We start from the raw sequence: 70,504 nt of genomic DNA, 5'->3' as shown, positions 1-70,504 counted from the left end.
GGACTTTCCTGCCGGGACTGGCTTTGAATTGTGAACCTCAGATCTAGCCTCCTCAGTAGCTAGGATTACAGGTGTAAGCTACCAGTGCCAGACTCAATGCAACATTTTTCAATTATTAGTCTGCCTACATATATAGTACAAAGCTTGAGGCATTATGTAAACTTGCTGTTGTAATTGGGGAAAGATGCTGGTCTGTAGGGTATGCTGGGTAGAACACTGAGTGGGGTAGTTATAAAAAGCGGTGCCTGCCTCTCCCTGCACTCTGAGGATATGTTTCTGTAAGTCTGAATTTTATTAACTATAAATGTTGTGGTATGAAACCTGTTAAACATGCTTTTATTTTGTGTATAAACTTTGAAAGAATGCAAATTCCTCTAAAGAAAGTGCAAAAGGGAATCATGCCCAAGTTACAAATGTTTTTCTTTTCTTTTCTTCCTTTCTTTTTGCCAGTCCTGTGGCTTGACCTCAGGGCCTGAGCACTGTCCCTGAGCTTCTTTTGCTCAAGGCTAGCACTCTGCCACTTGAGCCACAGCACCACTTCTGGATTTTTCTGTTTATGTGGTACTGAGGAATCAAACCCAGGGTTTCATGCATGCTAGGCAAGCACTCTACCACTAAGCCACATACCCAGCCCCAAAAATGTTTTTCAATAGTGGTCTTAATTAGGTGTTGTCCCAGGTTCTTCGTGTCTCGCACAAAGAATTGAGCAAGATGCACTTGAGTAAGGAAGTCTAACACATCATTTCAGATGTGGTTCAGATAGATGACAAATATAATAAGGAAGAGCTGGGTCCGAGGGTGAGTTCCCTGTTCTATCTCCCTGTCCCAGAAAGAGGCTGGGATAAATTGTGTGGTGAGTTTATGCTACTTCTTCTTGGCTGGGCCTTTTTAGCAGGTAAAGTGAAATGCCCACGTTCCTTGGGTGGAAGGCTCTGCTTTAGACATTGTTTGAATGTGTGCCTTATGCTTCCTGTTGATCTTTCATCCCCACTGAGTGGGCCTGGAGGGTGGAAGCTTAATCTAACTGTGATGATTGGAGTTGTGACCTTTAAAAAGTGATGAGGACGGGGCTGGGAAGGTGGCTCAGTGGTAGAATGCTTGCCTTGCATGCCTGAGGCCCTGGGTTCGATTCCTCAGCACCACATAAGCAAAAAGAAAAAAGCTGGAAGTGGCACTGTAGCTCAAGTGGTAGAGCGCTGGCTTGAGCTGAAGAGCTGAGGGACAGTGCCCAGGCCCAGAGTTCAGGCCCCATGACCGGACCAAAAATAAATAAATAAAAAGTGATGAGGACTAGATAAAGTCATCTGAAGCCAGGTGTTGGTGGCTCCCACCTGCTATCCTAGCTATTCAGGAAGCTGAGATCTGAGGATCATGGTTCAAAGCCAGCCTACCTAGAACATCTGTGAGACTCTTCTCTCCCATTGATCACACAAAAATTCAGAAGTGGAGCTGTGGCTCAAGAGGTAGAGCACTAGTCTTGAGCAAAAGGAGCTCAGGGACAGCTCTCAGGCCCAGAGTTCAAGTCCCAAAACCAGAAGGATTGGAGTACCCATGACTGGTGGCCTTAATAGGAAGCGAGAGAGAACCCTGCATGGTGTACAAACCTCCACTTGGAAGGCTGAGGCAGGAAGATGGTGAATTCAAGGCCAGCTGGGGCCAGATAGTGAAATAGCAATTCAGAGAAGCCACATTTTAAGAACTCAATAGCCATACCAGGCTCAAAAGTTTCCTGGATAAAGGGATATAACTAGTAAAGTATGGTAACATTTTTGTTTTTAATTTTGTTGTCATTGCTAATTTTGCTGTCAGGGTTTGCTTGGCTTACTCAATCATATGGTGCTCTACCACTTGAGCCACACCACCAGCTCAATCTTTGGATAGTTGTTTTGGAAATGGAGTCTCTTGGACTTTTCTGCCTGGACTGGCTTTACACTTCAATCCTCAGGATTTTTGCCTCCTGAGTAGCTAGGCATGAACCACCAACCCTGCCAAGAATGTTTTCTAAATGATGTTCTAGAATGTTCTCTCCCAGAGCAGCTATTGAATCATACTTAACCATTCCCTTCACCTTATTTTGTTACATCTTTTAATCTCCCAATCGATGGTCTGCTCCTACTGCAGCATTTAAAGGCATCTGCTTACCAAACAAAATGGAGAACCACTAGGTATATTAGTAGCTAAGCCCCAGATAAGTTAGCTCTTTGGGCAATAGATGTCTCAAATAATGGATACAACACCAGGAAAGAGTAAATTAAGATAGCTGATGTGAAGCTATTCCAGATAAATTTTAGACGTTTTATCATCAGCTTGGAAAGATATGCGTGATATAATTTAGTTATTGATATTGCTGAGCATTTGTCTGGGTATCATTCTATATTTCTCCCACCTTCAAAACAGATATTGAACTCAAAGCAAGCCAAAACCTCAGCAAAACAAACTCATCAGAATGAATCAGTTATATTTGTTGAACTCCAACAAACTAGTTTTAAATATTTTTTTTAATTTAACTGAAAGCTGGGTGCTGGTGGATCATGCCTATAATTCTAGGTATTCAGGAGGTTGAAATCTGAGGATCACAGTTCAAAGTCAACTCTGGCAGGAAAGTCTGTGAGATTCTTATCTCCCATTAACCATAGAAAGCTGGAAGTGGAGCTGTGGCTCAAGTAGTAGAGCTCAGGGACAGTGCCTAGCCCAAGTTTAAGCCCAGTAGCAATACACACACACACACACACACACACACACACACACGTGTTTAACTGAGAATCTGAACTGACACAAAGAAAAACAAAAATGAAACAAAGGCCCACTTCTGAACAGTCTGATGTCAATTTTGTTGTTGGTGGTGGTGGATTTTGGCCCATCTTCTTTGGGGTTTTCCCTTAGTCTCAGAAGCCAGGCTGGTAGTCTACATCCCATCACTGGGCTCCTGTAAGGCATGGAAAATTAATATATGTCCCTGGGGAGAATGGAGGGAAGGGCAGAGAAACATCAGCCAAACAATCATTATCTTGTTATGATGTGGTTGAAAGGCAATGAGGCTTGTGTGTTTATTTTACAGAATGTGCAGAGGGAATCATTTAAGACAAACTTCCAAGCTGACAGGACAGGGCAATGTGTCCCTAATCAACGCTTACAACATGTCCAGGCACCCTGATTGAGAACATGCTTAAAAGCGATCGCCCTGAGCGAGAACCTATCCAACAACCTGTTCCACCTTGTCCTACTCAGAAACAGATTTCCTCCCCTCGCTTAAATGATAGGCCATTATTATATAGCCAGAAAAAGATCTGAGGCTACTGAATGTGGGTGTCATGCTGTCTTTCATTCAAAGCAATTTAATGAAGAACAACCAGAAGAGCCATGTTTCATCTCTTTTGCTTAAACAGCCAGTGGTGCGTCAAAATGGTACACGGGTAAGAACTAGTCTAGCTGCTGTAGTGAGAATTTCCATGGGCCAAAGTGAAGCAAGTCTACCCCCATACTCTACCTTTTTCTGTGCTTGTGCTAGTACTCGGGCTTGACCTGTTCTTGCTTGGCTTTTCCACTCAAGGCTCTATCACTTCAGCCATACTTCTACTGATGTCCTTTTGGTGGTTAGTGGGGAAAAAAGAGTCTGAACTTCCCTGTCTTGGCTGGCTTTGAACCACAATCCTCGTATCTCAGCTTCCTGCATAGCTAGTATTACAGGCATGACAACTGGTACCCATTGTACCTTGCATTGTTTTAGGTTTTCCCACCAGTGAAATGGTATAATCATAGCTGTATGATGAGATCAGGCAAGGTACTTCTTGGTGCATAGATAGTATTCAATCAATACTTTCTCTCCCCATTTGGCAAAGGCAAAATACACCCCTCCAGTTGATCTTTTATGTACTTGCTGGGTCTTTTCCAAATTGACCTTGTCAATTCTCTGTAAATTATGAGCAGCTTTGGTCTCTAGAAATGTTTCCATGGGCTGGTGGCCAACAATCAAAGCACCAGCAAACCGCAGGGTTTTCTGCTCTTGTCCCAAAATCAGTGGTAAGATACTATCAGCTCTTGTGACTCCAATATTAATCTGTTCTTAAAGGCATGCAATCTATCAGAAAGTAAAGGGGCCTTAATTAGAGCTGTATGTGAAGATGTGTGTGCACTACTGATTAACTTCTTGGGATAAAATTTCTAGATTAGCCAGGCACTGGTGGTTCATGCCTGTAATCCTAGCTACCTAGGAGGCTGAGATCTGAGGATTGTGGTTCAAAGCCAGCCCCATCTGGAAAGTCTGTGAGACTCTTATCTCCAATTAACCACCAGAAAACTGGAAGTGGTGCTGTGGCTCAAGTGGTAGAGCGCTTGCCTTGAGCTGAAGAGCTCAGGGACAGCGTCCAGTCTCAGAGTTCAAGCCCCATGACCGACTGAAAAAAAAATTCTTAGAAGTAGAGTAATTGGTTAGCAGAGCCTACACATTGTAAAGGCTTTGTTCTAGAACATACTGTGAGATGGAGCTCAGAAATATGCTACTGACAGTGTGAGAATGGCCTCTTCCCTCATTAAGTCCAAGCAATGCCATTTTTCCTTATTTTTGATAATATGAAATTGTGCAATGTCTATTTTTCATGCTTTGGTAAACTTTTTTCCTATGTATTTATTGGCAATTTGAGTTTATCTATTTGGTGCCAGTCCTGGGGTTGAAATCAAAGCCTGGGTGCTGTGCTTGCAATTCTTTTTCTCAGGGCTAACACTCTATGATTGGAGCCCCAGCACCACTTCCAGCTTTCTCTGAGTAGTTTATTGGAGATAAGAGTCTCCTGCACTTTCCTGCCAGGTCTGGCTTTAACCTGTGATCCTCAAATCTTAGTCTCCTGGGTAGCTAGGGTTACAGACATGTGCCACTAGTACCTGTCTATTTTTTGTTTGTTTGTTTATGTGTTTGGCTCATTATTGTTTGATGGCTAAGTTTTTTCCTTATGGCTTTATAAAAAAATTTGGTAGTACTCCTAGGCATGGGCATAGTGGTAATGCCTACCACTCAATCTCTCAGGAAGTGGAAACAGGATGACTACAAGTATGTAGCCAGCCTGGGCTACATAGAGACAGTCTCACCAAAACAACAGCAAAACCTTGGCTGTATAAATGTATCAAAAACTCTTTGGGTGTTTTATTGGGATGTTATTTAGATTTTAAGGTTTATTATTCTATTTTCCAGAATTGCCTGAAAAGTAACGAGCAGCCATTTGTCCATCCAATAAACATTTACTGCTTGCCAACCATATGCCAGGCTCCGTGTCTGGTATTGGCATCCGGAGAGAAAAGTCTCTGCCCTCTAAGAGATTCTAGCGTAATGAGGAACAGATACAAAAGCAAAACAAAACAAAAACCCAGTACCATTCAAGAGGGTTATACAGGTTGAATATTCCTAATCTAAAAATCCAAAATCTGAATTGCTGTAAAGTCTGAAACTTTTTGGTCCCTGACCTGACAGTGCCTCTCCCACCGCATGAGTTGAAGGAACAACTCTTAGCAGTCAAGTGGCAGAAGAGATGCAACACAAGTTTGAGGTCAGCCTAATTCATATAGTGAGATCTCATCTCAAAAAACAAACCACCAACAACACCCCCCCCCCACACACAACCATATAACAGAGATGTGACAAGCTATTGTGAGATGGTCAAATTTGGGCCATCACCTGTTTTTTGTTTGTTTTTGATTTCTTTTTGGGTAGTCCTGGTGTTTGAACTCAGGACTTCACATTTGCTAAGCGGGTACTCTGCACTTGAACCACATCTCTCTTTTCTTGGGGGGGGGGTCCGGTCATGGGGCCTAACTCTGGGCCTGGGCACTGTCCCTCATCTCTTCAGCTCAAGGCTAGTACTCTACCACTTAAGCCACAGCACCACTTCTGGCTTTTTTTTCTGCTTATGTGGTGCTGAGGAATGGAACCCAGGCCTCGAGCATGCAAGACAAGCTCTCTACCACTGAGCCACCTTCCCAGCCCCTTGAACCACATCTCTAGAGTAGCTTTTTTGGTTGGTTAGTTTGGAGACAGAGTCTCATGAACTTTCCTGCCCTGGCCAGTCTCAAACTCTGATCCTTCAGATCTCAGCCTCCTGAGCAGCTAGGATTACAAGTGTGAGCTACTGGTACCCATCTTCCCAGCACCTGTTGTATAAATAAAGTTTTATTGGAACATAGCTGTGTCCACTCATTCATGCATTGTCTTTGCTACTTTTGTGCTCCCATGGTAGAGTCAAGCAGTTTTAACGGAGACCACAGGGCCTACAAAGACTAAACCTATTGCTATTTGATTCTTTACAGAAAATGCTTGTTGACCTGAGGAAGGGGGGGGAAACGTCACTTGATCAAAGCTCTAGACAAGTTAAGGTCATAATTGAGAGAAAGACTCAAGATTGCCCAATGCCAGGTCTGCGCTGGTTACATCAACCTACTAAGATTTGTTAAGCACCTACTGGGGCTACAAATTGAAAGCTGACAGGGGTCGAAGCTGCTCTCTGAGAGCACATACCCAGCAGGGAAGTCAGGCAGGTAAAGAACCATTCAGAAAAATCTATCACAGAAACAAGCACTGTACACAAGAGAGAACAGAGCGAGTGCTTTTTACACAGTAGTAGTGGTGAGAAGAGTTCCTTTGTGCCTTGCCAGCATCTAGCGCCCTTTCTTCTACCAACAGCACCCAGGTTTCCCCATCGGCAGCCATCTCCTTCATGGAATGAGGCTGAGGCTGACCTCACCATTTGATTTCAGGCCTAGCCAGAGTGCCCACCTCACAGATGCCCAGATGACAGCAGGCTGTTCACGAGATTCACCTTCATATGCTCCCAGGATCTTCTGAGGAAAGGGGGAATACTGTCCCTGGAGCTGTTAAGCTGGTGGACTTTCATCCAGGAGCTATTGATGACCAGCATTGGGAGTTCCTGGCTAGGAGGGAATCTCCCGGTGAAACTAACAAGACCAAGTGCCAGAGGGGGAATCCTTTGGATCTGGGCTCTCCGGGCTTCCGGGAAAATTCCTGTTTACCTTGAACCTCCTGAAGTTAGGACTCTCATTGTTGCTTAATAACTCTGGCCAATAACTTCTTGTTTTCCTAGGCAACAGTCACCCAGCCCCCCTCTGAGAGTCCTTGCCTCCCCGCACATACAGCTCATGCCTGCTGCTGGCATCTGCATCCTCCATCTAAGAATGCAAATTTCAGAGACCAATAGTGCCAACGGCATGTAGGAGAGAAGCCAGCCGGGATTGATAATGAATCCATGCGTACTGCGTGAACCATTCTGCACTTACTCAAAAACTCACTCAAGGTTTATTATAAATACATTGCTCTTGGTATCATATCTGTCACTAGCTAAACCATGCCAATATTTCCATTTGGGATCTTGATAGACTTGGGACTCTGGCAATCCTGCTTCTCGGAGGGGACTGTTAACAGATGTTATGGATTTAATGTATTCAGAACATCTGGAAGCAGAAGCCCCACTGCCCTGGGAGGGCCTGCTGGAGTCTGGACCCCATTGTTTGCAGAAGGTCTTGATTTCAGACAGTTTTGCCATTTCCTTTAAAATCAGGGAATCTAGCTAGTTATATTGGGCAAGTTTGAATTTTCCCTTGTTCCTTCATTTTACTTTGTATTTCTGTACAAATCTGCAAAGCAGATTTTAAGGTCTCAGAAGACGGGAAACTATTCATAAGTATTTATGTAAATTATAAATGACATAGGTATAAAACTTATTACATAAGATACATAATATAGCCTGTATGTACAAAAAAATCAGGGCACCTAGGATGGGCATCTCAGCTGGGAAAAGGAAAGTTGACAGCCCAATGTTAAATCAGATCTTGGGTCTCCAACACCTGTTGCTTCAGGATCTCTTGCGGAGCTTTCTAGAAGAACTGGCTTCAGTCATTGTGTCCTCAGAATCTTAGGACTCTGGATCAGTAGGTGTGGGGAAAGCAGTCCTGACTTTCATAAAGCTCTCCAGTTCTTAAGGACAGCCATGTTGCAGAAGCATCAACGTGACACATTGAGATACCAGAACCATCTTCTTCTTCAAGGATTCCCTGTTTGTCAGGCTAGGCTCCCCCTAGCTTCTAAGGCCCTTCCCGGGGAACCATTCTCTGCTGTGGCCTATGTGGTGTTGGCTCCACTGAGAAGCAACATGTGAAACCACAGATCTGGTCCAACCCTGGATCTTGCCACGAGGGAAATCAGTTTGGGACCAGCGAGGCCGGGGGAGTTTCTCACAGTGAGCTCAGGACTTAGTCACCAGGATGCAACTCTGGGCAGTTGGAAACTCTCCTGGGCTTGGTGTCACATGCTTATGGGGATTGGGTAGGGTGTTATCCTACAACTCGCTCACCCAGCCCTCTACCCCTGCTGGATGGGTTCTCTGTTGCCAGCTTTTCCTCCATCTTGATAGGTAAGAAGTTGCTGCCCACCGACGAAAGGATCTTCTTCCTAGTTCCCCACCCTTACTTACATGCTATCTGTTGGGAACATTGATTGTGCGTTATTAATATGGTTAACATTGATGGTGTAGTTCACTGGTTCCGGCGTTTATAAATAAGTTCTCCTTGCCCTGCCTAGATGGGATGAATATGGATGATGGTCACCTGATCTACCTCCCCCCTAACCCTTGCCTCTCCCCTGCCCACTCCAAAGTTTCATAGACTCACTTAACCCCTGACTCAGGCCTAGCTCTGTCCAGTCCAGTGGGTTGGCAAGAATGAGTGATGGAGCCCACAGACCATTACTCAGGGGAGCGTGGTGGTGAATCACTAGGAAAGGCTCCTTCCCCAGTCTGGCTACTCTGCTTCAGGCTGTGCCAGGAGACAAGAATAATAATACCCTTTGGAATTGTCTCTTAAAAATAGAACCAGTGGCTTCTGTCGTGGTAAGAGGATGAGTCCTGGCAATCAGGTATCCTGGGTCTCAGTCCAGCTGGATTGCAATTCACCATAGGACACTGGCTCCCGATGTATACATCAGCCATTGGAAGGGATTGGCCATTTGAAGTGGGACTCCCAAATGTGTAACAGTTCTGCACCATATAAACCAAGGCACCATATGACAAAAATTCCTATACACATTCTCACAACATGCTCCGTAGAGGTTCAGGGTTCATAAATACCCTGACATCCAGTCATAGACTCCCAACAAAGAATCCCTGGTCTAGGGGTTTTCTTTGTTGAATAAGTCTATGAAATCTGTTCCTTCCAAATATTACTCTTTGAAAAGCAAACTTTTAAAAAATGTTTTCCTTTATCATGAGTCAGTCTTTGTGTAAAGTTCAGTATTCATGAGAGAGAGAGAGAGAGAGATAGAGAGAGAGAGAGAGAGAGAGAAGGGCTTGGGCTCTGGAGAGGCAAATGTACTGAAGAGCTGACCAGCAAGGGGAGACAAATGATCAAAGTGGTTCAGCTTCAGAGCCTGCCAGCAAACACCCACTCCTCCACTCCCTGCCCTGGCTTGTAGGGGCAGTCATTCCCCCAGACCCAGGAAGCAGTCGTGTGTCTAATTCAGCCCTGGCAATCCTATGTCTCTTTGTGTTTCCAGCCCCAGAATTGAACAAAATGACCAAAGGGAAGTCAGCTCATGGCCTCTGACTCCTGTCACTAAATTCCTAAAATAAGACAGAGCCTCTGAAGGAGAAGTAGTTGTGCTCAGCCCTGTCTCTATTCTTTGGAAAGTTACTGTGAGGGTTTATGACCTTGAGATGCCAAATATGAACATGGAAAAATGGAAAGAGAGGCTGAAGAGACGGGGCTCTTGATGAGCTCACTGGACCTTTGAACGGCCCTGAGACTTCTATTCCCTTCAGAAGGAAGACAATAAACACCTTCTCAAAAATTTTTAATTTAATTTCTTCTTTGTCAGCTGTGGGGGATTGAACTCAGGGCCTGGGTTCTGTCCTGAGCTTTTCTGCTCAAGGTTAGCAACCTACCACTTTGAATCACGTTACTACTTCTGGTCTTCTAGTGGTTAATTGGAGATAAGAGTCACCTGAACTTTCCTGCCCAGATTGGCTTTGAAAAGCAATCCTTAGACCTCAGCCTTCTGAGTAGCTAGGATTACAGGAATAAGCCACTGGTGCTCAGCAATAAGCACCTATTTTACTTATGCCATTGCTGAATGGGGTTTTGGTTACCTGTAGCCAATAGCATTTCTCACTGCAGCAAGGGAGCAGTCATAGATCTCCAGTATATACAGAGTCAATGTACCATTATGGCCCAGAAAAGGAATGACCCCTCTTAGCTTGGAGGACAAATGGGACTGAGGAAGGCTTGAAGAGATGATAGCCTTGAACTATATGCTCTAAAAGATTGCTCATTCTTGTTTCACTACCTTAGAATTAAATTACCAGTGCCCAATACAAGGCAAGATCCCAATATATGTTTGTCAAATGAGTATCCAAAATGTTTATGAAATAATGGACAATTCCATGTTTAACACAAGTGCCCAGAGCTCAATGAAGTCCCACGTAGCATTTCTAAGAGGCCCCTGGGAAATCTCCCACATGCACACGGTAGAGGACTGGTGAGACTCACCCGCTTCCTCCAAGAAGCAGGACCAGGTGGCAAGATCAAATCCCTGTTCTGGTTGTCCTCCCTTCCCAAGAGTCTGACCAAGAAAAGACGGACTATCTGTTTCCATTTCCTGCTTTCCTCAAGATATCAGAAAGGAACTGAGAGGGCTCTGCGCCTAGTACAGTGTTCAGCCGGGGAGGCCCCAGGGCCCCTCTGGAAGGCTGAAATAAGCACAAGGCTGCAGCTGCAGTGTCTGTAAGCTAGCATTTGGTTCTATATTTGAATGCCTGTTTAGCCAGCTGATTCACAAAAACTTTCCATCTATTAACCAAGCAGGAGAAAAGAAATTCTTTTTTTTTGGGGGGGGGTCCAGTTGTGGGGCCTGAACTCTGGGCCTGGGCGCTGTCCCTCAGCTCTTCAGCTCAAGGCCAGCGCTCTACCACTTGAGCCACAGCACCACTTCCGGCTTTTTTCTTTTTGCTTATGTGGTGCTGAGGAATTGAACCCAGGGCCTCATGCATGCAAGGCAAGCGCTCTACCACTGAGCCACCTTCCCCAGCCTGAGAAAAGAAATTCTTAAGAGATGGCATGGTAGCTAGTGACTAGGTAGTGGTGGTGAGGATACTGGAAAGGTCAACTTGAATTCCTCCGTCCTGTGTGAATTGTTTCATAACAAGTATGCAACATGGCAGCCATGAGGCATCTAAGAGGAGAAGCCAGGAGGCACAGTATCCAATTTCACACCTCTGTTACTGGGGAGAAGGGTGATCCTGTCTGATATCTGCCACTAACGTTCGTCTCTAGATCACGTGGCCAGAGTTGTAGGGGTTGTAATTAAACTTGAAGGGCCTGTTTGTCTCTGATTCTCTGACCCCAGCTGGGCATCTAATAATTGAATACTGTTTTGATACCAGACGTCAGCATTGCTTTGCACGCCAGTTCTAAGTCCTAGGTCTCTAGGTATTTCTGCCTTCTGTGGCTATAAATTTAGAAAATCTCCTTGTCCCCTTTCCTGTTCTGGTTCAAGTTTGCTAGAATGATTTAGAGAACTAAAGGAGATACTATCCTTACTATTAGAGTTTATTATAAAGGGTAGGGATCAACAGCCAAGTACAATGATGCAAGAAATAAGGTCTGCAGCACAAGAGCCTCTGTCCTCAGGATGACCTGGCAGTTGGATGTGTAACCTAATTAAATCATTGGCCACAATCTCCAGCTTCTCTCCCCTCACCAGAGGTGGGGAGGCTAAAACTTTCAGCTCTCTGACCACTAATAATTATTAGTAAATAATAATCAGCAGTAGCAAAGTCTTGGAGGGGCATTTAATCCTGTACATTCACTTAATTCACTTTAATCCCACTGCAATGAGCACTTTTAGCCCTCTTTAATAGTTCTGAAATGAGAACAGGAGCTCCCTCCTGGTGGACAAAGGGTGATACAGGCTCCACTAGCAGAATAAACACTAGACCTCACCCTGTGCACATCCCACCCAGGACCCTTACTCTGGGCACAAGGCCCTCACAGCCCTGTGGACTGTGGCTTCACAGAATCTACCCTGAGATTGGTACCATGGGCACCTTAGCTGATGGAGTGACTTGAGGCCATAAGCCTGAACTTCCTCAGGCTTATGATGCTTAAGGTGCTCCTTAGACGCCACCTACGTCCAGTCGCTGCTGCTGTAGAAAGACATAAACGTTCCAAGAAGTACCTGTGTTGTATGTAGCTGTGTGATTGAAAACATCAGGCCTGCACTGGGACCATAGCTGATTTGGTAGGGAACTTGTCTAGCTAGGGTGAGGAGGCCTTCAGTTCAGTCCCCAAGACCAAGGGGGCACACACACACTCTAAAATAACACAAATAACAAGACTGAGAGAAAAATGAGTTTATGGCCTAACACATTAATAAAAAAGATAAGAGGGCCAAGGATGTACCTTAGAAGTAAAGTGCATATTTAACATGCTTAAGGACCTGGATTCAAGCCGGGCACTGGTGGCTCACGCCTGTAATCCTAGCTACTCAGGAGGCTGAGATCTGAGGATCTCGGTTCAAAGCCAGCCCGGGCAGGAGAGACCGTGAGACTCCTATCTCCAATAAACCAGCAGAAAACCGGAAGTGGCGCTGTAGCTCAAGTGGTAGAGCGCTCGCCTTGAGCTGAAGAGCTGAGGGACAGTGCCCAGGCCCAGAGTTCAAGCCCCACGACTGCCAAAAAAAAAAAAAAAAGGACCTGGATTCAATACCCAGCATTAAAAAATAATAAAAGGAATGAGAAATAATAAGACTGAATCATCTTACACACATAGAAACTCACAAGCATCACAGTAAACACAACACCTTACCTTACAAAAGACTTGATGTGTGCTTATCGGAAAAAAGAGGAGGAAGAAAAGTTATTTGATTAGAATGGCAGCTGTGGGTAGAAGTGCCTCACAACAAACCTGCAGAACTGAGGCAAAACTGAAGTACATTCAGTGTGGTTCCATTGATAACGCTGAATTTTATTGGTGTGCAAGGATCTTTAAATTAAGACAGCAATGGCTAAAGAAAGCCCCTCACCCTTCTCAGGTCCAGAAACAACTTACCACAATGAGCCATACCACTCATGTGTAACTAAGATGAGTCTTTGTGGATGCCCTTAGGTAGTCCACAGCAAGGCCCCAGACCTTCTAATTTCCCTCTTTGCCCTTGAATGATGAGCTAAATTGTTCTCTCCTTCTGATCAATCAGAACCATTGTGATGCTTCTCTTCTTCTTCTAGGCCTCTGAACAGTGCCTCCCTCCCCTACCCTAAGCCAGATTCTCTGACCCACTGAGTCCTTCACACAAGTCTTTCTGCCTGACTCCCACACCCATTTCTCTTATTTACTTGGCTACAAAGGAAAAACTGGTTTTGTTAACCTTTAAGATGCTTAAGAATCTCATAGTTGGAGCATTTGCCCTTTCTCCATAATCTTCTTCTTCCTTATCCCTAATCCACCTCGCTGTTTGTTTGTTTTTGTTTTTGTTTTTCAGACAGGCTCTTGTTCTGCAGCTCAGGCTTGAACTCTCTCTGTAGCCCAGGCTCACCTTGAAGTCAGACCCTCCTACTTCAGCCTTCCCCGTGCTGTGCTGGAATTATGATACATTAGTTAACTTATGAAAAGAGAGATACCAATGAATATTTTGAAAATCCTCCACATTTTGATCAGTTCCCATCTTTTCTATGGCTTCAAGTAAAGTGTGTTCTTCACAGGCCTGCTTCCCCTTAAGAATGTACTGCAGATTCATAAAAACCACTGAAACTCAAGGTTTCAGGGATTTAAAAATCACCCTCTCCAACACCCCCTATCTTACAAAGAAATGATCTTATTATGAACTTTGGAGGAGATGTTCAAATTGAAGACCCTCAAGCACCATCAAGACCTGGTACACCCAGGTCTCACGTGTGCTTGCTGCATGGAATCAAAATAAATCACAAACCCGCAGGGAGGTGGTGTGAAGGTTATTGAGCCACAAGATCTTGCTGGGTAGCCTCTTGATGGGTACCAAATGATCAGCAGCTGTTCTTTTCTAAGGCCAACTGAGGCTAGGGGGTTTAAGTTCAGGAATAGAGAATTTTCCTAACATACATGAAGCCCTGAGCTTGTTCCACAAAAGAAAATCAAATACAAATAGGCCAAAAAGAAAAAACTTTAATGCTGATCAACACCTCCTATTGTTTCTCTCTCCAGATGTTTCCTAAACAGCAAAAATACAGAGGCAGCATTGTGCCCCAGAGAAGACTGAGCCTTGTCTGCTTTTCTCATTTGGTTGTTTTTGCCTATCTCACGGTGATGCAGATTATAAATCACCAAATTACAGACTCTAAAATGTGATTTCTCTGGGAGTTTTTAATCTACCCAAGACCCAGACAGGCACAGCAGGGAAAAGTGAAAATATCTCAGCTTCATTAGGAGAAATTTATAGATGCTTACGGTTGTCATGGTGACCAGCACATAGGAACTATTTGTAGGTGTCAATACCTGTTGAATATCTCAGGTAAGAGACAGAGTGTATGTAATGGACTATGTAGTTACCAGGATGCTTAGTACATGCCAATTTACCAACTTCTCACCCCTTATGAAGTAGTTAGTATCATACTATCTAGAATGGAGAAAACCGAGATTCTAAAGGTGCTGAGCCATTTATTGAAAATCACACAGATCTCATCTGGACTTGTTCTTCTGGCACTGAAGAAACTCTATGAGTTGGACTTTTTTAAATAGTGAAGAAGCTGAGTGGCTCATGCCTGTAATCCTAGCTACTCAGGAGGCTGAGATGTGAGGCTCAGGGTTGGAAGCCAGCCCAGACTAGAAAGTCCATTAAACTCTTATCTCCAATTAACTACTTTCTAGAAAACCAGAAGTGGAGCTGGGGCTCAAAGTGGTAGAGCGCTAACCTTGAGCAAAAAGAGTTCAGGGACAGCTCCCAGGCCCTGAATTCAAGCTCCGAGACTGAAAAAAAAATTGATGAAGCATAGGCTGACTCAAGTGGCATGATAGGGCTCTAAAATTGTGCAGAGCTGTGCATGGTGGCACATGCCTGTAGTTCTAGTACTCAAGAAGCTGATCACGCATTTGAAACTATACATTTGAAATCAGCTGGAGCTGCATAGCAAGATTCTAATCTCAAACAAAACAAGCCCTGTGCAGACATGCGCATCTTCCTGGGAAAGCTCAGCAGTAGGGGTGGATCAGGAGGACACCAACCTCCCTAGGCTGACACCAGTCCTAGTGCCCAGCCCTTCTGTTGCTCTTTGCTTAATCATCTCCGTGCAGGGTGGCATCCTGGCTAAGCACAAGCAGCCAGATGCGAAAGGTCAATTCTTGTTCCATTTAACAAGCCTGATGGTGTGTTTGGTTCTTTTAGAAGCACACCCCAAACAAAGATTTGAGCAAGTTTTGATCTGGAAGATGCAGATAGATGTAGGAGAAGACAGAAGAGTCTCCCATGGAAGAAGTGACCCCATGGATCCTCAGTTTCCCCTCTTCATAGTGTCAGTTACCCCGTAGTCAACTGAAAATACTAAATGGAAGACTGGGTGCTGGTGGCTCATGCCTGTAATCCTGGTTACTCAAGAGGCTAGATCTGAGGATCATGGTTTGAAGCCAGCCCAGGCAGGAAAGTGCCTGAGACTCTTATCACCAATTAACCATCAGAAAATTGAAAGTGGTGCTGTGGCTCAAAGTGGTAGAGCACTAGTCCTGAGCAAAAGAGCTCAGGAACACTGCTCAGGCCCTGAGTTCAAGACCTACAACCACCAACATCAACAACAAAAACCTAAAAGGAAAATATACCAAACATAAAGAGCTCCCATGTTTTAAATTGCTTGATGAATTCTGGATTCTCAAGTTGTCTTGAAACTGAATTTCTTAACTCTAAAACTCCAGAAATCCCACCAGTCAGGTCTGGCCACTCAACCCTCTATACCAAATATAGAGACATGGTGAAAGATAAAGAGAGATTTATTATGTGTCAGATTTATTACACAGGGAGAGAGCACTTTAGCACATCTTCAGCCATCTTCAGGGATCCAGACATCTGTCTTAGTTTGAATAGGAAGAACTGGGGCAGGAGAAAGAGAGCTGCATAAGGATTTACACATTCCTGGTCACAGGTGTGGCCTGGTTGGCTGACATATTTAGTCTTTGTCTCTGGAAGAAGTTATCAATACTTCAACCAATGGGGGGACCATCATCTGGCAGGTGTCTGTTCTGAGATTTTGGTTTTTCTCTCCTTGGGGGGGGGGCAGTGTTTGTCACAAGATGATAAAAGGAGGTACTGCCAGCTTTTGTCACAAGATGCTTTGATAAATCCTATCTGAAGATCAAGGTGACTGTACATGACTGAAGGACACATGTAAAGTGGGGGGAATAGAATGCCTAGCCTTTATCCTGCTTTTAGTTAATGCATGGCCCCAGTAAAGGGAGATTTTAAGTTTCTTCTTACAATCGCACTACAAAATAAAGTAGATAGCACCTTTCCCTGGGTTACAGTACGTGTTCTTCACCTCTCTTCATCCCACCTCCTAGCCATTGTGTCCTCCTAGTTCATCACCAGAAGAGTGAGCAGGGTATTGAGTGGGTATTTTGAGACAAACAGACACAGAGATCACATAGACATAATTTTCTTGTAGAATTTTGTTATAATCCTTTATAATTAGCCATGGTTAATCTCTTACAATGCCCAATTTAAAAGCTTTTATCATAGGTATGCATAGGAAAAAGAAACCCTACTGTGTATATATACATGTAAGTCAGATTTCAGGCATCCACTGGGAATCTCTGACTGTATTCCCACAGATAAGAGGACTATATCTTTATAATGGCCAATAGACACATGAAGAAATGCTCACCCTCTCTAGCCATGAAAGAAATGCAAATCAAAACAACATTGAGATTCCGCCTCACCCCAGTTAGAATGGCTATAATCAAGAAATCTAATAACAGCAGATGCTGGAGGGGATGTTGCCAGAAGGGAACCTTACTGCATTGTTGGTGGGAGTGTAAACTTGTTCAACCACTTTGGAAAGTAGTATGGAAGTTCCTCAAAATACTCCACATAGAGCTCCCCTATGACCCAGCAATCCCACTTTTGGGCATTTACCCGAATGATCACAAACAAGACCATACTAAAGCTATTTGGAAATATTATATTAAGTGATGTAAGCCAAGCCCAAAGAAACATAGGTCGCATGGTTTCCCTTATTTGCAATAACTAGTATATGTCTGGGACAAGCAGAAAAGGTCAGATAAGATGATGTTAAGTGAAATGAACCCCAAGATAGGGACACAAGTGTTTTTTTATTCCTTGCTATTGTTTCTAATGTATTTATAAGGTACCATGTGATATTTTTTTGTTTCTTTGTATGTTCCTCCCCCACAGTATAACCCCTGTTTTCACTGTATTTGATATTGGTATAATATGGGGAGGGGAAGGGAAAAAACAAATTGTTTAAATAGGGATACAGGTGGACCCATTGCAACAATGAGATGTACAAGACGCTACGTCGAAAAACAAACTTTACAATTTAGGCGGGGGTGGGGGTAGGGGATGGGGGTGGCGTGTAGCTGAGGAGGTGGGAGGGAAAGGATGGTAGAGGAAAAACAAAGGAGGAAGCAACAATACTGGATAAGAAATGTACTCATTACCTTGCTCATGTAACTGTAACCCCTCTGTACAGTATTTTCACAATAAAAAACTTAATTTAAAAAAAGAGGACTATATCTTTATGTACCAGCTACCCCATTGTGTCACTGGATTTTAATCTCCTGAGGGAAACTCAGCATAAAACACACCTTGGAATTAGCGTGCCCCAAAGTGGAAGGGATAGAGGTATTTATATAGCAACACCCTTGTATCACTGGCTGAGGGTATTTTTGGTATTTTTCACACTCCCCTTTGTCTAGTAAAAGCCATCTTTCCTGAACTTCCTAGAAGAGAAAGCTTTCTGGATGATGGATGCAGATACTGGTAAGTGGCAAAAAACCTGGGGGCCACTATGAGGTCTCCTGGGTGGGGGCAATGATGGCTTCTCTTACCTCAGAGTTTCAGGGACACATGAAGAAAAGCATTGGAACCTGGTGTGAGAATCTGCCTGGTAAGTGGGCTGCTTGAGGAAGAGGCAAACCCAGGTCTGACTTGTGGTCCAAGAGGAAAGCTTCTACTCACACCACTCTTCATTTCAGATTCCAAATGTGTGTGGCTTTCTTCTTCACATTGAGCTATTCTTCAAGGCTTTAGACACCAATGGGATGTCCTGTAATCCAGTGATAAGATCCAATTACTGGGCTTAGGGCAGACACCCAAGGCTGTGTCCATAAGACTGCCTCCCATGTCAGACACCAATGGCCAGTAGTGGACACCCAGGTCATCTCACTCCTACCTGCTGTGGATATTGCTGTGGTTTGCTTGAATGTCCCCAAGGCTTCACGTGGAAAGTCCCCAGGGTGGTAGCATGGGTGCGGTGGCACTGTTGGGAGGCGGAGCCTTTGGAGGTCCTGAGGTTACTGGGAGTGTTCATTTCAGGATTGTGAGACCCTGTCTTCCTTTTCTCATTGTCCTCCTCTTCTGTCCTGGCTCATGACATAAGGGGTGTGTTCTGCCACACTTCCACAATGCTGGTACTATCCTTTCCAGAGGTCCAAAGAAGATACCACCTGCTCTAGGACTGGAATGTCCAAAACAGAGATAAACAAACCACTTTCTCTTTTTAACTAATTGCCTCAGCTACTATGTCATTATAATGACAGGACACTGGCTAATAGAGCTACAAAATAGAGGTTCCATCACCTCCGCAGGTTCAATAATTTGTGGTGGAAGATCACAGATTAGGGAAACAGATTATTCATTATAAAGGAAAGAAAAAGGATTCAGATGAAGATGTACACAGGCATCCTGTCCCCATGGAGCTGATGGAGCTGGATGAGTTTACAGCTCTACAAAATCCTGAGGGATTTTTATAGATGTTTCTCTTTGTAGGGCTGATTGATTATTAACTCAATCTCTAGCTCCTGTACTTGCCCCAGAGGGTAGGAGTTGACACTAAACATTACAAGCTTCTAATCAAAGATTCATCTGTTGGTGACTGGCTTCATTCTGAAAAACTTAGTTCACCCTGTCATCTTACTAGCATATAAAAAACTCATCATAAGGGAGACTCTCAGGGTTTTATGTGCCATCATACCCTAAACCAGGACACCACATCAAAGTTTAGGACGAAAGACTTTCCCAGGGTCCATTTCTTGGGATCAACATACATATCTTTTATTATCCACATGTACACCATAGCCTCTCACTCTGATATAGTTCCTGTTGTCAAAACAACACACCTTAGACTTGGTAAATTATAAACAATAATTTGTTCCAGTTCTGGAGACTGGAATGTCTAAGCCCAAGCCACCAGAAGTTTTGGTGTCAGGTGAGCATGCCCTGCTTTATAGATGGTGCCTTCTAACTTTACGGACATGTCTTCACATGGCAGAAGAGACAGGAGAGCTCTCTTGGGTCTTTTTTTTTTAAATTAGAACTTTAAGTGTAGTCCTTGTGGTCTCAACTACCTCAAAGTTCCACCACCTAATTCTACCACCTTGATGATTCAATTTTCACGTATGAATGTGTGTGTGTGACTGAGGGGGGGGGCAGAAAGAGAGAGAGAGAGAGAGAGAGAGAGAGAGAGAATGCCCTGGGGCTTGAACTAAGGGCCTGGTACTGTCTCTTGAGATTTTTTGTTCAAGACTAGCACTCTATCATTTAAACTACAGCTCCACTTCTGGCTCCCTCTTTTCTCCTCCCCCTTCCTCTTCCTCTTCCCTCCTCATCTTTCTCCTTCTTGTTGGTAGTTAATTGGAGATAAGAGTCTTACAGACTTTCTTTGCCTAGGCTAGCTTAATTATGACCTCTAAAGAGGGAAACAATCCATCCAGGCATGGTTAAAGATAAATTTATTTACACTATTTACACCAGAAAGGGGCCTGTGACTATGTTGTTCTGGGCTAGAGACCCAGAGCCAAGAGCAGCCTCGACCACCAAACCTCCAAGCCGCCAATGAGCAGCCCCAACCTTTATTAGTTGGTCTGCAAACCACCAATTAGTCTGCAAACCCCCAAACCTCAGGCCTCCAAAGCTCCAAAGGGGAAGGCTTTTCCTTTTCTTCCCTTCCTCCTCTACTGGCCTCTCCATTCTCCACAGGCCTGTCCTGCTCTGCTCAGAAAGGTGCCTCTCCACAGGCCTCTCTAGAGGGAGGTCCCAAGTGGCCCTTCAAGGAGGCCCCAAATGACTTTCTGGAGAAGCCCCAAATGGTCCCTTGAGGAAGCCCCAAATGACCTCCAAAGAAGGTCCTAAATGGCCTCTCTGGTCTTGCCCTGCCTTCCACAGGCCTGCCCTGCTCTCCTCTGGCTGGCTTTCCCCTCCTGTTGTCTCTCTTTCCATTCTGTGTCTCTACTCTCTCTCTACTCTCTTGGTTGTACCCTACTGACCCGGGGCCCCGGAACACATAGCCTATATATAGGCTGTGCCCCTCCCCAACTCCAACAGGACTAATGGTTTCATCTGCCTAAAGGTTTCCAACTGCCATTCATGCCCTTCCCCCAAGCTGCCCACTGTCCAATCACTTCTCGACAGCTTGCCATGTGGGGCTCCATGCCCCGTGGGGCAGTGAGTCAGCCTCTCGATGTCCCATCCCCTCCAGCGGGCAGGGCCACGCCCCACTCCCCAAACCAAGAACTCAGAGTGCAGCCTCCTGAGTAGCTAGGATTACAGGCATGACCCACCAGTACCTAGTCCACATATGAATTTGGTGAAGAGGTGAACATTCAAACCATAGCAGAATCCTTCCCCAGGACCATCTTGTTTTTCTAGTATATTTCATTAATAACAGATTGTATATTTCATTATAATAACAGACTATCATTTTGTAACCAAATACACTGGATTTTCCTCTTGGGATGTGCAATGACAATTACGCAACCAGGGGATAAAATAATGAAGAAAGGTTTATTACTTGTAGCAAATAATGAACACACCAGAGAAAATTCTCAAAGGAGAATCTCCTCAAACAAAGGAAGCAAAGGATTTTCATTGGTAAAAACTTGTACATATACATTTGAGAAAGACTCATCAGCACACAAGAGGCAGGTACACTCCTGAGCATGCTTGGTTAAAAGCCACACATCCTATGTTTTTGTAAATGGCTGACAGGAATATCTTCTGGGCAGAGGATTTAGTATTCAACAATGGTTACTCTAGATTACCCAAAAAGAGTGAGTCAGAGTGCTTTGGTGATTTGGTTGGTTCCCATGGTTTGGGTGAGATCTTAGGATGAAACAAACAAAACAACCAACCTGGAAGGAGCAGATAATAGTCACTTACACCCTCTCTTGCCTCCAAATGTAGGTGATTGCCTTTTTTGTATGTGCCACTCCCAGGGCTTGAATTTAGGGCCTAAGCACTGTCCCTGAGCTCTTTTAGGTCCAAGGCTAGTGATCTTGAGCCACAGCTCCACTTCTGGCTTTTTGCTGGCTAATTTGAGATAAAAGTCTCATAAACTTTCTTGCCCCGACTGGCTTCAAACTGCTATGCTCAGATCTTAGCCTCCTGAATTCCACCGACTCCTGGTCATGCATTTTAAAGCATTGCCTAGCAGCTAACACTTTGTTCATATAGTTAATAAAATAGACTTCAAACTAAAATCTGTCACAAGAGACAAAGAAAGATGTTTTATATTAATAAAGGGAAAATTCATTAAGAAGAAATTATAATCTGGACACTGGTGGGTTAAACCTGTAATCCTAGCTATGTAGAAAGAAAGCCAGCCTAAGTAGAAAAGTCCATGAGACTCCATCTCACAATGACCTTCAAAAAAAGCCAAACTGGAAGTGTGGTTCTGTTGGTAGAGCACCAGCCATGAATAAGTAAACCAAGTAAGTGCTAGACTCTGACACTGGCCCCAGTACTGCAAAAAAAAAGAGAGAGAGGAAATTGTAGTTATTAACAAATATGCAACAAATAGTGACAAACACAGGTTCATTAAGCAAACACTTTGGATTTACAAGCACAGACCCCAGCCCAATAATAGTGGGAGACTTCACTATCACTCTCTAATAGAGAGGTCATTCAAATAAAATATCAACCAAAAAAATCCCAATGAAATCATAGACCAAATGGACTAGACAGACATATACAGAGTATTTTACCAGTAACTGCACAGTACACCTTCTTCTCGGCAGCCCGTAGAACTTTCTCCAAAATAGATCATATTCTAGGACACAAAGCAAGTTTTAGCAAATGCAGGAAAATTGAAATAACTCCCTGTATTCTATAATAAAATTAAAGTAGAACTCAACAGAAAAAGATACCACAAAAATATTCCAGCATGCAAATCTGAACAACATGTTGTTGTATAATGATTGAGTTACTGAAGTAATAAGAAGAGAAATAAAAAAAAGTCCTGGTATCTAATGAAAATGAAAACACAACCAACCAGAACCGTTGAGACACATCAGTAGTGGAGGAGTTCAAACAAGTCTCCTTTAGTCAGATAAAAACAGCAGCTTCCATTTGCTGGCACTTCATACTCAACTCTGGCATAGCTATCTGTAGGAGGTGCTTTTTGTTGAGAAACATTGGCTTCTTACTTGGGCCTACAAATTAACTGGGAACAGAATAAAGGGTAGGTAATCCAAGAGTCCTCCAGTTTTGTACCTATGTCCTTTGTCCAGAGTCATTCTCTCCTGCTGTCATTTTACAGCCATCTTGTAATCCAGGAAGGATTAGACCACCTGCCAGGTGTCAGTGACTCTTATTCTAACAAGGCTTTACCTTCTTGCAATGAGTGTCAGAGACAATGGACTGTCAGGCCACTTCTGAACACACTTGACCAGATTGTTTTAGCTAATGTATACCTTTCTCACTCTTACTCTCAGGTCTCTCTATTTAACTGATGGCAAATATCTGTAACCCAGAAGAGAGCTGAATACAGCTGAACATGTGCAGAAGTGTGCTCTTCCTGTGGCTGCCACACAGATTTTTTCTTTGCCCCTGACCTTGTCTCTTTATATTGGCATATTGGGGCCAGTTGCTAAGCCTAATGTGATTTCCTGGAGTTTGTGCCTGATATCTAAAAACTTTAGTTTCCTTTTTCTTTTTTTTAATGTATATATATATATATATATATAGTAAAAATACTGTACAGAGGGGTTACAGTTACACGAGTAGGGTAATGAGTACATTTCCTATGGATCATTGTTACCTCCTCCTTTGTTTTTCCCATATCATCCCTTCCCTCCCCACTTCTTCACATCCTCCTTCCCCTCCCCCCCCATATTGTAAAGTTAGTTTTCAACATAGTGTCCTTTCAAAATAGTGTCTCATCGTCACAATGGATCAACCTGCATCCCCATTTAAGCATTCCACTATATCCCTTCCCCTCCCCAAATTACAAAAATGTATAAACAGGATGCAGAACATCAGAATAAAATACAGTGAAAACCCTTTAAAATTATATAAAGACGCTGGGAAGATGGCTCAGTGGTGGAGTGCTTGCCTCGCATGCATGAGGCCCTGAGTTCGACGCTGGGAAGATGGCTCAGTGGTAGAGTGCTTGCCTCGCATGCATGAGGCCCTGAGTTCGATTCCACATCACCACATAAACGGAAATAGCCACAAGTGGAACTGTGACTCAAGTGGTAGAGTGCTAGCCTTAAGCTGAACAGCTTAGAGACAGTGCCCAGGCCTAGAGTTCAAGCACCACGACCAGCCTCCCCCCTCCAAAATAAAATTATATAAAGCAAAAACTTTGTGAGATAGAATTCACATATATTGTTAACTCTTTAAAAGTGTATAAATCAGTTTATATATGTTATTTAAAAGAATGTGTCACCATCACCATTATCTAATTTTGAAATGTTTATATCACTCTTGGAGAAATTCTGTACTGGTGAGCAGTCCTTCACCATGAGTTAATCATGAGTCTACTTTCTAACTTACATAGACCTGCCTATTTTTGACAGTTCATCTATTTCTATATCTACATGTCTATCTGTCTGTCTGTCATCACCCCATTTCTTGGAGTATATATAACTTGTGTCTAGGTTTTTTTCTAGGTAGAGTCCTACTACATTACCCAAGTTGATTTTCAACTTGCGTGCTTAATCCCTTCTATCTCACCTTCACAAGTTAAGAAGCTAGGACTATAGTTACATGCTACTGTGCAAGGCTTGGACATTCATATAAAGAGAAGTTCCAATATGTGCCCTTATATCACTAATGGATTCCTTTTTGTGACTGAATACTTTCTGATGTATGGATAAGCTATTTTGTTTGCCTGCTTCTCAGTAGCTGGAGAACTGAGTGGTTTCACTTGATGGATGCCACCATTTCTTTTCATCTTCACCCCTAGAAGCGATCTTTCACTGAACTGATTGAGTGAATTGTATTTTCAGAGAACACTAAAATTTACAACTCAAGAAATTATAGTGACCTGGCTTAAGGATCCCAGAAACCAGTCAAGTCCTGGTTCTTTTTTTTTTTTTGGTCCGGTCGTGGGGCCTGAACTCTGGGCCTGGGCGCTGTCCCTCAGCTCTTCAGCTCAAGGCTAGCGCTCTATCATTTGAGCCACAGCGCCACTTCTGGCTTTTTTTTCTGCTTATGTGGTGCTGAGGAATCGAACCCAGGGCCTCATGCATGCAACGCAAGCGCTCTACCACTGAGCCACCTTCCCAGCCCCAAGTCCTGGTTCTTATGTCAAGAAAGAATAGGAATCCTGGACTGCAGCTTTCTTTCTAGTCCCACCCCTACCACAATCATACAAAAATATCCTGTGCTACAAATCCACCCTCTTCCTTGAGTGCAGAGATAGTTCTAGGGGGAAAAAACCCTTCTGGCATTGTTTTATGTCTTCAGGACCTGGTAAACTCTAAGATGTCATCCATAGCCTAGAAATCTTGTTCAGCGGTGCCACTCTGCAGCCCTGACAAGATTCAAATCAAGTTAATAGGGGTGTAACTATGGAGAAGCCACTTAAACTGCTGTGTTTCAGCTTCTTATACAATAGGATTATCATTTCACAGTAATTCTGATCTTTCTGGGGGAGGAATGCTGTTTAGGAAAGTGCCTGTCCTACTTGGCAAACAATCACTGACATCTTGTTTTCCTCCAGCCGCCCCAGGAATAGAACCTAAAGTCTGGTTTATCAGTAGACAAGGGTTCTACTATTAAACTTCATACTCAGCTCTAAGATTTCACCTCAAATACCACTTCCTTAGAAGGGCCTCCACATTCCCTCCTTCTTAAAAGGGTACTTCTTACAGAACTTTATTTTCTTCATTAATTTGTAATTAGTTTGAAATCGTGATCTGTGTTTTGTCCATAAACAGCTCTAATTGGGACCTTATTTATCTTGCTTGGTACTCGACCTTGGTACCTGATCATAAAGGTACCAAATGTTTGCAGAAAACAGTACAATCATTTCTTGAACTCAGTTCAGAAAGGCACAGTGACCTGTCCCCAAATCACACAGACTAGTAGCAGACTTGACTGTTAAATGACTCTAGTTTCCTTTGTGGGGTGCTTGGAATTGAACCCTGGACCTGGGGCATACCGGCAAACCCTCTACTACTGATTTATCCATCCACTCCCCCCCTCCCGCCCCAGTACTAGCACTATGCTAACCCCGGACTCCAGGCCCCAGACGGACAGACTCTTCCTAAACCGCTGGATCTGGCTGGGCTGGCCAGACTGACCTCGGACTCGCTCTCCTCCCGCCTCAGCCCCTTAAATCCCAGGAGCGCGGGGATCGCAGAAGTCCACTACCATACCCCCGACTGCTCCTGCACCGATGGAGAAGGTTCTAGAAGGACAGGGAGTCGCCGGCAAAGCGAGGGGTGAAGGGAACCACCACGTGACAAGGTGGTGGTCAGGACGCCGCCGCAAGCAGGGCGGACGAGGAAATGGGGCGAGAGGACGGGGTGGACAGGGGCGCCGACCCAGAACGCCCTGCTCTCCTGGCCCAAGTCCAACTCCCTCCCGCGGGAGTCACGGGGCCTCCCAGTGGGTCAGCTGAGACGACGGCGCTGTAGGATCACGTGGCGTGCTGGGCGGGGCTCAGGCGCTCGGCGCAGGCGCAGATCGCGGGCGGCGGGTCAGGTGACCGGAGCGGCGGTGGCGCGGGGACTCGGGCTCGGGCTGCTCGGCCTCTGCGTCTCCGCCGCCATGGCTAGTCAGTCGCAGGGGATTCAGCAGCTGCTGCAGGCCGAGAAGCGTGCCGCCGAGAAGGTGTCCGAGGCCCGCAAGCGTGAGTGGAGGGCGGGACGGCCTGGAGTCAATCCTAGGCCCCACGAAGCCGCGGGGGGTGGTGGGCGGAGAGGCCAGAAACGCCGCCCCGTCCCGGGTTGCAGCGGCGGCGGCCTCGGCCTCAGATGGGCTGCGCGCCCCGGAGCTGCAGCGCTGGAGGTCTTGTGGGCCGCCGGGGATCCGCGCTGGCGGGGCTGGGAGGGCTGAGGGAAGGGCCGTCCCAGGGGCCTTCCCACGAAACGCTTTGTCTTTCCCTCACTTCCTGGCCCCACCTTGTTCTTTCCGGGGCTCCGACCAGGCACAGCAGCCATCACCTCCGGCCAGTGTCGTTCAGAGCCCTGATCTGCAGGCTTCGCTCCTGCCTCCCTCGTGGTAACACGTTCTCAGTGAACAAAGCTTTGCGTTTCTGTGGACTTGCCATTTGTGTCCTCCATCTTCTCTGCCAGCATCGTAATCCACGAAAACAGTTTCTCAGAAGTTCCAGGAAGCAGCCGGACTCGTTGATTCCTTACGTTAAAAACAAAACAAGCAAATTTGCGCTAGTGAGGGCCAGATCCCTCGCTCCCGTCGAGGAAGCAGTTGATGGGTAGGGTCGAGAGGTACAAAGTCGATATATCGTTTAATAGGTAGGTGTAATCTAGACTGAGGCGTACAAGGAGCCAGCCCTGGTCGTCTGTAGGCGGTCATCCATGTCATATGCACTTACATGACTTCCCTCAACGCCATCAACACACTTCTAGGGCCGCAGAATGAAGCTCTTCTCATCAGACATTTGTGTTCTTGCCCATTGTCACTTTAGGGCACTCTAGCTATACTGAGGGGCTCAGAAGCAACTACTTTTATTTCACCTGTAAGCTTTTTCACATTGTTTCCTCACTTAACTATATCTATCTAGTTTCCCATCTGATGAGAAAGGTGTTTCTGCTCCTGCTTTAGAGTTGGGAAAATGAGGCTCAGAGAGAAAGGATTTGATCAGACGCTGTGAGTTGGAGTCTCTTGTCCCGTGCAAGGTGTTTCTGCTAATCTTAACTCTCAAATTTCCTTCACTCAAGTATAGATTTCAAGCATGGCTCTTGTTCCACTGTGCTGTTCTTCAGTTGATAGGAAGAACTGCCTTTAATCATGCAAGGAATGGGAAGAAGTCTTTTCTTCCTGCTTTGGTGATTAGAAAGTTCTGTAGAGTATTTCTAGTCATGCCCTTGGTACAGTATTTCCAGAATGACTTTTGTCCAGAGATGACTTATCAGTAGCAGTTGTTCTGTTTGGGAAGGCCAGGAGAATGGGGAAATGCAAGAAAAAAATACTTGGACTGTGGTAAGAGTAAATGCATTCCTTGGAGGCAGTGGGCCATGTTTTACATCCTTCTCTTAAGGTTCACAGTCTTAAGGTTCTCTTAGGTTCACAGTCTTGTGTAGCTCTAGCTATTTGCTCATTGGATTGGTTTAAAGGGTTAGAGTTTATGACTAAGAACACATTGCAGGATTATTTAAAACTACCAATTTTTTTTTTTGGGGGGGATTACTCCGTTTCTTAATCTGTACACACAGTTGGCTTTTCAGTTAAGAACTGAGAAGAGGAATTGTATGATGTTATAAAAGAGTCAAGCCCAATGATTTTCCATGAAATCATTAGTTCAGATCTTAAAAACAAAAAATTATGTGGATGGATGCTAGTGGCTCACACCTTTAATCCTAGCTACTCAGGAGATAGATCTGAGGACTACCGTTCAAAGCCAGCCCAGGTAGGGACATCAGTGAGTCTCTTAACTCCAATTAACTACAAAAAGCCAGAAATAAAGCTGTGGCTCAAGTAGTAGAGCACCAGCCTTGAGCAAAAAAGCTCAGGGACAAGACTTAGGCCCTGAGTTCAAGCCCAGAACTTTGGAGTGAAACAAAGGCACTCTTTCTTATTTGTAAGATCCAAGAAAAACAAAATTTAAGAGTAATACAGGGCCGGGCGTGGTGATCTCTGTCAGTAATCCTAGTACTTGGAAGGCTGAGGCAGGAGGATCCTGTGTTTCAAGACTGGCAGGTGGCTACATAGCAAGTTCTAGAACAGCCTGGCTACAATGTGAGACCCTGTCTTAAAGAAATCAAATGAAAAAAGTAATGTAGGGAATGAGGTACAGCTTGGTGGTAGAATGCTTTCCTAGTATGGAATTCTTAGCAATGCAAAAATTTATGCACACATTTTATGATTTTCTGTTCCAATATTTTTCGTTTCCAGAAAAGCTTGTCAAAATTGAACTTTGAAGGTAATTTCAGAGATGGTTATTACCTGGTGTGATTAATTCAGGGAGCAGAGCTGTGCAGGTTAGGCGTGAAATATTGGGAAATTATGTGGAGCAACTGTGTTATGTTAAGGCTGTGAAGTTGGTTATACAGATTGGTTTGGAAAAGATCTTTGGGTTTTAAAACACAGTGGTGAGGTTAGTGTGTGAAGGATTGAGATACAGGTGGATTGAAGCTAACAGCAGTGGGCCTAAAATAGTACTGTAGTAAGTACTGACCTGCAGAAAAGGCATTAGGGTGTTAATTGTTCCAGATTAGCTGCATGGGGTCATTACAGGTCCAGTATTGTCTTCTTGGGCAGCAGAAGTTTAAATTCAAATTCTTTGTGCTGGATGCTCCATCATCCACATAGGTGCAGTAGGCTCTGGACAGTTGATGCACAATGATATGTACAGCATAGTTTTAGACACATGGTGTCTTTTGCTGTGAATTGAATACACAGATTGATCATCTGGGGCTTCCTTTTGAAAACAGACCATGAATCCAACCTACCCTCTGAGTCTCTGGCAGCCTAGACCTGTTTTCCAGCTGGGTATTAAACTGTTCTCTTCTGGAAAGCACCATCACTTTCTCTGAGCTGCTTGTACTGTCTTGTTCCCATTTAGCATTCTTCCAGTCACTACTTAACTTCCTTCCTTGTGTCAGGCATGCTGTTTAGTTTCCACTGTTACATCACCTGTGTCATTAGTTGATGTCCCTTGGGAGCACATTAGACTCCCTATTGACTCAGCAGAGCTCCTGTTGTCATCAGGAACACACTTAGGTATTTACTTCTTGGGGCAAGGAAGAGTTCCAGAGATGGCCAATGTTACCCTCTTCTGTCGGCTTTTAATAGTTCAGATTGAGAGACTATTTTGACATAATCCAGTTGACAGTCCAACTCTTTCTATCATTGTGATGGACTATGGAAACAGAAGGCAATGTGCGTGCGTGCGTGCGTGCGTGCGTGCGTGCGTGCGTGCGTGCGTGTGTGTGTGTGTGTGTGTGTGTGTGTGTTGGGAGAAGCTTGAATTCAGTCTCCAATTTAATCACCTTAAGGCCTGTAGGATGCAGAAACCTGTACTACTAGATTTGAATTTCCTTTTCTGGTGCACTCTACCCCCCCTCCCCCCGTTTACTTTTAAATTCACCATCTCAGTGTCTGCTTGCTCTTCTACTTGTCTTTTAACCACTTTGATGTAGCGTTCTCTTTTGAAAACAGGAAAGAACCGAAGGCTGAAGCAGGCCAAAGAAGAAGCGCAGGCTGAAATTGAACAGTACCGCCTGCAGAGGGAGAAAGAGTTCAAGGCCAAGGAAGCTGCGGTAGGCCCCTGTTTCTTTTTATTTTTGCTTTAGTTTCCTGAGCAACTCCAGGGATGGTTTTCTCAAAAATCCAGCATAGCTTGGAGAGTCTTCTAGTGTTTTAAACTCAATAATTGTATTATTACTTAAAAAAAATAATGCTGGGATCAAACCTATTTCTTCCATATTAGGAAGTACTCCACAGAGCTATTCTAGCCCCTGGTTACTGAATGTTTTGTTGCATGCTTCTGCTGAGTTTTAGGATAGTTTATTTATTTATTTGGTTATTTATTAAATAGCTAATGTGCTGGGTACTGTGCTAGATGCTGGGGGATTGGGGGATTGGCTGTGAACAGAACAGATCAGGTCCCTATTTTCATGGAGCTTGTCTAAGAGACACAATAATGAGAGGAAAGTCACATAGACCTTCTGCTATGGCAATCATAGTTGTAAATAAGATGGAGACCCAGCTCCACCAGTGTGGACTGCTGTGAGGGGTAAAATAATGATAAAAGTAGGTCTCATGAATACAAAAGATGGAAGGGAAATTCTGGAAAAGAAGAAGAGGGGTTTCACAGGGACAGAGCCACTATCAGCCTGGTAGGGTGGCACTTCTACCCAAAAGGTGGGGTTAATTCTGAGTTTGTGATCAGAGGAGTTTCACAGGGAAAGAGCCACTATTAGCCTGGTATGGTGGCACTTCTACCCAAAAGGTGGAGTTAATTCTGAGTTTGTGATCAGTCTGTACTACATGAGATCTTATGTCCAAAAAACCCAGCGAGGGCTGGGAATGTGGCTTAGCGGTAGAGTGCTTGCCTAGCATGCATGAAGCCCTAGGTTTGATCCCTCAGTACCACATAAACAGAAAAAGCTGGAAATGATGCTGTGGCTCAAGTGGTAGAGTGCTTGCCTTGAGCTGAGGAGCTCAGGGACAGTGCCCAGACCCAGAGTTTAAGTCCCACAATCAAACAAAAACAATCAGCAAACCAGGTACTTGTGGCTCATGCCTATAATCTTAGCTACTCAGGAGGCTAAAAACTGAGGATCGTGGTTTGAAGACAGCCTGTGCAAAAAAGTCTGTGAGACTCTTACCTCCAATAAACTACTCAGAACAATCTGGAAGTGGTGCTGTGGCTCAAGTAGTAGAGTGCTATCCTTGAGCTAAAAGAAGCTCAGGGACAGCATCCAGAGCCTGAGTTCAAGTTCCAGGACTGGCAAAAAAGAAAAAAGAAGGTGAGGTGGGAGCCACACACTAAGGACTCTTGCTGGTAACAGAACAACAGTTGAGAGTTGCTGACAGCCTATTGCTGATACAGTTCACCCAAGTGAGAGACAAGTCTGTCTTTACCAAGGAGCTTGAGTGTTGCCTGTCTCCTCTCTCTCCACTGTGCCTCTGACTTTGTGTGCTTCCTGCTGAAGTTCTGCCTTATAGCTTCCAGGAGTTTCAGGCCTACACCCTGCCAAGTCCAGTAATTCTGGGTATACATCTCTTGCCTCTAAGTTAATGAAAGTTCTGGCCATCTGTATATTGGGCAAGTACAGGACTGTTAGAATGCCTTCTCATGGGATGAATGGTGTCATACATTGTCATCCTGCACACAAAATTGCTCTTGTCAGTATGTGTAATAGTAAGCTCTTCAGTGTTGGGAGAACTGACTGGTTCACACTCAGGAAACAGGTGGTGGTGGTGGTATTTCCTCCCCTGACTATGTAAGGGTCATAGACTTGAAAATAGGAGTTAGCAACTGAACTGTTAGGAAATGCCTGAGGCTATTGCATCTTTATGAATAGCTAGCTGCTCAGGAGGCTGAGATCTGAGGCTCATAGTTTGAGGCCAGTCTGGGCAGGAAAGTCTTTGAGACTCTTACTTCCAGTTAACCATTAGAAAATTGGAAGTGGCACTGTGACTCAAAGTGGTAGAAGGGTAGCTTTGAGTGGAAAAGCTCGGGGACAGTGCTTAGGTCCCAAGTTAAAGCCCCGACTGAAAAAAAAAAGAACCCTAAGCCCCAACCCAATTTTGTTGTATGTTCTCTTTGCCCTTTGAGCCTAGGTTTCTTCTATAAAAAGTGGAGTGATAGCCTCATGATTGTGAGGAACAAGTTAATACATGAATGCTTTGAGACTAGTATGCTATACAATTGTGAAGGGATGTGAGTATACACACACATACATACACACACAAAATGGGGTAAGAGCAAGTTAGGTAATGAAAAAGGTAAACGTATTTTCTAGAACTTGAAGGGTCAAGTTCTAATAAAGTATGCTTACAATGTTGTATTCATGTCATATTTCAGTGTATTTTAGGTTCTGTTGTCTGTAGTTTGAATTTTATGTGTCTGTGCATGCTGGTACTGAGTCTTGAACTCAGGGCCTGGGCATTGTCCCTGCGCTTTTTCTGCTCAAGGCTAGCCTACTACTTTGAACCACAGCTCCACGTTTGGTTTTCTAGTGATTAATTGGAGATAAGAGTCTCACAGACTTTCCTTCCTGGGCTGGCTTTGAACCTTGATGCTCAGATCTCAGCCTCTGGAGAAGCTAGGATTACAGGTTTGAGCTGCCAGTGCCTGGCCCTGATTTGAATTTTTAACATTATATTCCCACTTCCAAAAGCATACATACATACCCACACACATCACACTGATACTGTTGTATATTTCCTGTCCCTGTAACTTAGTATTATACAATTTATTTCATATCATTGAACTGTATTTTCTTGTATAGAAGCTTTATAGCTTGAATAACCAGTCCTAATTGTATATATGGATGATGATGATGGTGAAGGAACTAAGCAAATCCCAGCCTCTTTGTATAAGCTACTTTCTTCTTTTTTTACCTTCCTCAAGTGCTTCTCCTGCTTTAGCTTCCATATAGCTGGGATCATAGATATGTATCATGGTGCTGTATCATGGGGTTGTTGGGTCTTTATATTGTTGCTAGTTTTTGGTTAAGGCTGTATGTTGAGATCATGGAGAGATGTGAATAATTCGCTGGGATAATTTCCTAGCTGACCAACTGCTGTGTACTTTAGGTAGTTGTCACTCCACATTAACTCTGGGGAAATAGCTGTTTCCTTTCATGCTCTTACTGTTTGTGCATGATCCGTGGTACTCATTGATGATCCATAAGCCTGCAAGTAGTTTGCTGAATGTTCTGGCTGGTTGGAGTCTCCTCCTGATGCTCCTCATGTCCTTTCTCCACTCCAGGCACTGGGATCCCATGGCAGTTGCAGCAATGAGGTGGAGAAGGAGACTAAGGAGAAGATGACCATCCTCCAGAATTACTTCCTGCAGAACAGGGAGGAAGTTCTAGAAAACCTCTTGGCCTTTGTGTGTGACATCCAGCCAGAAATCCACGAGAACTACCGCATAAATGGATAGGACAAGAGCAGCGCCTTTCCATGGGTTGGTGTGGTAGACACCCTCATGGACTGTGGAGGCTTAGCAAAGCTCCAGTTCTGTTCTGTGAGAGATATTAAATTATTTCTGTATTCAGAGTAGCCAGTCTAGCTTCTGTGTTTAAATTTAGTGTTTATCCAAAGGTTCATCTTTATACCTCTTATTTCTTAGGGATTTAATGAGTATATGTTGTCTGTTTTCCTATGCCTTTCAGCTCAAGCAATGTGTTAGTGTCACCTTTTTCCCTTAGATCTTAATAGGATCAAAAAAATTCTAATTCTTTGAAGAAAGAAAGGGATTAAGTAATTTTTTTCCCTTATACTTTCTTAAAGGTCAGGGGCTTTATCTATGAAAAAGTAGTATGTAGTTATTTGTAACTTGTACAAAGCAGCAGCCAGCCTTAAAACAGTCCATTCTGGCTAAATGTTAGAACATTAAATACTAATGTACTTTTTTGGGGCTGCTGTTTATTTTAATGAAAATGACTAGATGATAGGACTTAAGAATTTACTACATGTTACTTGGTGTACTGATAATCATTTAAGAGTAAAATCTTTGTCGTGTGTTTTCCTTTTCTGGTTTGTTTTTCCCCCTCCCCCACTTTATGCTGGTACTGTGGTTTGAACTCAGAGTCATATGGTTGCTCAGCTTACATGTTCACAATTGGTGCTCCCCCCTTTATGCCATGCCTTCAGCTTAGTCTTCAGCTAAATTTGGAGTTGAAGTCTCTTGTACTTTGTAATTGGGCTGGATTTGAACCTCAGTCCTCTGATCTCAGCCTCCTAAATAAGATTACAGGTGTAAGCCACTGGTGCCTATTGGTTTGTCTTTTTTGATAATGTAAAGTATGCTTTGTTCCAGGTGGTTTGCAGAATTTCACTTAGGAATTTCAACACATACTACATTTGCATCCATAATTAGAAAGTATGCAACATACACATTTTAGCAGGAAGGAAATTGCTTGCTATTTCATCCTATAATATTAGTTTTGAAAAACAGCCAACAGCTAAGAAGTCTAGTTTTTCTTTTCAGAGCACCTTGTTTTGGAGCCTTGGGCAAGTTATGAACATGCTTTCTTCTTGACAGGCTAATGGAGTTGTGAAATCCTATAACAACTTCACAGTAGGTGTTCAGTTCAATGCTCTATAGCCCTTTATAGGCTTGTGATCTTTCTTTGGTTGCAGAATAATTTCTGGTGAGTATCAGCCTATGGAAGAGAATATTGGGGACTTTCCTTGCTTATTCTAAAACATGTGGCAGTAGATGGGGTTTAACAAAAAAATCTCAACATGCATGCCCACTTTTGTTGGTTACTATTTCATTTCTGTGTGCCTTTTTTAGTGAAGACCTCCAGGGCTTAGTGTCTGAGCTTTTTTTTTTAAATTTTTTTAATTTTTATTTTTTGCCAGTCCTGGGTTAGAACTCAGGGCCTGGGCCCTGTCCCTGAGCTTTTGCTCAAGGCTAGCACCACTTGAGCCACAGTGCTTCTTCCGGCTTATTCTGTGTATGTGCTTCTGAGGAATTGAACCCAGGGCTTCATGCATTCTAGGAAAGCACTCTGCCACTAAGCCACTTTCCCAGCCCTGTCTGAGCTTTTTTTTTTTATTATTATTATTTTTGTCAGTCCTGGGGCTTGAACTCAGGATGCTGTCTCTGAGCTTCTTTTGCTCAAAGCTAGCATCTACCACTTGAGCCACATTCTTATTTCCAACTATTGTGGTTGTTAATTGGAAATAATGCCAGGCTGGTTTTGAACTGTGATCCTCAGATCTCAGTCTCTTGAGTAGCTAGAATTACAGGCATGAGTACTGGCACTGGGCTCTGTCTGAGCTTTTCTATTGTGCACTGTTAACATACTCGAGGTTTGCCACTGCAGTGGTGTCCAGATTGAGACATCCATGCTCTTCTCCTTGACCTTCAGGACTGCCTGGCAGTGTTGGGGCACCCTTTCCTGCACCACTTACTTGCATTACGCCATGGTATGCTGTTTTCTGTTCTGTCTCTTCCTGATTGCTGCTTGTTTTTTTTTTTTCTCATGAATGTAGTCTTGGCCTTTTCTACTTTTCCTTCATGTAACCACCCTCGGTTCACCCCCTTAAAATAACTTTCCTGAGCTCTAGTCATCAAGTTGCTAGCTTGATATTTAGACCTGTATATCAAGTAAATATATCTCCATAACATCTCAAACTAGAACTAGATGTAGTTTAGTTAAAGATTTACTCTTGGGTAAACAGTTGAAACAGACGCAGTGCTTTTTACCGGGTTAGACCTTTGTGCTTGTGTGTGCTGCCCGAAGTTCTAGGCCTGCCCTACTACTGAACTACAGCCCTAGCTCCAGGATCAGTTTTTCACATTGTTGCTCTTCTATGATGTTGGTTCACATGACCAGTTTTGTGTAAGCAGCTCAGGAGAGGAGAGAGGTGGTAGTGGCTTATGTAGTCAGTGGCTAGAGGACAGGGAGATGAGATTAAGTGCTAGCATGGAGGGAATTAGAGGAGGTTGAGAAGGCATTCTGGGAACGATGAGGTTTCAAGGGTCTGGGGGGCCTTTGAGATCCAGGGCACAGGTGGAGGAATTTATTCTAGATCCCAATTTTGATTGTTCTCAGAGAGCTGATTGAGACACTCAGGTCCCTCTTAGCTCAGTTGTGGCTTTCTTGAGATGGGGCAGAGCTAATGTTTCTTTTTTTTGGGGGGGGGTGGTCCGGTCGTGGGGCCTGAACTCTGGGCCTGGGCTCTGTCCCTCAGCTCTTCAGCTCAAGGCTAGCACTCTACCACTTGAGCCACAGCGCCACTTCCAGCTTTTTTCTTTTTGCTTATATGGTGCTGAGGAATCGAACCCAGGGCCTCAGGCATGCAAGGCAAGCGCTCTACCACTGAGCCATATTCCCAGCCCCAAGAGCTAATGTTTCTTAAAAGATACCTTTGATGTTCTCAGGGAAAGGGCTTTCTACTATGATATGCCCTGAGAAATTAGGATCTGCTGTAAGTCTGTTAGACTACTAGAGACAGCGAGGCAGGTGTGTTGGTTTTGATAGAGAATGAATTTGAGACATTTTCAGAACTGTGTGATTTATTCTTATTTGAACATAAAAGGATTGAAAAGTTGTACATGTGTCTATACCTACATAGACAGAGTGTATCTGGAAATAGAAATGTCGTAGTGGGAAGGGTTTGGGTTTCAAAGGGAGGGATTTTCTTTGGGGGCCGTGTTGATACGAAATCCATTATGGGGCTGTTTAGCAGTGTCCTGCCGCCTACCCAGTAGACAGTAGTAGGACCCATTCAGTGTGATATCCAGAATTATCACCAGGCATCACCAAATGTATGTCCTCTGGGTACCAATACTATCCCAGATTAGAACTACTGTTAGCTGTAAGGAAAGAATTATTAAAAATAACATTAAAGTGCCACATATGGTGCCTGGAACATTGTAGGTACTCAGCAAATGTTTCCTGTTTCTGAAGAACAGAATCAACTTCTTCCAAGTTTCATACAAGTTGGTTGACTTTGGACAGCTGTTCTCTGGTGTAATGAGTCAGTGATTCATACAACTTCCACTTTGCAGCTCTACCTTCTCAACACATGAATCCATGATTGCAGAGATGAGAAGAAAAGGTTGACCAGTGTGCCAGTTCTTGTTTCAGTTTAAAATGTCACATGATACTTCTCAGTCCATTGATCAGTGTGGGTCATAGGACCCGATCTGACTGAAAGGGGAGGCTGGGAAGTCAGAGAATTTTGAATAGTCTTGAATAACCAAATGATTTTATTAAAATTGCTAGCAGTAGTTTGATCCTTGCAAGTTAAGTGTTCTAAGAATATTTGTCATTTATATTAACCAACTTGATCCCTCTTTTGCTGGAATTGAGGCAGAGAGGGGCTAAGGAACCAATCCAAAGATGTGCCCCGTCAAAGCTAAGATTCTTCAGTATCTTTACATCTGCCCATGACTGCTGTGCTTAGTCTCAGTACTGAGTTATCATTTCTCATTTCTTAGTACTGAGTACTCAGTTTCTAAGCTAATGCTTCTTAACTGCTCTGGGTAGTTTCATAGTTGCCTACAGAAGAGGACATCCCCCATTGCCTGTTAGAAAGATAAAAACACCATTCCATTTGGTATCATAGCTCAGACCTCAAAATCTCCTTGAAGGGAGGTATGAAAGCTTTCAGTAGGACATTGTGTAACTTTATGGCAGTATTACACAAATTCCCTGAATAGCCACTCCCATTTTATGATTGGAGGAAACTCAAGAGAGAGGAAATAACTTAGAAGCCACATTATCCAATCTCTGCAGCCATCTAGGGAGGGAGGCTCATCCTGTTCTGGGTAGTTTTTAATCACTATACAGTGGCCCTTTAGGATACACATTGAAATTCCACCTCCCTGGATGAGAACGCAGAGAGGCATAGCAGATGTTCTGGGTTCCAGTGAGATAAGAGACACACATACCAAATCACTATACCTGAGCAGGGGAGGAAAAACCCTCTGTGCTCTGCCTTCAGGCTCTGAGTCCTAGTGGTTGGTAACTCAGCCTCTAACCTGGTCCTGGCTGAGTGTTCTGCATTTCTTGACATCTTTGGCCTTCACGCAAGAAGATGGATGGTACCCGAAGTTAATGAAAGCTGTGCATTGGAAAGAAAACGTCAGCTCTGCATACCTCCTGTTTTTCTTAAAATTTTTTCTCCTGCAGAGACAATCTAGCAGATGTCAGACTGTTTTTCTCCAATCAACTGGTCTCCCATCAGGACCACTTCATTGGTTCTGAAATTGCTGAAAAAGCTTCCAGGTAAGCTGGCAGTTCTGGCTTTGCTTCCCCTGCTCCCTCTCCCCCCTTTTTCAGATAGGCTAGGCAACATCTTTATTTGCCTGGTGGTGTAGAGAGAAGACACTTCCCCATAATTGGCCAACTTGTAACTTTGCTGGCTTAACAACAACAAAAAAGTCAGATGACCCTGATTAGCCCTTGGGTCAAGTGTGAATTCCAGACTATTGACCGTTCACAGTGTTTGGGGATGATTGATGGAGGTGGGTCAGCTTGAGAGGACAGACAACTCATTTTCTGAGGCAAGAGTGCCAGCATTCTGGAACAGGTGTCAGCAACTGCAGACACCATGAGGAGAGGAGCTGGCCCAGTAGTTCTGAGTACATGGTGCTGCCTGCCCTTGTCCTATGAGGTTTTTAAGGATAAGAAGACTGAACAGTCAAGTTCCCTAGTTAAAACCTTCAACTGCCCTCCCACAGTTCTCCATTCTCTGGCTCCAGAAACAAATCCCTGACACTCCCTGGGTAGATTGTTGGCCTTCTGGACAGGAATTTGGAGTAATTTTTCCTCTGGTTTTGACCCACTATTGTGACAGCTAACATGTACCACTTGCAGCACTTCGTGGCAGGATAGCTGTGTGTTAAATACCAAGGTCTCGCCTGCTGTCTAAATCATGTGTATCCTGCATGGAGTTCATTCTTTGTCTATGTGACTTCTAGATGTTGAGACAGGTGTCACAGAGCCACTAGCGGTGGGACCTTCTGTGAGACATACTTGGAAATAATTCTCCAAATGATTCACTTTATTAATATCAGCAGTGATTCAGTTGATTCAATTCAATACATGATTTCTCACACCATTTTCCTGTATTATTTATTATACTTGTCTTATAAATTGGGAGAGTGAAGTTCAGAGAGATCAAGTTAGTTGCCCAAGGTTGTAGAACTAATAGTAGCCGAACCCAGATTTAGGCTCAGTTGCAGAATGATTGGTTCAGTTTGATCAAGGTCATGGTGGCATGGTACTAAGAAGGTTTAGGAAGTCAGTGAATCTATAATTGGCAAATCGGTTCCAAAACCCAAGATCTAATTTTTGGTCTTGGCCTTCCACTTAGAGTGGTTCTGAGGCTCCCTCCTGTGCCTCACTTGAGAGTTCTGCCAAGCTGGTGAAAGATCAGTGTGTTACTTCATCTTGATTGCCAAATGGGTGGGCAGTTGGCCCTCAGACATGGCTCTTGCCCTTGCAAGCACAGTAGGATGGATGGAGCAGCTGCTGTGAGGGTAGCTTTGGCTGGGATTTGTGGTTACTAGGCTTTTCCTGTAATTGAGGCCCTAATGACTTTGTTCCTCTGTTGATTGACTACTTCAGATACATTTAGGAATGCTAAGGGTAGGGTGTTGACTCTGCAGAAACAGCCCTGTGTCCCAAAGTATTTTTCTCTTAGGGAGAGAATTGAACAGTGCCATTAGTATATGATATGTGTGGACTTCAGCTAAACAAGGGTGCCAGTGAGAATGGGGAAAGGCCTCTGCTCAGGGCAGGAAAGGGCCTCCCGAAGAAGGGTCCTGTCAGCTGAGACTCGGGGGATTTAGGTTGTTACTGGATCCAGGTTACTGAATGGGTTATAGGGGAGGGCAGAATCTTGTTGGAGAAAAGACTTCAAAGGTAAGCACAGAAGTTACCTTAGCAGGTACAGATTTATTAATCCAAAAGAAAGCAAAAGTAAAGGGAAAGGACACTCTGAAGGGAGGTGAGGGAGCAGGTGGGAGTTTGATTGACTTACCTTGAAGCTCCCAATACCCTATGCTTAGTTCTAGTCTGCAGACATGCAGGTGATCATTCCTGGAAATGCAGAGATTTTCCTAAAAACTGGGCGATACATCCACTCCTAAATCGGTGGTGGTGTGGTGAGTGTCTGTCTGGGAAGGGGTGGGGTAGTTTTTGGCCTTGGTAGCAGATCAGGGCTGCATTTCCTTGGGCTGTGGGTCAGCTAGACCCTGCTGCATGTCACGAGTTGTTCCACTGACGTCAGCCAGCCAGGATGTGATTTTCTTTTTTCTTTAACTCATCATCCAAACCGTAGTTCTTAGTGATTAGATTTCATAACTCCCTGCCCTGCCTTAACCCATGATATCCTGTGATTGGTGAAAGGGAGAGAGATTGATGAAAGGGAGAGAGGCCTATGGGGTTACCTTTCTAGATGGGGAGCCAGTGGCAACCACTGAGAACTGGAAGTGAGAGAGAACAAGTACAAAGGAGGAACTGAAAGATTCTTGCATTCATGGAACTTAAGCGTTTTAGCGGCTTGGGGAAAGCAGGTAAGGAGTAGTCCGGGGTGGGCTGGGCACGGATAATGGCTCAAGATCACCACAAAGGCCCTTGAGAAATCAAGCTATCACCACTGAAGTCAGCTTCCCAGCAGACTTGACAGAATTTGTTCCCCTTCCTCTATTCTACCCCTGCCCATGCAGGGTATAGCTCAGGAACGCAGACGTTTCAGAGGTACACATGCATTGTGCCTGGCTATCCAAGAACATTTGTTTTACTAATAAGCATGTGGTCCTTAGCAGGCATTCTTGTCCTATCCCCCTTGTGCAAGTGAGGGGTTGGCACTCAGTGAACTGAGCTATCCTAGGTGACAAAGCTAGTCACTGCAGCCGGCTTCCCTGTATGAAGATGTGTCCAAATGTAAATTCATGCCAGAGGATGAGTGAAGGCAAGCTGGCAGGGCTGGGGAGCTAGCTGACTTCATGGAGAGGCTGGGTTTGGAGGGGGCCGGGCCACAACTTGCTGCAGAATCCGTCCATGCTAGTCGAGCTTACAGCCAGGTGAGCCCTGTGGTCTCAAAAGTCCCCAACGGGTTCGGCAGTAAGCGTGGAAATAAAACTACACATCCAGCCACTTGGAGAAGGCCTGGCGTGGGAATGCATGCCACTAAGTGACCACGAGCATCCCGCCAGCACCGTGGGAAGCCACTCAGCACCGAGGAGGGGTCAGGAAAGCAAAGGCCTGTTCTCTGGGATGTGGAAGTCTATGAACCCCTTACGAGTAGATGAAGCAGAGTGGAGAGCTGCGCTGATGGATACCGGGCGGCCACAGTAGAGCTGGCTGTCTTTGCATCCCTTCCCCCCATCTTCACAGGTGTGGTATAAATTATATATATATATATATATACTGTCTCCCGTCAGTGACGGGGGGGGGCACGGTGCAGCCGTGATCACTGGCGCACCCCCCCCTCCCCCCAGCAGAGGGGTTCAGTAAAATCCAGTGCAGACCACCCGAAGCCAGGCGGGGTATCTGGGAGCGGAGGGGGGGAGGGGGGCCCGAACACCCAGCGCAGCTTCTCACTGAACACAAATCCCCGGGAACTCGGGGTCCCGCCCGGCGACTCCCGCTGACTGGTGACTGTGTCTCGCGGGGCCTGGCTTCAGGGCGGGACCTCGCTTGCTCGTGGAGCTGATGATGAAACCGCTCCCAGCGGGCGGCTCCGCCCGCGGGGCGGGGCGGGGCAGGATGGGCGGGCCTCGATCACCCAGGCTCCCGGAGGCTGCGCGGAGGGACGCTGCGCCCCCCTCCGACCTTCCGCGTGCCCGGGCGGTGGTGAGTGCACGCCCTCGGTCGGCGGCGGGAACGCGCGGCGCGGGCACGGCGGGGCCTCCCGGGCCTGCGTTCGCGCTGCCCGCCAGTGCCCGCCCCCTCTCCCGCCCCAACCCCGTACCCCGGGGGCTGCGTTTGGGAGCTGCGCACGGCGCCATCCTCCGGGTCGGGCTGATTTGGGGGTGAAGGAGATCTCGAACAACTCCTCTTCCGCCACACACCCCCTCCCCCCCCCCGGCGGTGGGCCTGGACCAGACCAGAGGGCAGAGACGGGGTTCAGGCCAGGTACGGTGCCCCGGCCTTGAAGGACCTCTGGGAATGGCTCCCCGACCCCGGGTAGTAGGTTCACTCTCTCTTCCGGGCCTTCATCTCCCCATTTGCGAAATGGGGAGCGGGGACTTGCTGTGTGTCCTGTCCCCGTGCTCCCTTCCCTTCCCCTGCCTTCTGTCCCCCGACCCTCCCTCCCGAGAGGGGAGAGAGATTATTTCCACTGAGACAACCCACAGGGAACCTTCTGGAGGAAAACAAAGTTTCCCTCTCCCTGTGATAGGAGTCTTAGGCAGACACTTGGTGGCGGGGGAGAGGCTGGGCACCCTGGTCACAGATTTCTGGGGAAGTGAGCTGTGCCGGGCAGAGCAGCCCAAGGTCCTGTAAAATGTCGGGGTCTCAAAGGTGGCTCAGAGGCCCGGCTCAGCAGGGGCTGGGGGGCACTCTCCAGGCTCCCGCTTCCACCCAGGTGCCAGCCTTTCCCGGTGCCTGGGACCGGAGCCAAGTGACCCTTGGGGCAGGGGCACAGGGGTGGGTAGTGCCCTGCCCACCCTGGGTCCTGGCCTCTGCAGCCTCCGCATGGGGCATGGGAGGGCATCAGTGGCAGTGCTCAGGTCCTAGCGGCCTGCGGCCTCTTTCACCTCCACTTTGGCCAAGCTAAAGAGGCCCCTTCTCCAGGGACCCTTCCCCAGTCCCCAGGTGCTTTACTTGGTCTTCCTTGTTGGGTAATTGTTCTGCCTTTGTCTTTTCATCACGTGGAGATTCCCAGTAGGAGGGCTGGGCCAAGACTTAAGATTTTACCCTAACTTTTGTAATCAGGCCCCTGAAGATTGATTTTTTTGTTCTGTCTCTGGTGCTGTTCTGGGTGATTTACATTTGTGAACACTCAATCCCAGGATGGCCCAACTCCACAATCATGACCTCTACCTCACTTAAGGAAACAGGCAGAGAGAAGTCCAGCAGCTTGCTCCAGGCCACACAGGCAGGCACTGGTAGACGGGAGAGGTAACTCCTAGCCATCACACGAAGAACCAGAGGTGAAGGCATGTAGTCTGCTGGTTGGGACCTGTGGCCAACAGATAGGGCCAACAAGGCTGTTGTGATTTCTGCCTCACTGGGATTTTACAACTCATGTCGACCTTCCAGGCCAGCAAGGCCTCTCCGCAAGTCCCCCTGGTGGTGGGTCCTTCTTAATCGGGGTCCTCCTGGCTATTCTGTCACTCTAGAACAGGCATGACTGCCTCAGGAGCCTAGCAAAAGCCATCCCAGGAAGTAGACAAGGCCTAAAGTGGTTGTATAGTGCGGGGCACATCCTTGTGTCTGTTTTTGTTGCTTTCATGCCTCTTGTAGGCCCGTGGTAAGAAGGAAGAAAGACCTAAGACTGGCTGGTCTATGCTTGTCATTTGTGCAGTGCTGCTGGGGGCCCAGCCTTGGATTAGGGGAGGAGGAGACCTTGCTGAGCATCTCAGGCTGACTGTCATTTGTTTTTAGATCATGTCCAGGAAGTGAACTCTTCTGATTTGCTCTTTTTAAAAGCAATTTCAAGATGTTTGGAGACAGCCAGACCAGGGTCCAGAAGTGTGAAAGGGCATGGAATTGGTAGGCTCAAACTCTGAGCCGGAATACTGTCGTTCTTCAGATACTCCAAGTGGCCAGCTTTGGGCAAGCCATCTTGCATGAGTAACCCTCACTTTTCTCCCCTGTGAACTAGAACAAAACATGCAGAGAAGGGGCCTGGTTGGCGAACACAGAGCACTGTCTTCATGTCTGCTTCCATTTTCTGTCCTGCAGCAGCTGGGCCAGGTAGCTTTCCCCACTCCCATTTTATAGACTGGAGCAGTGAGGCACAGGCTGGTGCTTTTGGCAGCAGTGGTCCTAGAGCAGGGAGGGGCTGAACAGAGATTCAAGTCCATCCTTTCTGGCTTCAAAGTCTTGGGTCTTTTCATAACATTTAGCTGCTTTCTGACTTTAGGCCCTGCTTCAGGGCATGTGTGTGGTCATTGCTAATTAAAAGCTCATCTTTAAGCTGGGTGTTGATGGCTTATGCCTCTAATCCTAGCTACTCAGGAGACTGAGGTATGATGATCATAGTTCAAAGCCAGCCTGGGCAGAAATATCCGTGAGACTCATTTCTCCAATTAGCCAGCAAAAAGCCAAGAAGTAGAGCTGTGGGCTCAAGTAGTAGATCCCTAGCCTTGAGTGAAAAAGCTTAGGGACAGTGCCTAGGCCCTGAGTTCAAGCCCCAGGATTAGGAAAAAAAAAACCCTCATCTTTGATATATTCTTGTTTGGGAAAGAGAGCTCCCAGGGAATCTTTCTGGAGCTTGAAATCAGAACCAGCTTCTCTCAGATAGCTTGCATGGTCCCTCAAGCCCCTTCACTTGGAAAGGCCTGTGAGCTCTCCTATGATCCTCTTGGAAGTCTCCATCATTTCTGTATGAAGGCTCTCACATTTTTCACTTTGCAATGTACTTTCCAGATTGTGTGGCTGGTCTTGGTTGAAGTCTTGAGAGAAGTAGATAGTGATGCACTAGTAAGGATCAGACCCATGGAGGTTTTTGTTTTGTTTTTTGCAGGGAGGGGGAGCACTGTGGGGTGCTGGTTTTAGTTCTTGAACTTGGGGCCTGGACATTGTCCCTTAGATTTTTTGGCTCAAGGCTGGTGCTCTATTAACTTGAGCAACAGCTCCACTTGATAAGAGTCTCGTAGACATCCTTGTCCAGTGTGGCTTGGAATGGCGGTCCTCAGATTTCAGCCTCCTGAGTAGCTAGGATTGCAGATGTGAACCACCAGGTCCTGATAGTAACAGTGTGTTCCTGCCTGGAGTGCTGCAGGTGTGTGGCCGCTGTACATTTCATGTCTTTGCTGATGTGACTGGCCATGGTAACGAAGAAGCTTCCAGTTGACTTCTCACTCAGAAATTTGGCAAGAGCTGATGTGTCATCCCCAGGGACTCCGGCATAATTTTCCCTGGCAGAGGATGGTCTCGAGTTCCTAGGTGGATCCATGACATGGCAGAGTTGCTGGTTGTAGCTGGAACAGACAGTCTGGGGATGCTGTGTTTCACCGAGGAAGTCTCCACTGAATGCACTTCTGCTTTTGCTACTGAAAAGTGGCCAAGGGCTGATGCCCACCAGGCCCCTCAGTGAGGCCCTGGAGGCTGCTGGGAGCATCTTAAAGATCTTTTGGAGTGAAATGTCACCATCTTTTCCTTTTCTACTTAGGTAGAGCTGTTTACCTGATAGTGTTTCCATGTTTGCTTTGGCCACCTGGCAGCTCAGAACTAAATCTGTGGCTCAGCACCATGAGTATTTTTTTAAGAGCTAATATTTCATGGTATGTGCCCTTTACTGGAGCTGTCCATCCATTGATTCCTTGCTGGGCCGCTGTGGGGGAAGGTTCTTTGATTAGGACCACTGGAACTCTGAGATGAAACCACTCAAAGTGTGCCAGTGGGGGAGGGCCGGGGGCTGGTATTTACCTTGCTTAGTCTGAACCTGAGTATTCTGTTTTAAAAAAAATATTGTTATTATAGAGGTGATGTTCATAGCGGTTGCAGTTGCATAAGTCAGGTAAAGAGTACACTTCTTTTTGGGCAATGTCACCCCTTCCTTCACTGTCTCCCAGTTTTTCCCTCTCATCTCCACCCACAATTAGTATAGTTCATTTTCTTTTCTTTCTTTCTTTTTTTGTTTTGCCAGTCCTGGGGCTCGAACTCAGGGCCTGGGCACTGTCCCTGAGCTTCTCTTGATCAAGGCTAGTGCTCTGCCACTTAAGCTACAGAGCCACTTCTGCCTTTTTCTGTTTATGTGGTACTGAGGAATCAAACCCAGGACTTCTTGCATACTAGGCAAGCACTCTACCACTAAGCCACATTCCCAGCAGATAATTCATTTTCAACATAGTGTCTAGTGAGTACCACTGCTGCATTTATTCACCCTTTGTCTCCCCATTTCTGTGTCCCCCTTGTCCCCTAAAGACAGATAAAAGAACAAGACAAAAAACAACCACCCAAAAACCAAAAAGAAAAGAACAAAACACATCAGAAAGCAAAAACAGATCATGCCATCTTCACCACTGACAGCAGAAACAAACGAGCAAACAACTTGTTTCTATTTCTTGGAATTCATTTCAATAAGTACTATTTTATATGTTCAGAGGCACTGAGGCCTTGCACCTTTGGTGAACCTGGGGGTTCTGGACTACAAATCTCTGTTAGGAATTCCCAGTTCACTAGATAGCTGGCTGTTTTTTGTCTTTGTGGTTGTCAGTGTTTGTTTTCTGTATTTGCTTTTTATCCTGTGTGTGTCGCAGTGTCTAGTGGGAAGCTGTTTGGGAACCTGTGTAAGTGTGTCATCGGAATCTTGCCTGGTTGGCTGGGATGCCTTTGGTCTGGGATGCTCCTGAGAGGGCAGGGGTGGACTAGGCCCCAGACACAAGGAAGTTCTTAGTTGAGGCCTGGGGAAATTTTAGTTCCTCCTTTCTCTCCCTCACCACCATCAGAAAGACCAAAGTTAGCATGAAGACTTGCGGTAGTTCTTCCCAATCTCTGTTCATCTGGGCCTCTGAGACTCCGGGAAGCCCAGCCTGCTCAGGCCCAGCCCTGAAGTTCCTTTTTGTGCTATGTTTTGAAGGCCCCTGAAGCCGAGTCAGCTGCTCCAGAATGAACCGCAGCTCTGGGAAGGGGAACTAAAGCCAGCTGGCTCCCTGCCATGGCCTGTGAGCCGCAGATGGACCCTGGAGGGGCAGCCAGCCCTCTGCCCGCCTCCTCCTCTGGCTGGAGCACCCTTCCCAGGGGGAGCCCTCCCCCATGGGGGCAAGGTAAGGTTGCTGCCTTCTCCCCGTCATGTCCCCAGCCTCCCCTGTGCTGTGCTGGCCTTACTGCATGAGTGAGTGATGGGGCCCTTAGATAAGGGGGAGGGGTGACTCTGAAATTCATTTCCAGGCCCCTTGCTGTCATTTGTACCTTCTTCTTTCCGCTGACTTCTGCTTCCTAAGTAGTTTCTCCTCTTGTTCATCCTCTGTCTATGTGTCACCCAGAGAGGTTTTGTTGTTGTTGTTGTTTTTACAAATACATCCAGCCATGTCACTTTTCTGCTTCGTTGTCTCCCTCTGGGCTTGCATGAAGATCTGTCATTCATCATCTTGCACCGGCTGCCATAATGGCTCTTGCTCTCCTTGTTCTGTTTTTTGTTTGTTTGTTTTTGTTTTTGACATGCTGTTCTTTCTACCTCAGGGCCTTTGTACATGCTGTTCCTTCTGCCTGTTATGCTTCTAACTTGCTTAATTTGCACCCATCTTCAGAACTCAGCTGAAATATCCCTTCCTTGAGGAATCTTCTAATGGCTCAGCCTGTCAAGACCCTCTGATACCTTCTCATTTCTCTCTGCAGTACTTGCCTGAGTCTGGAATAATTACCTGTGGGATAAACATTCAGCCTCCCCCTTAGAATTAAGCTCGGGGAGAGCAGTCCTGTGTCTGCAGTGTCTATACACAGCCTATCTACAATCGATACTTCACGAGTGTTGTGTGCAATGCAAGGCTGCATGTAGCAAGGGGACCCAGCCCTCTGAATTATGTATGTGTGTGGGAGGGGAGACATGGCAATCAATATCCTGGTTATTTACAGGATTTGAAACAGGATTTGACTGCCTGAAAAAAATATTACAACTTTGGTTAGGAAAGCGATTTAGACATTTATATTTATAGCAGTAGCACAGAATGGAATGAAGTCTTTCTTGTGGACTTTAAAGACATTGCTCTTCTGCGTTTTGGCAAGCTGGTTCTTGCTCCTGTGTAGGCACGTGCGCCATCCTGCACACATGAACACGCATGCACCTTCTTTTCTTTGGTAGCTTTCCTTAGCCTAAGTGTAAAAACAAGCATGTCTAAGGGAAGGGCTTTGCTCTTCTCATTGGAAGCAGCAGAAGAGACAGAGGATGTTGCCAGGAGTCCAGAAACACTAGAAAGGCAAAGCAAGACAGGGTAAAAAGTCTGTCACTTGGGTAAACACTGCCGAGAACCAGGCTGGGGAAGGCCCAGGTCCTGGGGAGAATTTCACACTGTCCTTTCTGTGGAGTGGAGGGGACAGTCTGAGGCCCACCTCCCTGTCTGCCCATACTTCCGGCCCTGTCTCCATCACCAGGGGACCACATCCACCTCTTGGGGCTCTGGTAAAGGCTCCATATGCAGAACCTCCGTATTTATTTACTTACTGGCAGTGCTGACTTTTGAGCTTTGGACTTAGCTTACCAAATACTCTCCCAAGCCAGTTCTTACTCCTCTGTGGGAAGTTGCTTTTTTTTTTTTTTCCCCCAGCACTGTCTTGTGCATTTTTACCCCCTTCCGGGCTGGCATCAGACAGTGATCCTCTTAACCTGTACCTTTTACATGCCTGGCTCAGGTTACAGGCCTGTACCACTGTACTCGGTCCTCGGAACCTGTTTTTGTTCACTTTATCTTTCTGTCTAGTTTTCCTTACTTGTATATTGTTCAGCATATCTTGTTATTTTTGTTTTGTTTTGTTTTGTTTTTGGGTCTCGTCGTGAGGCCTGAACTCTGGGCCTGGGTGCTGTCCCTCAGCTCTTCAGCTCAAGGCTAGTGCTCTACTACTTGAGCCACAGCACCACTTCCGGCTTTTTTCTTTTTTGCTTATGTGGTGCTGAGGAATTGAACCCTGGGCCTCATGCATGCAAGGCAAGTGCTCTACCACTGAGCCACCTTCCCAGCCCCTCTTGTTATTTTTATCCTTTTATGATTTATTTAGTGCTGATGGTAGGGCTTGAACTTAGGACCTGGGTACTGTTTTTTAGGGTTCCCCCCCACCTTAAGCCTTTTAACTTGAGCCATACCTCCACTTCTCACCTTTATTTCTGGTGGTTAATTGGAGACAAGAATCTCAGGGACTTTTCCCAGACTAGCTTTCATCCTGGGTCCCAGCATCCTGAGTAGCTAGCATTGCAGGTGTGAGTGGCTGGCTCAGCTTCTGAAGTCGTTTTTGGCAGGCTGCAGGTTGTGCATTGAGCTTGTCTGGGACCCCTCTGCTTCCAGAGCTTCACAATGGCCAGGTCCTTACAGTGCTCCGAATCAACAATTCCTGTGCACCCATCTCCTTGGATCTGGGGGCCGCAGAGGAGCAGCTGCAGGCCTGGGGCATTCAGGTGCGTGCTGACTGTCCGGAGTCCATTTTCCCCTCTGTCTGTCCATTCACCCATCCACCCAGCCATCAAGTCAACCATCTACCCATCCATCAAGTCAATCATCCATCCTTTACAATGCAGCTACTAAACTCTCACCCTGTGCCAGCTGGGACAGGCCCCTGGGGAAGATGAGCACTGCCTAATCTTCCCCGTGGGGTACCCACTGTGTGACGGTCCCTTTGCTAGATAAGCAGCACAGAGGCAAACAGGTCAGGGGCTCAGGATGCCCACAGAGCCCGCTAGAGGTGGACAGGTATTGAAAAAGTCAGGACAGCAGCAGCTAAATAGACACTGGAGGCAGCGAATGATAAACATGCTCCAGGTGGAGATGGCTGTGCAGGTGTCACGGAGGAGCAGGCCTGATGTAGGGTCTTGAAGGTTAGTAGTAGGATTGTGCTGGGGGCAGGGTGGGGGCGGGGGAGGAGATGGAAACTGCATCAGTAAGGGGAAGGTCCCAGGAACACTCTGCTTCCTCATGAAACAGTGCCTGCAGGCGTGGCAGAGTCCCTGCTCAGATCCAGCTCTGCCTCCTGGGCCCGGGGGAGGCACTTCACCTCTCTCAACTTCAGTTTCCTCACTGCAGATGAGGGTGATGGTAATACCTGCTGCATGGGTCTCTGGTTAGGGTTCAGTGAAATAATGCTTGAGGGACACGTGCACTATCTCTGACATGTAGTAAATGCTCAGTAAGGTTCATCTCTTGTCAGTGCAAGGATCTCTAAGTGTTCTTTGTTTTTTAAATTTCCTGAGCCCTTGCATGATTAGGTTTTCCTTGAGCTAGCCAGGGGGGCCATTCACCATGATGGAGAACGCAGTGCTTAATTTGCCCTGAAGATTTTTATAGTTTACCACTTTAACATTGAATTCTGTAACAGGGACTCACACCTGTTATCCTAGTTACCAGGTGGCTGAGATCTAGAGGATCACAATTCAAAACCAGCCGGGCAGAAAAGTCTGGGGAGATTATCTCCAGTTAACCTGCATCAAAGCTGGACTAGAGGTGTGTGGTTGAAGTGGTAGAGCACCAGAATTGGGGGTTGGGAGGAAGCCAAAGGAGAGCTCAAAGCAGTGAGTTCAGGCCCCAGAATTAGCACAACAAAGCAGAAGAAAACACAAGAAAAGCCCCTAAATTGTGACCTGTAATCCTAGCATTCAGGAATAGAGACAGGAAGATCCTGAGCTTGAAGCCATAGTGCTACATAGCAAGACCCTGTCTTAAAAGCACAAAAAAAGGGACTGGGAAGGTGGCTCAGTGGTAGAGCGCTTGCCTTGCATGCCTGAGGCCCTGAGTTCAATTCCTCAGCACCACATAAGCAAAAAGAAAAAAGCCGGAAGTGGTGCTGTGGCTCAAGAGGTAGAGCACTAGCCTTGAGCTGAAGAGCTGAGGGACAGCGCCCAGGCCCAGAGTTCAGGCCCCACGACCGGACCCAAAAAAAAAAAAGAACAAAAACCCCCCAAAACACTCCCCTCCCCCAATAAAAAAACCTCCCCACTCTGGATGGGTGCTATAAACATAGCTACTCAGGAGGCTGAGATCTGAGGATCAAAGCTGGCCCAGCAAGAAAGGCCATGAGACTCTTTATCTCCAATTAAGCACCAGAAAACTGGAAGTGGTGCTGTGCCTCATAAGTGGCAGAGTACCAGCCTTGAGCAAAAGAGCTCAGGGACAGCACCCATGCCCTGAGTTGAAGCCCCATGGCCTCCAGAAGACACACAAAAATATTTTTTTATTACAGAGAAATATATTGTCACAATTGAAGGAACACTTCCAACACAATCACTGACAAGCCCTGTTTTCCCCATCTGGGCACCGACACATGTCTTTTTGATGAATTTGTCTTATTTTTGTTGTTGTTGTTGGATGTATGGCTTGAACTCAGGGCCTTGCTCAAGGCTATCACTCTACCATTTTGAGCTATAGTACCACTTCTGGTTTTCTGGTGGCTAATTGGAGATAGTCTCATGGACTTTCCTGCCTGGGCCAGGCAGATCCTCAGATCTCAGCTTCCTGAGTAGATATAGGCTTACAGGTGTGAGCCACTGACACACACCTGGCTCAGATTTGTTTTTCTTACTGGTGAACAGTGCTAATCATGTTCCTAAGTACATTTCCTAAATATAACCGGTCAGTTCTGCTTTCTTGCCTGTATTTGTAGGGCTCTTTAGGCTTATCCTGCTACTGGCATTGTGTCCAGCACTGTGTAGGTATTAGCTCATTTAATACATACTCCAGCCTTACAAGGGAAATAACCCTCATTGTACAGAAGAGGAAACTGAGGCTCAGAGATGGTGAATAGCTTACTCTAGGTCACACAGCATTTGAATGGAGTGCCAGTTTGCCCCAGGCCTGTATCTTAACCGTGAGGCCCGCCTGTGCCAGCTGTAAGACACTGAATCTCAGCCTCCAGATGCTCTTCAGCTGCCCTCCTGGCCCTCAGGCTGTCTACCTCCAAGGTGACTTCTACCCAGCGCCCTAAGGGCTTCGTTTTTCCCTCAAGGATGGTCCTGAATGTCTGCATGGTCTGGCAGCAGGCTGCTTGTTGGCGGGGAGTGGGTGGCGTGGGGGTCCTGTGTGTGATACATGTCTTTTCCTCTGTGCCGTGTAGGTCCCTGCCGAGCAGTACAGGAGTCTGGTTGAGAGTGCGCTCCTGGAGCCCCAGGTGAGGCGCTACCTCATCTACAACTCCAGGCCCATGCGGCTGGCCTTTGCTGTGGTGAGCACCCACCCTGTCCTGGGCAGCCTTGTGTTCTGGGGTGGATACGGGGCTTGGGGTGGAGGCCTGGCTGTCCAGGCAAAAGCAGAGCCACACAGCCCTGGACTGGGTATAGGAGGAAGTAGGTAAGTGATGGCATTGGTCAGGCTCCTATGTGGAGGATGGAGGTAGGGTTTACCATGGGCAGAGCTCAGGGTGGGAGTCTGTAGGCCCTCCAGGCTCTGGATTCACATTTGCCCTAGGCCAAGAGTCATAGATGGATAGGGAAAGGTCAACTCTATGTATGTATGTGGGCATCCATGTCAATACACACCCTTGTCTATATGTCTACATGCTTGGGCACATCCATACATGACAGTCTGGCTCCTGTATCTGCATCCTATATGCATTTTACTGGGGTTTGAACTCAAGGCCTCACACTTGTAGTCAGGTAGGTGCTCTACCACTTGAGCCATGCCTCCAGCTTCTCTTTTTGGACTGGTTGGCCAGGGCTTCTTCTTGTCCCTCATATGACAGGCACGCACCACCACACCCAGACATTGATTGAGATAGAGTCTTGTGGATTTGATGCTCAGGCTCCCTTGAATCTCTTTCCCCGGACCTCCACCTCTCAAGTAGTTGGGGTTACAGTCCGGAGCCACTGTGCCCAGCCTCTTTTTCTTTTTTAAAAAAGAATCATATTCCCTTCCCCCATGCCCCCACTGATACCCATCCCTCTTTGCCTGTTTCACTTTCCTGTCATTCATTTTATTTTCAGTGTCTACTAAAATGCCAAAAAGTATTGTGAACATCCTAATATAACTGCTTCCATTGCTCTCTTTCCTCATTCCTCAACTCTCTGCTGATCAACAGTTTTCAGTGAGATTCCTTTTGCTGTCTTTATACATGGACACATTTACATGTGCATTTGTAATGACTTTCACTTTGACCAGAGGTCTAAATCCCAGGCCCAAAGGGTCCAGTCTGGTCACTCCAATGTGCCACATACAAGAAGAGTAGCGGAAAGAGTAGACAAGAGATTTATACAGGGCTTGGGTATACAGAGAAGAGCACGTCTTCAGGACACAGACATGAACTTTAGGTTTAACTAGAGGATGGATGGAGAGAGATGAGGGGTTTGGGTCATTATTATTATTATTTGTGCCCATCCTGGAGTTTGAACTAAAGGCCTGGGCATAGTCCCTGAGTTTCTGTGCTCAAAGCTAGCTCTATACCACTTGAGCCGCAGCTCCACTTCTGGCTTATTTTAAAATTTATTAATTGGAGCTAAGAGTCTCACAGACTTTCCTGCCTGAATTGACTCTGAACTGCAATCCTCACATATTAGTTTTCTGAGTAGCTAGGATTGCAGGCATGAGCCACCGGTGGCCAGACCAGGCAGAAAAGTTCATGAGATTCTTATCTCTAGCTGTAAGTGAAAACAAGTTAGAGCATGAGGACCTGAGTTCAAGCACCAGTCCTGGCACATTAAAAAAGAGAAAGACAGAATAAAAAGGGTTGGGTCAGTAGCTGGTGGCTCACACCTGTAATCCTCCTAGCTACTCAGGAAGTTGAGATCTGAGGATTGTGGTTTGGAATTAAACACTCAAAAACCGGAAGTGGAGCTGTGGCTAGCCTTGAACAGAAAGAGCTCAGGGACAAGGCCCAGACCCTGAGTTCAAGCCCCATGATCACTACCACCAACCAAAAGTTGAGTTAGGAATGACTAGGAACCTGCCCTCAGTGTTTACTTACAAATGAGGAACATGTGCCCATTTCTATGGGCCTAGTGTTGTTGGGACGGTCTCTTTCTGGCCCTGGCAGCTGTTTGTGGTGTGGGAGTGGTAGGAAGGTCTGCAAGGGGCAGTGTTGCGCAGAGCTTGTTCCCTGACCATACTTTCCCTGGCTTCTTCAGGTATTCTACATGGTGGTGTGGGCCAATATCTACTCCACCAGCCAGCTGTTTGCTCTGGGCAAGCACTGGGCGGGCGTGCTGCTCGCAACCCTGGCTGCCGTGAGTGTGACCCTGACTCTCGTGCTCATCTTTGAGAGGCATCAGAGGAAGGTGAGATGTCTGGAGCCCCTGCCTTGCTCCCTCCAGAGAGTCGGGCAGGCCTGACCAGCCCAAGTCTAGGTCTTCTCTCCTCCACCTCAAAGAATTCCTCCAAGCTGTGTGCAGTGGCACTTTGCTATCATCTCAGCTACACAGGAGAGGAACATAGGAGGATTGTGACGACTTTCAGGCCAGCCTGGGCAAAGGTAGCAAGAGACTGTTTCAGAAACAAAATGTCAGGTTGGAAGCGTGGTTCAGGTGGAAGCACACCAGCCAATGAGCAAAAGCAAGTGTCAGTGAGTTTTGAGTCTCAATCTCAGAAACTGAAAAAAAATCAAAACATAAAAACACCACCACCACCAATATGTAAACCTGGTATAGCTCAGACGTATGCTTGCCTTTAATGTGAGAGGTCCTGAATTCAATCCCTCAGGACTGCGGAAAGCTAAAAAAAAAAAAAACAACTTCCCCAAACATGAAAATTCACACTGACTTATCTGCCCAGTGACTTAAAAGAAATCAAATCACACAAAATTAAATCCTCTTTGGCCGGCCTGCTTGCCTGCCTACCTGCCTTCCTTCCTTCCTTCCTTCCGTCCTTCCTCCCTCCCTCCCTCCTTCCCTCCTTCCCTCCCTCCCTCTTTCCCCCTTTCTTTCCCCCCCTCCCTCTCTCTCTTACCCTCTTTCCCTCCTCCTTCTTGGCTTAGAACTTATGATACCCTCTGTGGGCTTCTAGTGTGCTGGGATTACAGGCTTGTACTATCATGCCTGGTCATCTTTAATCTATTTGTGAAGGGAACAAAATAAATACTTCCTCTCACATTTGTGAGCCATACTTGCTTGGTTCTGTTGCTTTCAGCTCATGAAGAGACAGCAGCTCTTGGTGGAGTGAAGCCATTTGTCTCCTGGTTAGGGAACAGAAGAGAGTTCTTTGTGTTTCCCTACAGAGAGAGAGAGAGAGAGAGTGTGTGTGTGTGTGTGTGTGCGCGCGCGCGCATGCATACTAGAACATCAGCTCAGAGCCTGTGTGTTGTCCCTTAGCTTTTTTGCTCAAGGCTGGTGATCTAACCCTTGAACTACATCTTTACTTCTGGCTTTTTGCTGATTAATTGGAAATAAGAGTGTCATGGATTTTCCTGCCCATGGCTGGAAAAGCTGCTGGCTTCTAGCCTCAATCCTTAGCTCTCAGCCTCCTGAGTAGCTAGGTACAGGTTTGTGCCACCACTGGCTCCCCGCTCTGTAGATTGGTTTTCTGGAAGCAAGCTGCCTTGAGACATCCCAGCATTCCAGGGGACACTTTGGTGAACTGAGCCTTTTTTTTTTTTTTTTTGGGTTGTGGGGTTGAACTCGGCCTGGACACTGTCCCTGAGCTTTTTTGCTCAAGGCTAGCACTCTTGAACTTTTTTTAAAAATTTTTTTATTGTAAAGATACTATACAGAGGGTTACAGTTACATGAGCAAGGTAATGAGTACACTTCCTATTGGGCATTGTTACCCCCTCCATTGTTTTCCCCCTACCATCCCTTCTCTCCCTACCTTCCCCGAGGTTCTTTTTTTTTTTTTTACTTGTGATTAAGTGATTACATAATTTCCCAAATTTCACAGTATTGTGGAATAATGATGCTCATTTAAAGTCACAAGTTCATTCTAACTTTCCTGGAGCAAATTGTCTATCAGAGTCTATAACATATAACGGTATACACATATACACCATACGTGTGATCAGCAACATGGGGATATTTAGTAGTGGTTCGACCAGATGCACTCTTGAACTTTGAGCCACAGCTCTACTTCTGGGTTTCTGGTGGTTAGTTGGAGATAAGAGTCTCATGAACTTTTTTGCTTGGGCTGGCTTCCAACCATGATCCTTAGATCTCAGCCTCTTAAGTAGCTAGGATTACAGGCATAAGCCACTGACACCAGCTGAACTGAACCCTTTCATATGCCTCCCCTCCCTTCCTGTAGCACAAGGGCCTGAGAGGGAGGGCTATGAGGTGATCTGCCTGATTTCCTCTTGTGATGGGCATCTAGTCTGTACTCTGTGGTCAGCCATGCCTCTACCCCCAACTGCGACCTTTGCAGCAGAGAGTGGGTGGTTTCAGAATTGAGGTAACTTGCCTTGGATCCCAGTATCAGTGGCAGAGTCAGGTGAGAGCTGAACCCTCTGATTCAGCGAGGGAGACAAATCCTCCCAGCTTTCTGTAAGGCTCATTGATGGCATTATGTTTTCAGTGCTTATAATTTGCTGCGTGCAGAGTAGGGTGCTTGCTAAATTAGTGTTAACGTATTACATGTCCCATTGACATTGTGACTAGAGGCTGCTCCATCAGTTTACAGATGGAGGACCCTAGACCCCCATAGGTTCTAGGAGCAACCCCCTAGGCTTTGATGCTAAACATAAGAATTGGAGGTTCAAATTCCAAACCATGTTTCCAGTTACCTTCTCTATAGGAATTTGGGACCTCAGTGATAAAGTACCATAAACTTGGTATCTTCAAATAGTATACATTTATGATCTTGCAGTCCTGTAGTCTGGAGTCCAATGTGGCCCCTGCTTATATCAAGGTACTGGGACCCCCTGGAGGCTCTGATGGGAGTCTACTTCTTGGCCTCTTCAGCTGCTTGAGGCTGCCTGCATTCCTTGGCTTGCAGCCCCTTCCTTAAAGCCAGCCACATGCAGCCAAGTCTTTGTCCTCCTCTTCTGCTTCACATCCACTTTAGTACATGCTGTGGTCAGCTGAGATCATTTTCATGGGCTGTGAGGGAATGGAGCGGGCGACTCAGAACATTTCCTTGCCTAGCACATGATGCTTTGACATTCCTGGTTGTCTGCCCTGCAGAGTGCTGGGCTCTGACATCCTCGGTGAACGCTCAGCTCCTGCCTAATTCAGAGTGTGTTGGGAAAGGAAGGCAGGGTTTGGGGCATGAGTTCCATTTTTTTTTTTCTGCTTGAGTTCCAAGGATAAATAGAATTTCATGGTTTAATTGTTCTGAAAGGATCTTTGTTGGGCTTTGCCACCAGGCTGATAAGGTAATGCTGCCCTGGGGCTCTGTGGAAGATTTCACAGCTCCTATGCTTGGCCTATAAAAAATAAATTGAGCCAGAAATTTCTCTTGGGGAGAGAAAAGTAATGCAAAGGTGACTTCAGGAGCAGGAAGTCGGGCACCTGGCAAATGCAGATGTAATTTGTGTTGTTTGAGGAGATGGCTGCCCGGGGCTCTGCCTCCCTTGCTCCCGTTTGCTTTCTGCAGCTGTATGTGGGCAGCCCCCAGGAGTGCCAGTGACCTGCTAGGCTCAGGTCCCAGAGGTGAGCAAGACCTGCCCCCTGCTCGTAGATGCATGGTGGAGGCCCCGGTGCACAGAGGCCCCTGTCCAAGCATTATTGGCTCTGAAAATCCCTCCAACATCACCACTGCCTTCTGCTCACCTGCTGCGGGCCCTGTGCTTAGTACCTGATGGCTTAGTAAAGAGACAGAATACTGCTCCTGTTAGTGAGCTCTTCAGCTTGGGGTAAATTAATGGTGTCACCTCTCAGGACCTTAGTCTCCTTAATCTATAAAATGACTATAGTGCTATCATAGGATTATTGTGAGAATTGAGCAATTGAATGCATCCAGTAATTCGTGTGAAATAAAAGCTCAGTAAATATCAATTGTTCTTCTTATTGAAGAATAGCTCAGAGAGGCTGATCAAGTGGCCTGTGGACATACAGTTTTCCTCAGGTCTTGGCTCATGAATCTCTAGCCCTTTGGATTTCTTACCACTCAGGGCCTGGCAGATCCCTCTTCCTGATTGATGTCACTCTATCAGGACCTTCTATGTCACAGCATCTGTGAGAGCCTCACATTTTCCTGTTTTTTTTTGGGGGGGGGTCATGGGGCTTGAACTCAGGGCCTAGATGCTGTCCTTGAACTTTTGTGCTCATGGCTGTTGCTCTACCACTTTGAGCCACAGCTCCAATTCAGTTTTCTGGTGGTTAGTTGGAGTTAAGAGCCTCATGGACTTTCCTGCCAGGGTTTGCAGCCTCCTGAGTAGCTAGGATTACAGGTCTGAGCGCTGGGTGCCTGGCTTCCTCAGGTCCTTCTTCACTCAGCACTTGCTTTGGGTCTGTTCCCTCCCCTGTCTCCTTGGTGTGGGTGGCAGCGGAAGGAAGCAGCCCTTTTGGAGGGCCAGGCACTGAGCTGGGGACTAGAGGCCTGAGAGGGCAGAGATGAAGATTACACACTGTGGCTGCTCTCTCCGTCAGTCCCGTCTCCCACAAATGTATACCCTGTCCCCACTGCACCCTATCTCAGCAGGCCCTCCCCTGTTCCTGGGTGGCAGAGATACGCTCCATTCTCAGCTGAAGACAGCAAGACCAGGGAAGAGCCGGAGCCTGTCCAGGCCACACTGTGAAGCAGCAGCTCGCAGAGCCAGCCTTCAACGCAGGCCATCGAATGCTGTTCACTTTACCATTCCAACAACAATTCCACTTTACAAGGGAGGAAATGGAATCTGGGGTGAGGACTGCCGTGTGGCAGAGGAAGACCAGTCCCGGCAGTCCTCAGCCAACACGGGCCTGTCATTTGTCCCACAGGCCAACACGAATACGGATCTGCGGTTGACGGCGGCTAATGGAGGCCTCCTAGGGTACCGGGTGCTGCTGGGGGTGACAGATGCCGTGGAGGGGTGCCAGAGTGTGATCCAGGTACTCTGTCCTTCTGGGGTGTCTGCTTTGAAGGCGGGTGGCCTGATGTGCTCCCAGCCTACACTGTGTGTCAGGGGCTCTGCTCCTGAAGGTCATGGGTGGCCCTTTAAGCAGCCTGCGGGGTCCCCTGTCCAATGGGAGATCACAGGCCTGTGGATGTGGGATGGCACCAGACTGTACCATTGGATTGTGATGTGTAGTCACATAATGTGTCACAAGATGGGAACCCCAGGGGTTTCAGCCTGGCCTCTGGGGACTGTTGATGTGGCAGCCCAGGGAGGTGAGGCCCTGGACCACCCAAGCTGATGCCCTTGGATGTGGCCCTGTGTGGTAGTTACCAGCTTCGAAGGGCTCTCCACTCACCGCTGTGTTTGGGATGCCAGTAGAAAGGTGCCCTTGGAGGCGAGACATGCTGTCTGGGAAGGTTTACAGTCTATTGAGAGTCTCAATCACTTGTAAGAGATGGGGGTCTTGGCCTTTTTTCTTTTTTGTCGGTCGTGGGGCTTGAACTCTGGGCTTGGGCGCTGTCTCTGTACCCTTCAGCTCAAGGCGAGCACTCTACTGCTTGAGCCACAGCACCACTTCCTCTTTTTTTCTTTTTCTTGTGCCAGTACTGGGCCTTGAACTCAGGGCTAATGTTCTTGTTCAACTTGGGCTCTACCACAGAAGCCACACTTCCAGCTTGGCATTTTGCCAGTTCATTGGAGATAGAGTCTTACAAACTTGTTTGCCTTGGCTGTCCTCAAAACCATGAACCTCATGCCTCAGCCTCCTGAGTAGCTAGAATTACAGGTGTGAGCCACTGATGCCTGGCTCTCCTACTCACTTGGTTTTTTTTTTTTTTTTCTTATCAAGGTTGAATATTTTCTGAATTTTCACACAAAGCCATTTTGATGGGGAGAGGGCTGGGAGGTGGGCGCTCAGGGGTTAAACCCTTGGCTAGTATGCACAATTGGTAGCAGAGCAAATAAAAGGAAAAACACGAACTTTTCTACCAGCAGGACACATCAAGTAATCCTCCAAAGGGGGACTTTGGGAAGAACAGTGGGCGGAGGGCAGACTCAGGGCTGGGAGTTCTTGGTTGGGCAGGTGCTGAGCCACCGTGGTTCTGGCTGCTTCCTTCCTCAGCTTTGGTTTGTCTACTTTGACCTGGAGAATTGTGTGCAGTTTTTGTCTGACCACGTTCAGGAAATGAAGATGAGCCAAGAGGTAAGATATCCTAAATATACACACAATAGAATTTTACTCATCCATTGGAAAAAGTGAAATGGAAAGCCTTGGAAGAAAATTGTGTTAAGTGAAGTAAGTCAGGTCCAGTGAGACAAGGGATCCATGTTTTTTCTTATATGTGGAAGCGATATTTAGCTTGCAGACTCAAGTGTATACAGATGTTTTGACTGAGCTACAGTAGTTTCAAAGGAGATCTCAAACTGTAATTCTTTCAAAAGGTAAAAATCAAAGTTCAGCAAAATAAAACACCAGGAAGTGAGTACTTGAAAGATGTGGTAGGGTCAAGAGGAAAGGGGTAGATGAATGAAGAGAAGATAAGAATCCAATGTATATCTTAACAAAATTAAGAAATGAAAGGGAAGGAGTGGGTGAGAATGTTGAAAGGGGTGACATGGATCAAGATGTATTCTTAACAACTCCTTTGTACAACTACCTAAAGAAAATAATGAAATAAATGGATGCCAAATTGTATAGATGGCATGATCTCAGTATTGGGAAAAATGTCTGAGGAAAAAAAAAACTTGCCAGGTGCAGGTGGCTCATGCATGTATAATCCTATCTACTCAGGAGGCTGAGATCTGAGAACCATGGTTTGAAGCCAGCCCAGGCAGAAAAATCCATGAAAGTCTTATTTCCAAGTAACTACAGCCCCTGCCCCCAACAAGGCAAAACAAAACAATCACCAAACTAGAAGTGGAGTTGTAGCTCAAGTGGTAGAGCACTAGCCTTGCGCACACAAGCTCAGGGACAGTGCCCAGGCTCATCATTCAAGCCGCATGACCAGGAAGAAGAAAATTACTGGAAGACAGTATAACCATGTGGAAATATTTGCTTTTCAATGCAGCAAATCTTCCACATTTCCCATGGTAAGCCTGGATCTCTTCGCATTGAGAATTCTGTTAATAATAAACTAGCGGGTCCAAAGGTCTCCTGTATTTAGGCAGTGTCACTTGTTCAAAGGGTCTTTCTACCATTTGTTTAGAAAACAGGAGATCTTGCTGCTTCTGCCAAGGAGGAAATATGCTCTGGGAGCTGTTCCCTGACTGTGGTCATGGTCATAGCACTGGTGATGCCCAGGGCTTTGAGTCCCAGGTCCTTCTCTAGGAGTTAGCCTGCTCTTTGCTGTGGACATCCTGCAGTCAGTTTTAGAGTCAGGGTTGTAGTCTCACTCTGATTCTGGCTCGTTATCTGCAGTGTGGCTTTGGGCGAGGACCCAAATTCCAGTGTATCTATCTGCAATGTAGTGATAGAGACCCTACCTCAGGCTGCAGGTGCTGTCAGGAACCATTTTCTGGTGTGTGTGTGTGTGTGTGTGTGTGTGTGTGTGTAGAGGAGAGGTGGTCTCACTAGTGTGTCAGTCAGCTCAGGCTGCAGGTGCTGTCAGGAACCATTTTCTGGTGTGTGTGTGTGTGTGTGTGTGTGTGTGTGTGTGTGTGTGTGTGTGTGTGTGTGTGTGTGTGTGTGTGTGTGTGTGTGTGTGTGTGTGTGTGTGTGTGTGTGTGTGTGTGTGTGTGTGTGTGTGTAGAAGAGAGGTGGTCTCACTAGTGTGTCAGTCAGCTCATGTTCTCTGAGGTCATTCTCTGGCTCTACACCTGGATCCACCTCTGCTGTCCAGATCCCTCCTGACTTCAGACACACTCCAGCCTCCTTCCTTTCCTCTACAGTCCTCGCTGAGAAGCAGATTGAGCCAGTTGTGTGTTGTCATAGAGACGAGGGTGAGCCCCACGGTGGAGAGGCCTGAGGATGTTGAAGATACCCCTCTCCTAACCAGCGGCCCTGATCCTCAGGAGAGACCACTCATACAGACCCAGCTCCACCAGCTCGTCCCTGATGCTGAGCCGGAGGTAATCAGTGCACGGCCATCAGGCTGCTGCTCCGTGGAGGGCACCTGTGTAGACTTTGTCCGGGGACAGCTTTAGGTTCTTGGTTCTTGGGGCGGGGGTGGGGGGGTGGGGGGGGAGGGAGGGTGGCATGGTTTCTTCAGTTTCCTAGAGACCATCCAGAACAAATATGTCTTTCACTTTTTCTGTTTACTAAAATACTTTCTTTGCTTTGATTAAAATTTTTAATTGTTATTATAAAAGTGATTTACAGAAGGGTTACAGTAACATAATGCTTTGATTTTTCTTACTGTATAGCTCAGGCTGTTCTTGAACTGGTCATCCTCCAGCCTCTGTCTCCCAAGTGTTGGGATTACTGGTGTATGCTACCAGGCTTGCCTTACCTTAACAATTTAACAGTTAACTTAAGGGACTCCGTTTGTATTTATTGGGATTTTTGTTGTTGCATTTTAAAATATCTTGCCTTTTTTTCTTTTTGAGACATGGTCTTATTAAGTAGCCCCGGCTAGCTTTGAACCCACAGTTCTTTTTGCATCAGCCTCTTAAGTGCTGGGTTGGCTGTCTGTTTTGGATGGTTACATTGGAGGGTGGTTACCTGTTGATGTAGTGTGTCTCACCAATATTGATGAATAATTGGTCATTAAAAATATATTCATAGCTCATGCCTGTAATCCTAGCTACTTAGGAGGCTGAGATCTGAGGATCATATAGTTTGATGCCAGCCTGAGCAGGAAAGTCCATGAGACTTTATCTCCAATTAACTACCAGAAAACCAGAAAGGGAGCTGTAGCTAAAAGTGATAGAATGCTAGCCTTTAGTGAAAAAGCTCAGGGAGAGCACTCAGGCCCTGAGTTCAAGCCCCATGACTGACAAAAAAAAAATCTATTCATAAACTGGGCACTGGTGGCTCACGCCTATTAGCCTAGCTACTTGGGAAGCTGAGACCTGGAAGACTATGATTCTAAGTCAACCTGGGCATAAAAGTCTGAGAGACTCCATCTACAGTTAACCAACAAAAAGCCAGGCTGGAGGAGTAGCTCAAGTGGTAAAGCACTTAGCTGAGTAAGCAAGCCAAGCATGAGCAAGAGGCACCAAGCTCAAGCCTAGTGCTGAACCACATTAAATCTCTTCACTTCCCTCCCAATGAATATATATATATATATATATATATATATATATATATATATAGCAGAAAAAGATGGATCAGGCCGTGTACTTTATAGTGACATGCATATCTGAATTTATGTGCAAAAGCATATTAAATATGGGTCTTTAAAATTATTTTTTCAAATTCATTCAGGCCCCTAGTAATACAATTTCCTGTCCTGAATATCAAGCGTGTATGTGCATGTTTTAAAAGTAGCTGTCCTTATAATTCAACTAGGGAACATAGAGTCATGGCCCAGGTCTCAGCGGAGACTAGACCAACCTATTTCAGCTGGCTGCTGATAGCTGTGAAAGACAGAGAGTTAGAGTGACTTCTTACAGCTTTACGGACTTTTATCCTGCATAAAATTCTTTAACATGCCCTCTGAGGATGCTCGGATTACTTTGTCTTGTTTGATGACTAAGAGGTCAACTGACATGCCCCAGCTCAGAGAGCAAGAATTTGGCAAAACCAAGGGAGAAGCCAGCCCTGCTGATTCTTAGGAAGCCATTTGTCTTACTATAGTTCTTTACTTCCTTTTCTTTTAATTAACTAATGTATTTATTTTTGGGTGATCATGGGCTTGAACTCAGGGCCTGGGTGCTGTCCTTGAGTTCTTTTGCTCAAGGCTAGTACTCTACCACTTTGAGCCACAGCATCACTTCTGGTTTTCGGGTGGTTAAGAGTCTCATGGACTTTCCTTTCCAGGCTGGCTTCAAACCTAGATCCTTAGATCTCAGTCTCCTGAGTAGCTAGGATTATGGGTGTGAGCCACCAGTGTTCAGCTTTTATTTTATTTTTATTATCTTTAAATAGTTGCACAAAGATGCTCTTCATCCTATTGATTTTGGACTAAGTGAGAAGCCATCTAAGCTAGTGATATTATTTAATCTAAGCCATCTAAGTTAGTGATATTATTTGAAAGTTTTGATGTTTGCTAGCCCAAAGAACAGCTTAAAACAAAAACCAGTGCTAAAAGACATGTTGAGTTTGGACAGATTTAATAGTAATGGTGGTAATATTCATGACATTTCTTGAGCCATTTATTGACATTTCTTGATGATATTTGGTAAGCATTTAGCACTGGACTAACGGCTTCCTGTCTGTGTGCTCCACAGTCCAGCCAAAGCTCCCATTCTTTCTGACGTGGGTGGAGCTATGAGCTCAGCCGGTGGAGGGCCCCACTCAGGGATAGCACAGAATGGATGGGCTGGAATTTCCTCCTGGCCTTCTTGTTTTGGAAGTCTGCTCTTAACTCATAACTCTGCAGATGTGAGCAGCCTCCATGTCAGGCACAAGTGTGTCTTTTATATGGAGAGTGGACAAAGTGTTGTGAAAATCTGTGACCCCTCATGAGCAATAGAAGCTTTTTCCTTGTTTTCCCAGCCATAGACCCACGTGGGGTGCTTTAGTAGGTAAAGAGCATACGTTAAACCCAATTTTTAAAACCCCCTTTCTTCCTTACCTTCTCTTTTTTTTTCATTTTAGTGAAAACATACATAATAGAGAAATTGAGCATAAATTACAGTGACAAATGGGAGTAGGTGCCAGGCATTGCTGTGTCACCATCACCACCATGGTGGCTTGGCCTTCCTCTGGTGCCTCAGCTCTCCTGCCCTTAAGGTCCCCGTGGTCCTCACTCTGCTTCCTGCCTCCTCCAGGAAATGGCCCGGCAGCTGCTGGCAGTGTTTGGTGGCTACTACACACGGCTCCTTGTGACCTCCCAGCTTCCCCAGAACATGGGGACACGACACACAGACTCTCCAAGGGTTCCATGTCCCTGCCAACTCATAGAAGCCCACATCCTGGGCACAGGGTGCTGCCCCCTGCTGACCAGGTGACCCAGGGACAAAGCCTCATCTTCCTTGAAGACTGAACCATGGGGAGACCTCAGGAATTCAAGACGGCAAGGAGAGCATCATTGGGGGTTACCACCAGACGTGGTGCTCACCCTAGGATCCTGTCTCGTCCACATTGCATGCTGACCACAGGCCTCATGGGAGCTGTGACTGCTGATCTGGCCCCAGCCCAGATTCCCTGCTGGGCCATGTGGATCTGTGGTATGGATGGAGAGACTGCTTTCCATCCCTTCCCTTTCCTTCCCACAGGCCCAGGAGAATGGGAGGTAACCACACAGGGAGAATCTTCAAGTGATGTTGCCATCCCCCACCACTTAGCCAGGATACTGCTCTCCATGCTCAGCCTCTGACCTCTAAAGTTCTGTGCAAGAGAGACACATAGTCCCAGAACTTCCTCCACGCTTGGTTTTGCTCCATATTTTGTGGCCTGCAGTGATACCTGTGCTTGTCCGCTAGCACCAGGTTACAGAAGACAGAGGGAGAAGACAGGAGGAAGAAAAAGGTGGCAAAGGGCAGATAACTGTTCACTGATGATTTGGAAAGGTGGATCCTGTTTGACTTGAAGACTGATTGGGTTCAAGGGCACACGTGCTTGTCATTGTGGTTTTCTCCTGAGACAGAGCAATGGCTGAGGCTTTCTGACACTCACCTTGTTGTGGGGGGAGGAGTGATCAGTCACTAGTAATTCTGTGAAGAGCTCAGAGATATCCAGGCGCTCTGCTTTAATGAGGGTCAATTAGAACCTGTGGTTCTAATAGGCCTACAACCCAAAGCCCTGGCCTGGCCTCTGATGGCAGCCAGTCCCCGCAAGCCTAATCTTCACCTGCAATTAGGCCTCATCTCCCACAAAACCCCCATTATAAGTTGAAACTTGAACTCTTGTTCATATTTCTCCTTTCTGTTGTTTGGACTCTTATTTAAGCCTCAGAGTCCACTTTCCCGTCTCCCTCCCTCCTTGAGGAAATCTTCCAGTCTCTATCTCCTTTAAATCCATGATACAGCGACGACCCATACTGTTGTTTTGTTATGAATTCTACATTACTGTGTGTATATGCCAGCTTTTCTAGCTAGACTGTAAACTCCTCAAGGTCAAAGACTGTAACACGTATCTTTTGTGTTCGGCCTGGACTTGCAAAGGAAAGAAATCCTGTGGCTTCATTGTTTTTCCATCGCTGTGGCAGTTGGGCAAATGATTTTTCAAATGCGGTTGAATGTGGGGACCTGGATCATGGTGGCCCTGGGTTCTGGTTGTGAGCTAACACTCTAGTGGTGGAACTTGGTGAGTTGCTTTCTTTGGCTGGCCCTCCAAGCTGGTACCTTGGATGGTTCTTTAAGGCCCTGACTATTTAAAAAACAAACTTTTTTTAAAATTAATTTTTAAAAGCTATTTTAAAATAGTTATTTTTAAAGAGTTTCAATTCAGTATGTCAATTTATGTATACAGTACATCTTGATAGGACCCAGATTCTTTAAACAACTTTATTATTATTATAAAGGTGATATACAGAGAGGTTATAGTTACATGTCAGTCAGGTAAAGAGTACATTTCTTTTTGGACATTGTCACCCCTTCCTTTACACTTTCCCAGTCTTTCCCTCAGACTTAGATTCTTAAAGAAACTTCCAGGGCCAAATTCTGATAATTTCCAGCTTGTTCTGCTGGCTTTCCTTCCTTTCTTTTTCTTTTCCTTTTTTTTTTTTTTTTTTTTTTTTTTGTGGGGCCTGAACTCTGGGTCTGGGCACTGTCCCTCAGCTCTTCAGCTCAAGCGTGTCAATACTGGGACTTGAGCTCAGGGCCTTATGCTCTTACTTGGCTTTTGCTGCTCAAGGCTGAGCCACCTCTACTACCAGCTTTTTGCTGTTTAATTGAAGATATGAGTCTTGTTGACTTTTCTGCCTGGGCTGGCTTTGAATTGTGATGCTCAGATCTCAGCTCACAGGGCAACTGAGATTACAGGTGTGAGTCACCAACACTAGCTGAGATCTGGATGTCTGTCCCAGAAATTCTGCTTTTTATTCTTTGTGACCTTGGTGAAGTCTCTTACCCTCTCGGAGTGTCTGTTTACTCCTTTGTTGGGTGATCTGAAATCTAATGCAGGTATGAGACAAATCCTCTGACTGCCATGTGCTCTGCACATGCCTAGAGCAAGCCCCAGTCATTGTTCATCAGCAAACCTTAGGCCAGAGTTGTTCAATAAAGTTATTCAGGAAGCTGCGCACTGTCTTTCTGACCTGATATGAGAAATGTTAATGTGACTGTGATAAAAAAAAATCTGTGTTTATCATCCAACCATAAAACCGCAGTAAGTAGAGAAGCAGAGAATAAAAATGTGTCTGTGAAAATAATAACAGCAACAGCTTTTATTTTTCTTCAATTTTAAGATCTGCCTACCTATAGAAGCCTTGGTGTGGCGTTTCTGTCTTTTCTCTAGAATGAATGCCAGTCCTGCCTGGAGGGAGGCGTGTGAGGAAGACCTCGGTGTGTCTCTCTCCATGTTTATGAGGGCCCTGGGGTCGTGGTGTCCCGTTTACACAAGGGTGCTGTGAACAGCCACGTGATGCAGCATATCCCTCCCTCTGCAGACTCTGTCCCTGAGAGGCAAGGGAGAGTGGACATGGCAACGTAGGAGCTCAGGCAGTGCTCATGGCTTGGATTCTAGAATCCACATCCTTCAGGACCAAGTTCAGCCCCTTGGGAGCAGAGTCCTTACCCTGCTGGGCCTCATTCTACCTCAGAACGAGGAAGGGAGGAACTTGTGGGGACTGATATAAAAAAAAAAAGAGTTAAGTGCTTGAAACATTAAGAACTGTATGACATTGCTGTTTCCTTAAAAATTCTATCTCATATCTAGTTGGTGCCTGTTTGTGTTTTTGTTGGTACCAACGGTAGTTGTGATTCGCTCTGGCCCCGGGGGCATTTTTAATGTGGATAAAGGTTCTAATCATATTTCTTGAGGTTCAGTATCGAGGTATAGAATATAGTAGGGAGGTTGGGAGCAAGCTGGTGACTCTGGGCCAGATACTCTCTGTGCCTCCTGAACCCCCATCTTGTCATCTGTTAGGAGTGAGTGAGAGGGACTGGTAGAGGTGCTTGGCATAAAGCAAAGGCCTGGCTCCTGGTATGTGATGATGATCATCATCATTATTTTGCAGAGCTAGGAAAATATGCCATCACTGAGATACACCTTTAACTCAGTGTTGGGTTTTCTTCTGTCTCAGCCCTATGCTGTTTTCTCTCTGGGTCTATAAGCACAAGAGCTTTGTGTGTGTGTGTGTGTGCCAGTCCTGAGGCTTGAACTCAGAACCTGGGTGCTGTCCCCGAGTTTCTTTTGCTCAAGGCTAGCTTTCTACCACGTGAGCCACAGCTCCATTCCTGGCTTTTTCTGAGATGTATCACGGACTCTTTCAAAGTGGAGTCCTGAGATCTCAGCCTCCTGAGTCGCTAGGATTAAAGGCTTGAGCCACCCGTGTCTGGCTGTAAGCACAAGTTTTTAACTGTGATGTTGAAATCTGTATCCCTATCGAATGCAGGTCCCCCTGCCTCCTAATGATCAGAAAGGAGTCTCCCAACTGGGATTATAGATTTTGTTTGTCCTTTTACTTCTTTTTTTTTGTTGTTACATAGGTTTAAGAAATTAAAATACAATTCACATGCTGTAACATTTACCATTTTAAAAGTGTACAGGTCATTAGTAGTTATCATTATTTAATTCTAGCATGTTTTTATTATCCCCTTTTTATTTATTTTTTAATGTTTTTATTTTATTTTTTTGTCAGTCATGGGTCTTGAACTCGACCTGGATGTGGTCAGTCCCTCAGCTCTTCAGCTCAAAGCTAGCACTCTACCACTTGAGCCACAGCGCCACCTCCGGCTTTTTCTGCTTATGTGGTGCTGAGGAATGGAACCCAGGGACTCATGCATGCAAGGCAAGCACTCTACCACTGAGCCACCTTCCCAGCCCCTAATGTTTTTATTTTGTATTTGTGTCGGTCATGGAGCTTGAACTCTGGGCCTAGGCACTGGCTCTCAGCTCTTCAGCTCAAGGCAAGCGCTCTACCACTTGAAGCAGTTTTCTGAGTGGTTTATTGGAGATAAGAGTCTCATAGCCTTTACTGCCCAGGCTGGCTTTGAACTGCGATCCTCAGATCTCAGCCTCCTGAGTAGCTAGGATGAAAGGCATGAGTCACTGGCACCTGGTGGATCCCCTTTTAGATTCCCCTCCCCCAACTCCTGTGCAGTCACTCTCTTCAGCCTCTGGCAACCACAAATGAATGTTATGTCTGGATTTTTCCATTGTGGGCATTTCATGTAACTGGGATCATGGTGTGTGTGGCTTTTGTCTCTGGCTTTGGTCAAGTAGTATAATGTCTTTGGCAACAATCCATGCTGTAGTCTATGTCACAACCTCATTCCTTTTCCTAGCCGACTATTTTCCCATTGTATGAATCTACTACATTTTTTTTTTTTTTGCCATTAACCTGTTGGATTTCTGTGTCTTGACAATGAAACAGCAGTGAAGAGTTTTGGGCACATTTTTGTGTGGATATAGATTTTATAACCATACATATTAAAAAAAACTCTATTAGCACAAATTGTACAAAGGGGTTTCATTGTGATATTTAAATACACAAATATAATGTACTTTGATAAGATTTACTCCACCTGTATTATTCTTCTTTAATCTCTTACCTTCTTCCCTTTTTAACAGGTTTTAGTGGGTTTCCTTAGGTCTGAGACCAGGACTCGAACTCGGTACCTGATGCTTTCGCTCACTGTCTAGTGCTCTATCACCTGAGCTGCGCCTCCAACCCCTTTAAGAGGCTTTAAAAGCAGTTTTCAGTTTCTAGCAAACTTGAGAGGAAGTGGCAGAGATTTTCCATGATATCTCCCGCCCCACATATACATGCTTCTCCCATCCTTCTGGCCAGAGTGTGTTCATTTGCTGAACCCGTGTGGCCTGTGGCAACCACTCAGAGCCTGTCCACACTCTTGATGGTGTACATCTCATGGGTGTGGATGGATGTGTGATGACATGTGCCCACTATAGTCCTGTCATACCCTGTTCTACCCCTAAAACCTCTGCTCCACCTACTCAACCTCCCACCTCCCCTACCCATGCCATGTAGTCAGAGTCTTATACTATGGTGCTTTTCCTGACTGGATACTTTCAGTGATTGATGCACATTGCAAGTTCCTTCATCTCTCTCTCTCTGTGTGGCTCAGTAACTCATTTGAACGTGACATTCCTTTGGAGGAAATGCCGCTTAGTCATCCACTATAGGATGTTTTGGTTGCTACCAGGATGTGGCAGTTACAAATGTAGCTGTTGTAGTGCAGTTTCCGCCTTATGCCCTCTCAGGAGCACGACTTGATTATAGAGTTGGAGAGTGTTTAGTTTTGTAAGATACTGTCAGATCAAGCCGTCTTCTGAGTAGATAAACCCCTCCTGCAGGCACCAACTGAGAGTGTACTGTTACCCGAAGTTTGACTGTTCTGATAGGTATATAGTGTCATCTCTGTCTCTGCCACTGCCTCTCCCCCCTCCCCCCTCTCTTTTGTCAGTCATGAGGCTTGAACTCAAGACCTGGGCTCTGTCTCTGAGCTCTTTTGTTTAAGGCTAGTGCCCTATCACTTTGAGATTTGGAGTCACAGCTCCGCTTTTGGTTTTCTGGTGATTAGTTGGAGATAAAAGTCTCGCTGACTTTCCTATCTAAGCTGGTTTTGAACCGTGATCCCCAGATCTCAGTCTCCTGAGTAGGTAGGATTTCAGCTGTAACCCACCAGCACTTGGCCATGGGCTCTTGTTTTCACTGTAGTCACCCTGGACTTAGAGATTTGCCATCCTTATAGCTCCGCCAGGTGGTGTCTCTTGTTTC

General features: G+C 45.9%; 2 protein-coding genes across 5 annotated transcripts; both read left to right on the top strand.

The window, feature by feature from the left end:
- Nucleotides 1-26,153: 26,153 nt before the first annotated feature.
- On the top strand, nucleotides 26,154-33,860 carry Atp6v1g1 (ATPase, H+ transporting, lysosomal 13kDa, V1 subunit G1). The gene is made up of 3 exons (XM_013030181.1): nucleotides 26,154-26,324; nucleotides 29,816-29,916; nucleotides 33,099-33,860. Exons 1-3 carry the CDS (start codon nucleotides 26,243-26,245, stop codon nucleotides 33,270-33,272), a joined length of 357 nt encoding a protein of 118 aa, XP_012885635.1. The 5' UTR covers nucleotides 26,154-26,242; the 3' UTR covers nucleotides 33,273-33,860.
- Nucleotides 33,861-41,619: 7,759 nt separating this feature from the next.
- LOC105996110 (chromosome unknown open reading frame, human C9orf91) lies at nucleotides 41,620-66,336 on the top strand. 4 transcript variants are annotated; one of them, XM_013030089.1, is made up of 9 exons: nucleotides 41,620-41,655; nucleotides 46,553-46,739; nucleotides 48,969-49,078; nucleotides 51,724-51,831; nucleotides 53,726-53,875; nucleotides 58,441-58,551; nucleotides 59,680-59,760; nucleotides 61,446-61,625; nucleotides 64,431-66,336. In XM_013030089.1, the coding sequence occupies exons 2-9, from the start codon at nucleotides 46,631-46,633 to the stop codon at nucleotides 64,608-64,610; spliced, it is 1,029 nt and encodes a 342-aa protein (XP_012885543.1). In that variant the 5' UTR covers nucleotides 41,620-41,655; nucleotides 46,553-46,630; the 3' UTR covers nucleotides 64,611-66,336. The 4 variants fall into 4 exon arrangements, with proteins under 4 accessions (XP_012885543.1, XP_012885542.1, XP_012885545.1 ...); XM_013030088.1 differs by lacking the exon at nucleotides 41,620-41,655 and adding an exon at nucleotides 41,827-41,937; XM_013030090.1 differs by lacking the exon at nucleotides 41,620-41,655 and adding an exon at nucleotides 45,452-45,490.
- The last annotated feature ends 4,168 nt before the right edge of the window (nucleotides 66,337-70,504 follow it).

This window comes from Dipodomys ordii, unplaced genomic scaffold, assembly GCF_000151885.1.
Source record: "Dipodomys ordii isolate 6190 unplaced genomic scaffold, Dord_2.0 Scaffold127, whole genome shotgun sequence".
Classification (NCBI taxonomy): Eukaryota; Metazoa; Chordata; class Mammalia; order Rodentia; family Heteromyidae; genus Dipodomys; species Dipodomys ordii.
This window is presented reverse-complemented; position numbering and strand designations above follow the sequence as displayed.

Excerpts from the sequence above, each read along its gene's own strand:
- Atp6v1g1 (XM_013030181.1), top strand. The coding sequence starts at position 26,243 with ATGGCTAGTCAGTCGCAGGGGATTCAGCAGCTGCTGCAGGCCGAGAAG. Across the intron at positions 26,325-29,815 it reads GGTGTCCGAGGCCCGCAAGC|GAAAGAACCGAAGGCTGAAG; the intron begins GTGAGTGGAGGG and ends TTTTGAAAACAG. Across the intron at positions 29,917-33,098 it reads TCAAGGCCAAGGAAGCTGCG|GCACTGGGATCCCATGGCAG; the intron begins GTAGGCCCCTGT and ends TCTCCACTCCAG.
- LOC105996110 (XM_013030089.1), top strand. The coding sequence starts at position 46,631 with ATGGCCTGTGAGCCGCAGATGGACCCTGGAGGGGCAGCCAGCCCTCTG. Across the intron at positions 46,740-48,968 it reads CCCTCCCCCATGGGGGCAAG|AGCTTCACAATGGCCAGGTC; the intron begins GTAAGGTTGCTG and ends CTCTGCTTCCAG. Across the intron at positions 49,079-51,723 it reads TGCAGGCCTGGGGCATTCAG|GTCCCTGCCGAGCAGTACAG; the intron begins GTGCGTGCTGAC and ends TGTGCCGTGTAG.